The sequence below is a fragment of the Juglans regia genome, chromosome 13, assembly GCF_001411555.2.
Source record: "Juglans regia cultivar Chandler chromosome 13, Walnut 2.0, whole genome shotgun sequence".
Classification (NCBI taxonomy): Eukaryota; Viridiplantae; Streptophyta; class Magnoliopsida; order Fagales; family Juglandaceae; genus Juglans; species Juglans regia.
The window spans coordinates 17299996-17372084 of record NC_049913.1 but is presented as its reverse complement, the minus strand read 5'-3'; the positions used below and the strand labels follow the sequence as shown (position 1 = coordinate 17372084).

The 72089-nt window shown below is 37.5% G+C and overlaps 3 protein-coding genes across 3 annotated transcripts; all 3 read left to right on the top strand.

Moving 5' to 3' along the window:
• The first annotated feature begins 8536 nt into the window (after positions 1–8536).
• On the top strand, positions 8537–11395 carry LOC108986843 (probable xyloglucan endotransglucosylase/hydrolase protein 28). Its single transcript, XM_018959613.2, has 4 exons — positions 8537–9003; positions 9106–9206; positions 9495–9703; positions 10600–11395. The coding sequence occupies exons 1-4, from the start codon at positions 8814–8816 to the stop codon at positions 11099–11101; spliced, it is 1002 nt and encodes a 333-aa protein (XP_018815158.1). The 5' UTR covers positions 8537–8813; the 3' UTR covers positions 11102–11395.
• An 8162-nt stretch (positions 11396–19557) lies between these two features.
• Positions 19558–48663, top strand: LOC108986840. Its single transcript, XM_035684339.1, has 5 exons — positions 19558–20320; positions 20437–20672; positions 20859–20976; positions 21437–21559; positions 48575–48663. Exons 1-5 carry the CDS (start codon positions 19558–19560, stop codon positions 48661–48663), a joined length of 1329 nt encoding a protein of 442 aa, XP_035540232.1.
• A 1220-nt stretch (positions 48664–49883) lies between these two features.
• Positions 49884–56041, top strand: LOC108986839 (serine/threonine-protein kinase VRK1-like). The gene is made up of 3 exons (XM_018959607.1): positions 49884–50015; positions 50109–50321; positions 55877–56041. The coding sequence occupies exons 1-3, from the start codon at positions 49884–49886 to the stop codon at positions 56039–56041; spliced, it is 510 nt and encodes a 169-aa protein (XP_018815152.1).
• The last annotated feature ends 16048 nt before the right edge of the window (positions 56042–72089 follow it).

Here is a 72089-nt window from a genome sequence, read left to right as displayed (position 1 = left end):
AATCGATACTATACTGGTTACATTCCTAAACCGATATTTACAGTTATACCGATTTCGATCCGATTTTTCTAGTATATATATAGGATATATAATATGCTATATATATTATAGTATATAATAATATAGTGATAATATATTGTAATATATTATAATATATATTATAATTGTATTATAAACTATCGCAATATATTATAATATATAACATAGTGATATATTATAGTATATTATAATATATAGTGATATTGTATTAGTATAACTATTAATACTGACTATAGTGATAATATATAATTATTTATATAAGATTTTAAATTTTAATATTATTCTAATTAGTAATTTAGCACATAATACAAGATTATTTTATATATAATATAAATAATTATATAAAAATTAAAAATATATATTTATATGAATCGATCTAAAAAAAAACTAAAATCAGATCGATTTCAATGAAAAGAAAAATAGAATCAATACCAGATTCAGACCGATCCGATTCCGTTCATTCCGGTATACCGTTGTGGTTTTTTTTTTTTTTTTTTTACCCCTAATATTGCCTTCGTGAGCTGTTATACATAATTCCTTGGATTCGCATTGAAATGCCAAACGGCCTAACCAACCCCTATTTGCTGAGAATAGATAGGTTTCACGGGTCTTGTTTTGACCCCTGAAATCTGACGGCCATGTTTTCTTTTTAGTGACTCCCACGCACAAAACAGACAAGAAAACAAAAGTAATGAAATGAAACGCGACTACTTAAATTCTAAATGAGAAGTGATAGTTATACTTGTGATTGTAAGTGGTACATAATTATTTTTAAAAAAATAAATACATATATTATCCACATAAAAAATAATAGATTTTTTAATAATAGATATTTTTTTAAAAAAAAAACAGTTGCATGAAGTTTGTATTTAATATTATTCTATACAAATAAATTTCATATGTTTCCAACATTAATCACATCTGTCCACAATCAATGCAATTTGGTCTTCGTCTATAACGGTCTCTGTTCTAGTGCATGCATAATGTCAACTTGATCAATAGAAATGCTCTCTAATTACTCGATTGAATGAATGAGATGGATTAAATTTATGGGAAGGTTGCACATTATCAAATGCTCATGTAGAGTTTATACTAGCCAAAGATTATATATGAACAACATTAAAATTTGTAAAATTCAGGTAATATGTGTATTTCTCTTTAAAATCAAACTATTCCACCAAACAATCACAGATTGAGATCAATTATGTTGACTTTAGCAAGGTTAGTTGGTATAATATTCTTTTTGCTATGTTGATGCTTAGTGATGAAAATAACATCCAAAACTTACCAATATGCTAACGTGATATAACACCTAATTGATTGGTCCTATAAAAATAATAATCATAAATCGTGTCTGTATTTCAATAATTTCAAAGAAACATCAAACATTGACTTTATTTAAGATAAGCCTTGTTTCTCTGTTGGAGAAGATTATCTAGTTGTCCACATCATGACATCAACAGGAATAAAATTGAAGGGCCAGTCCCTTTCCGACATGTAGGGGAGATGAATAGACCTCACCCTCCCATTGAAATGCAAAGAGAGAGAGCTCTGTTTCTTAGATGACGCAAGCACCCCCTACAAAATTCATAAGAAATAATATAACAAATATCATATTTTACACTCATCTAAAAAATATATATATCTCATGCTTCAACTAATATCAAGACTTTGCTCTTTTGCTCTTAAAACGCATAAGATATGTTATGCTGTTTTGTTCATGAAGGCAACCCACCAGTTGTTTCTATTTACACTAGCTTAGAATTGCATGTACTTGATTCTCTATGCGAAAAATATGTCAAGTTTATTGAATAAATGAATGGTAAAAAAACCTTAATATATATGTCTATAAATGTCTAAAAATTCATGCAAAAGTGAAAGCCATAGTCTAAACAGCTGAACAAATAAAAGGGAAACTTCTCGACCCCAAACGAGCACCATGGAAAGGTTAAGTACTCCCCACCTTGGCAAGCAATCACAAAAAAACAAAGTGCTCGTACCACAAGTAAAAACTATTGGAAGTAAAGTGCTTACAACTCAAGGAAAGTGTTTGCAACCAATGCGAGCACCTCGTGAGATAAAAGGCTCGCAACATAAGGAGCACCTCTAGAGGCAAGGTGCTCACACCAAGGTGAGCACCTCATGCGGCGAAGTGCTTGGGCCCCAGGTAAGCAAAGTGCTCGAAATTCGGGCAAGCACCACGAGAAGAAAATTGTTCAGATCCCTAGACTGCGAAAGATCATGAAACTCGCCACTTTCGCAGAAACCTGGAAAGTGAAAGTGCCCGCCCCCTAAAGGGCAAGTGCTCATGATCTAGCTGCACACCGCAGGAGGCAAAAAGTGCTTGGACCGTATGAGAGCATCTAGGGAGACAATGCCAGCAACTTAGGCGAGCACTCTAGGAGACAGAGTGCTTGAGCCACAGGCAAGCACCATGAAGCATGAGACTCGCCACCCCGGGAGGCATAGTGCTTAGACCACATGCAAGCACCTCTGAAGCAAAGTGTTTGTATCCCCAACATTTTACGTCCTAATTGCATTTTTCCATTTTATATTCATTCTTCTCTCCTATCTTCATTTTTACTTCCTATCTTTAGTTTTCCATACTACTTTCATTTCTTTGTCATGTATTCATCTTTATGTCATACCTTCACTTATTTGTCTTATCTAAATTTTTTCGTCCTATTTTTATTGGTTGTTATCTCTTTTCCTACACTACTGTAGATTGATAAGCTTAAGCAAAACTATTCTTAGTCTCAGAAGATTCAAGAAATTTATTACAAAATTCAAGGGGCAGGAAAGTGTTAAGCATTACTCTATCCAACAGGGATTATTGCTCAGAAAAGGTAGAATGGTGGAGGTTCCAGGTTTTGGCTTTCATAACAAAATTCTACAATATATTCATCATAACCCCAAGCTAGCCATGTGGGCTACCAAGAGACCTTGAAGAGAGCTAACAGAGATTTTTATTGTGAAGGGATGAGAAGTGATATTAAGAAGCTAGTGAGGGAATGTGACACATGTAAGACCACAAAATATGAAGCCATACATCCTACTTGTCTGTTACAGCCACTGCCAGTTCCAGTCTGCCAATTATACTGTTACAGACCAAGGAGTTGTTGTAGTTGCAAGGAACTACTCTAGCTTTTAGTTCTGCCTATCATCCACAAACAAATGGGCAGACTGAGGTTCTTAACAAATGTCTTGAGGGTTACCTACGATTAAGCAGTTAATATAAAAAAAAATTATTAACATTTTTTTATTAAATTCGGTCTAAGTCAAAGGATTGGACTATGTGGCTTCCTATGCTGAGTGGTGTTATAACATTACAACCAATTGTTCCTCTTTTCATCTACAACCAGTCAACAACTTAGATCAAGAGAGCAATCATGATCTTACTCAAGGAGAATTTACTCAAAGCTCAACAGAGAATGAAGTGGTTTGTAGATAAAAAGAGGACTAAAAAGGTTTTTGAAGTTAGAGATTTGGTCTATTTGAGACTGCAGCCTTAGAGACAAAAGTTAGTGGCACTTCATCACAACCTTAAATTAGCACCTCGATTCTATGGTCCTTTCAAGATTTTAGAAAGGTTAGGGGCAGTGGCCTACAAGTTGGATCTACCAACTTCATCTAAAATATAAATCATGTTTTCCATGTTTTTTGTTTCAAAAAGAAGCTTGACAACAAATTGTTCCTTTATCCACCTTACCACAAGTTGCACCAGTTGATCATAAGGGGACTATTTAGCCAGAACTGAACCAATTGTGGGAAGAAGATTGAAGAAGGTGAATAATTAGCCAAGGACATGGGTTTTGATTAAATGGAGAGGTGCACCATCTGAGGATAATTCATGGGAATCACTATGGAAGCTTTGGGAACTGTATCCTCACCTTATGGGCACGGTTATGGAATTTGGAGGGGGGGCGGGGGGGGAGGGGGGGAGCCTGCAGCCTTGTGGTCAAGGCTCTTCCAAGTGAGGGACAATGTCATGGACGTGGGAAGAGGCAATAGTCGAATCAGAAGCGCTTAGGAACAGCCCAACTGTTTATAGGAGATAAATAATCCGTTAATAACCATCAGACACATAAGAAAGTAGGGATATTGTACAATACACAAACACACAGTTGATTCAAATCGAAACGAGAAAAAAGAAGTCTCCACTATCTACCCTTGAACTCGTACCCCTTACGGCCTTCCCCACAGAAACCCTTTCCCCTTCCCCATTTCATAGCTTTGTGAATGACGGCATAGAAAGGTTTGGTTCCTGAGCAAAATAAGAAATGCAAATTGCATTCTTCTTAATATTCAATATGCACGGTGGTCATTGACTTTTGGAAGCTTCTAGTCTTGGCTTGATTTTGGGTGCTGAGAAAAATGAGTAACAGAGTAGTGTTTATAAAGTGTTTTGTTTGCTCATCTCATAAACAATGAAAATCCTCCAAGATTGTAGTTTTGACTGTCTCCCATTTCTTTTCGTATTTCTCAGTTACCAAACAAAAAATAAATATTTAAATATTTTCATTTACAGTGGTTATTGATCACTGTTGAAAGAGAAAATTTGATTTTTATATTCCTTTTCAGCTATTTCTATGTTGAAAGGATAGTGCTTTGAGGCATGCATAAATCTTGTTGAGACTAAGGTGGTATTTTAATCCATTGTTCACATTTGGGCAAAGAACAGTGGGTGCCTATGGAATCAGAAGGAGAAACTAGGGTGAGCGTCCTAAGAACTTAAGATTTAGCTTGCTATTGTTTAGCTTATTAGAATAACAAGAGGTAGAGGTCTCATTTTGGTTTGGATGAGGAAGAGGACACGAGAGGGCTATGAGTTTTTCTCTGGGGGTCGAGCTCTGTTTGTGGCGGTTGGGGGCTCGAGCTTGATCCTACACCTGGCTCGGGGGATCGAGTTGTCGTCAGGGATGAGTGTGGGGTCGAGATTTCAGTTACGGGTTGGGATGGAGTGGAAGACGAATACGGTGATAAAGGCAAGAGAGGGTAGGGCTGTGATGAGTTGATCAAGTGTAGGCAGCAACTCTACAATATGAAAAATAGAAGGCTAACGTGGAGGCCTGCTATTGGAGGGTTGTTTATTGAGTAACAACAACCGTATTGGCTTTCAGGTTTTCTCTAGTCGAATAAAGCCAACGATTGAGTTAGTTGATCTGTGAATTCGAAATGCGACGTTTAGCTTTAATAATACTGGGTGTTTAGTGGTGTTGATGGGTCGCAACGTTTGCTTTAATAATACGAATGGAAAAAGGCAAGGTCCTGCTCATATGCTTGCTAAGTTTGCTCTATCGTGTGAAGAAGAGAAAATCTGGATGGAAGAAGGGTCTAACTTCATTCAAATTTGTATTTTGGACGAAAAACGAAGGCCAACCCAAAAGAGTGGGAAGGGCGGTGGAGGACATTCACCCTCCTCCTTGCTCTTTTATGTGTGTTTTATATATCTTTCAAGTTTTTAGTATTTTAAGGCTGTATTTTATGTCTTTTCGAAAGAGTATATATATTTTTTTTAAAATCTTGTATTTTCATGCTTTTTTTTAATTCCTTTGGTTTAAAAGTATTTTAGGATTTTTAAATCTCTAGTTTCACAGTGCAATGTTTGGTCTTATTTTCCTTAGATTATTTAATAAAAAATATGAGATGGAATTACTATTTAAGAAAATTATAAATCTGAAAAAAAATGATAAAGTTAAAAACGAATAAATAATCCTATAAAATTTTGAGATTATCTTTAAGTTAAAATGTTTGAAGTTAGATCTCAATAAATATAAAGCATGAGTAATGATAGTATATAATCCTTTTTAATTTTAGGACTCTGTTTTAAAATGAGGCATTTATGTAAACAATAAACATGATAGAAAACTGAAAAGGACTAGTATTTTTATGAATGGGCACTTTGGTTCTCATTAGGTACAAAATGAAGAGAAATGTTTAGTTCAGAAATAAATTCTATAAAAATAAAATCTATAAATTAATATAATTTGTTATGTTGGGTTAGATTAAGGTATAAATAATTTTATAATTTAATATATATGACATATCAATTTCTAAGATTTATTTTTATAAAATATCCTAACATTTTTTAAAATGAATTACAAAATAATTCACACTCGAGAAAGTTTACTTTGTCTCTCTAAATTGGCACTTTCATTTGATTACTGATCAATTTTTTTATTTTTTTTAACTTAATGATTAAAAAGGTGATTCTAAATATATTTATATATATTTTTATTTTTTAAATATATTTAAATATTTTTTTATTTTTTAAATATATTTAAATATATTAAAAAAATATAAAAAAATAATAATAAATTTTACGGTATATCCACTATCCAGCGGTCAAAATGGAGTGGCATTGCAGCCGGACCCTTCACACACGGAAGTGGCAGGTGAGTCGTGTCATTGTCAATTCCCGTTTCAATCAGCTAGCGCCGAAATTTTGACTTGCACAAAACCTGATCGAGAACACAACCTTTTTTTTTTTTTTTTTTCTCCATTTTGTCAGAAATAATTTGAAAATTAAAGGGGAGCTTCCTTTTGCCCCAAAAGTCTTTCATAATCATTGTTTTCACCTGATGATCCAAACTTTGCATCTGTTTTGCCCACTGTTGTCCAATTCTTTCATTTAATATATAATAATAATTTTTGACACCCTATTCCCTTTGAAGTTTGGATTTAAAAATGAGTTGAGATGAGTTGAGATGGATTGTGAATAGTAATGAGATGAATTGTGAATAGTAGTGAGATTTGTGAGTTAAAGTTGCTGAATAGTAATGAATAGTAGTGAGATGAGTTGAGATGAGCTGAGATGAGTTGAGATGAACTGAGATGACCTGAGATGTCCTACGAAACCAAACGAGAGAGAAAAATTTAAATATTTGCAGTATCTCATAATTTTATAAATAGTAATTAAATTATATGTAAATAATAATAAAGTGATTTAAATTAAAATATTTTATTAGATGTTGGACATGGTCACATGAGAGAGAAAAATTTGGAAAATGAGAAAGAAATGGTTTAATATTATTTTTGAGAAAAGAGAAATGGTTTATTATTATTTTTATTTTGAATTTTGAAAAAAATTGAATTTTATATTTTGTTTTGAAGTTTGTAAAAGTTGTAATGATTAAATAAAAAAGTTAAAAATTTGAAATTGAAAAATGTTTTCTATTTGAGTAATGTTTGAAAAGAAAATTACGAAAAATTTTGAGAATTTTCAATCAAATCACATTTACCAAATATACCCCAAGAGAGGGCTAGTTTGCATAGTAAAATGCGATAAGATTATGTTAGATGAGTTGAAAAAAATATTATAATATTATTTTTTAATATTATTATTATTTTGAGATTTGAAAAAATTGAATTATTTATTAAATTTTTATATTTTGTATGAAAATTTAAGAAAATTATAATAATAAAATGAGAAGAAAAGAGATGGGTTGAGAATATTTCTGTATCCAAACTAAACCAAATATTTAATAGTTGTAAAACAAATCTTTTTGCAACATTTACAAATGAAATTAACTCAAAATCTGCGTTTTATGGAAAAGGAGCAAGAGGAGCTGTTGTCTTTTACCATTACATCATTGTTCATATGAAAAAGGAGGAATGACTTGATTTTCAAGGGCCTATTTTCTCATCCTACAAATATTAGCCAGCAATCCAGACAATTATTAGAGGAGCTACATCATATTTCATAATAGAGAAGATGACTCAAATCAATCACCTACCATTAGATAACTAAATGGGAAGCTCCACTCAAAGGCAGTCTAAAATTAAATTGGGATGCATCTATAGATAAAATATCTTGTAAAGTAGGACTTGGAGCAGTCATTAGAGACTGACAGGGTCGAGTCCTGGCCACCCTCAGAATGAAGCATGACCTCTACCCTGATTCATTAACAGCAGAGGCTTTTGCTGCTCTACAGGCCTCTTTATTTTGCAAGTCCTCGGGCTACAAAGACATCATCATGAAAGATGATTCCTTACCGATTGTCACAGGTCTCAATTCACCAACTGACTCAATCACTGATGCAGGCAAGTTAATAGCAAATACCGGAAAACTCTCCACTCCTTCACTCATTGGTCAACAGTTAGAGCAAGTAATTTTGTTGCTCATGTCTTAAGCAACGATGCTCTATGCATTAGTGGTTATACCACTTCTTTTGATTCAGTATTAATTTGTATTCAGACTCTTGTTTATGAGCTATTAATACATGCCACGGATATTTCCAAAAAAAAAAAAAAAAAATTCTCGTTTTATATTACACCCAACTCGGTAAGGATTTCATCCATCTGGCTCCGAGACACAAATGACACTTATCAAACATAAAAAAAAGATCCATTTTCTTAAAAACAAAAATCTGTAGTACCATTAAAAAGAGGTGGAAACATAAGATAATGATATAGATTAAAAAATAGGAAACTTCAATTAATACGATGCAGAAAAAAGAAGTACAAAAAAAAAAAAAAAAAAAAAGAGAAAAGGAAAACTGTCTGCGTATGAACAGCTAGCTCTCTCGCACTTTGTCACCGTTAAAAAGGACCTCTGCAGTCTGCCCTGGCCCTTCCCCTTTGTGTTTCCTTCTCATTTACCTTTTCGGCTCTCCATTTCATTGTAAAGAAACATACTGCAGGTTCCTCTCCCTAGTTCCCCTGCACCCCTCCATCTCTCATATGGTCTATACATTTCAAATATAGGCACAGATTAGAACAAAACCGTAACATTCACAAACTCTTCTCCTACTGAGTCAAAGATCAGAAAGACGATGGGGTGCTCTCATCTGGGTTTTCTTCTCCTGATTTATTGCTTTCTAGTTGTGGTTCTTGCTTCTGAGTCACCCAAGAGTTTTCCAATCATGGCCTTTGACGAAGGGTATACCCAGCTTTTTGGTAATGATAATCTGGCTGTCCATAGGGAAGGGAAATCGGTTCATCTTTCTCTGGATGAGAGGACAGGTTGTTTATTAGTTTTTTTTTTTTTGGCTTATTATGAAGGTTTTACTGTTGGTGCCTTTGACTGATTTTATTTTTCTCATTTGATGGTTGTTGTTCGTTTAGGGTCCGGATTCGTGTCCCAGGACCTTTACCTTCATGGGTTTTTCAGTGTTTCAATTAAGCTTCCCGCTGATTACACTGCTGGTGTTGTGGTTGCGTTTTATGTGAGTATTCTATTTCGTTATCTGAATACCCTGAAATTATTATTTTTTCTTAAATGTTAACGATTTTCTTTTGCTTGGTTTACAACTCGATGCCATAGTATAGGAACAACCAGATGGCCTTATCTTTGAACTTTTTAATTCACCTTTCAAGACCATTAACAGAGATTAAGTTAGTTTGGTATTTTGATCAGTTCCTACCCTGGAGGAAAAATTTCAGAAGATTATCACTTTTGATGGAACGAACAAATCCATTTGTAATTCTTAGTCATGCTTGTATTTGGATGGCAGATGTCAAATGGTGATATGTTTGAGAAGAACCACGATGAAATCGATTTTGAGTTCTTGGGTAACATCAGAGGCAAAAACTGGAGGATTCAAACCAATGTTTATGGCAATGGAAGCACTAGCATAGGCAGAGAAGAGAGATACAATCTCTGGTTCGATCCCTCTGACAATTTCCATCAGTACAGCATTCTCTGGACTGATTCTCAGATCATGTAAGCATCAATTAATCCATACCCGCTGCACCAGTTTTGGTTCCTCCTTTTTTTTTTTTTTTTTTTTTTTGGGTTAAACATTTATTCACTAATACGAAGTAGTGAGTGCTGCTTCTCATCATTTTGCTCCCTCAAGTTACCACTCTATCAATTGGTTTTTTGTGTTTTTATCGGTAAAAGTGATTCACTGCACAAGGATGATACGCACAAATCGATAAATGGTCTAAATTTTTTTATCTTATCATTATAATACTTATAAAAAAAAAAGATTTTTTGTGTTTTGTATTTTTATATTTTTAAATGTTAAAAAAATTACAGTGGTAACATTTTTAACCATTTAAAAAAAAAAAAAAAATCAAATACACTAGTTGTAACTTCGAAGGTGTAAAAAGATGGGACTAACTAGCATTATTCATTGATTTTTCGGTCTTTAGAGACTTGATGCGTTGCCTTTTTGTCTTCTCTGTTATAGAAACAGCATCTTCTTTGTTGTTTTCTTTTTTAATTTCTTCTTTGTCGTCTTCTTTTCAATGAATAGATGCACCTGTTTCATCAAAGTCGGTTTTCCTTTAATGGCATTACTTAAGCTGGGATGCTCTGTTTCCTTGATTGAAAAAGGTTACTAAAAGTTCAGAAATGATGTTTGGATTGTACATTTTCTAGATATATGTTTAGATGTGATTGACCCTAAAACAACCAAGTAATTTAATCCGAGTTTATAGACCAGGGAACCAGAGTAAGAATTTTGTTTAATTAGATTCATATTTGGCCTATTTTTCTCTCACAGTTATCTCAGCAATCAATTAGAGGATAAGGGATTTCTAGTTTTTCTGGAGCATTCTAATACCTCTGTAATTAATTGTGTTCTGTTTCCTGGGCCTGTTTTTTCGTTGTAGCTTTTATGTAGACAACGTTCCCATCAGAGAGTTCAAGAGAACAGAATCTATGGGTGGTGATTTTCCTTCTAAGCCAATGACTTTGTATGCCACAATATGGGATGGGTCTGATTGGGCTACCAATGGAGGCAAATACAGAGTCAATTACAAATATGCCCCCTACATGGCTGAATTCTCTGATTTTGTCCTCCATGGCTGCTCAGTTGATCCCATTGAACACTTAGCCAAGTGTGACAATCCTCAAAGTTCTGAAGCAATTCCTACTGGTATCACATCCGTGCAAAGAATTAAAATGGAAAGTTTCAGAAAGAAGCTCATGACATATTCTTATTGCTATGATAGAGTTCGATACAAAGTTTCCCCGGTCGAGTGTGTGATTAATCCCCAAGAAGCAGAGAGACTCAGGATCTTTGATCCTGTTACATTTGGAAATGGCCGACGACACCATGGAAAGCGGCACCACCGTAGCAGAATAAGCCAGGCCGAGGCTACTTCCATTTAAGAAGGTTTCAGTATTTATTTTGTCATATGGCACTGTTGTCATCTTAGTTCCCCTTAGATTTACCCGGGTCTGTTTTTTTTTTTTTTTTGGTACAGAGAGCATATATTTATTGAGGGTGGTAAGAAGTATTATATGGTTGGTGGTGGGTGGTATGTGTATAGTTCATTCCTTTCGGTTCCCCTGTCATGTTATCATTAATGCATTCTTTAGAAATTGAATTTGATGATGATTTCTGTACTTTATAACATCTCTATGATGGGTTCCATAATTATTTTAGCATTTGTGGTTATACTATATATACGTGTTAGGTGTGGATTTCTGTTATTTCCGTTCACTGTTCATGACTTTTTCCTTTACCGTAGACGTGTCTTTTACCATGATTGAACTTATTTTAGGATGCCACTTGTGTGCTTGCTTATTAAGAAAAGAGGATTTCTGTTATTTTAGGATGCCACTTGTGTCTTTTGCTTATTTGCTTATTCTCAGCTAATAGGGGTTGGTTAGGCTCTATATACTCCTCTTCAAATCCAATCATTCCGGATCTACTGGATAATCTTTTTGATAAGCAAATTTCGGATATAGAGAATGATTCTCTAACTGTTATACCAGAAGAAAAGGAAATTTTAGAAACTCTAAAACAGATTCCCAGTAACAAAGCTCTAGGACCCGATGGAATGACGACCCTCTTTTACAAGCACTCTTAGATTATTGTAAAGAAAGAAGTCATACTAGTTGCCCAAAATTTCTTTACCATTGGCCATCTTCTAAAGTAGATCAATCATACCAACGTTGCTCTTATCCCAAAGATGTCTAGTCCAAATACTCCAAGCCAATATTGACTCATTAGCCTTACAAATGTCATCTATAAGATTATAACCAAAATAATGGCTAATCGTCTCAAATGTTTGCTCCCTAAAATTATCTCTCATCTCCAAACAGCTTTTGTCCCAGGTAGAAATATCAAGGAAAATACAATTATAGTTCATGAGCTATTTCATCATGTCAAAAGGAAAACTGGGAACAAAGGATTGATGGCAATTAAACTAGATATGGAAAAGACTTTCGACCAAGTGGAATGAGAATTTCTCTTTGTAGTGATGAAGAATCTGGGTTTCAATAAAAAATGGATAAACTTGATAAATGTGTGTATAACAATAGTATCATTTTTCATCCTCATTAATGGCTCGCTAAGAGGTTTCTTTAAATCTCAGAAAGGTAAAAGGCAATGTGATCCAATTTCTCTCTCTTTTTTTTTTTTTTGTTTTATATATATATATATATATATATATATTGATCACTGAAGCACTATCTAGAATTTTATTAAAGGCTGAAGCTCAACAGAAACTGAAAGGGGTACAAATCAGCAGAAATAGTCCAACAATATCACACTTACTATTTGCTGATGATACAATAATCTTTTCAAAGGCAACATAAAAAAATGCACAAAACATTTCAGAGTGTCTTGCAAAATATCAAAGTTGGTCTAGACAGAGGATAAATCTAAGCAAATCTTCAATGTTTATCACAAGGAATACAAGCCAAACAGCAAAAGCTTCTATTTCCCATTGGCTACCTTATAAAACTGCATCAACAAGAATGAAATATTTGGGCTTGCCAACCTTGTTCAACAGAAGGAAAAAAGAAAATTATAGTGACATGATGACAATGTGGGGAAAAAATTGGAAGGCTGGAAATCAAAGCTATTGGCCCAGGCAGGAAGAACTATGCTAATCAAATCTGTATTAAGGTCAATTCCATCTTATCATATGAGCTCATTTCAACTGCCAAAATCAGTCTGCAGATCACTTGATATAGCTTTAAAAAACTTATGGTGGGGATTCTCAAAAGACAAAATTCATAATATGATATTAAAATCTTGGAAGTCTATCTGCTTACCAAAAAACGAAGGTGGCTTAGGTATCAGATTAATGGAGAATATGAATCAAGCAATGTTAGCAAAAATAGGATGAGAATTAGGTGAGGCAAGAAATGGTTTGTGGCACTCAATTCTAACTGCCAAATACCTAAAGAACACTATTTTCTTGGAGACAGAATAGAAGACAACTGATTCATGTAGGTGGAAGGGAATACTCAGAACAAAAAATTTGCTAAATAAAGGTCGTCGTTTTCAAATCCTATGTGGAGAATTAGTAAACATCTGGTCAGATCCATGGATTCCTTCACTGAATAACTTCAAGCTACAGCAAATACAAGGTATGGCCCTAGATTACCCAACTATTATTGTTTCAGATCTTATTATCAATAATCCTAGGAGTTGGGATGTTCTAAAAATGCAAACTCTCTTTCATCAATTAAGTATCTCAGAAATACAAAAAATACCCCTCTCAGCTAGATCAATGGAACGAGACAAAATTGTTTGGATACTAAACCACAATGGAAAATACTCTGTTAAGACAGCTTATCAGGCAACATTGAGTAGTCATGTTTCGGATCAACATGACAACTTAATATCACTCTTTAAGCCAATGTGGAGCCTAAAAATTCATGATCTGCATAAATTACTGATCTGGAAACTACTTTGGAATATTCTTCCTACTAAATCATGAATTGGTGATTTCGTTCCCCATCAAGAATCAGAAGAATGTCCTCTCTACAATCAAGAAAAAGAGACTCTAAAGCATATTTTCATAGAATGTCCCGTCATCAGAATTTTGTGGCAACAGAGCAGTTGGCCTCTAAATCTTGCAAGCTTGCCTATTAACTCTATTGTAGACTGGATCAGAATGATCATTTACCCAGAAAAAGAGTTGGGACTCTGAATAGAAGAAAAGCATCATTTTCAGCTATTTGCGGTTATAATTGTATTTGGAGGAAAAGATATGACATAGTCCACAATCACACCTCTTTGTCACTAGAAGAAGCAAATATCCAATTGAAACACATTTATGAAGACTATAAAGATGCATGGAAAGAAAAACAGAGTCAACAGAGGAAAGAAGGAGAATGGAAGTCTCCTCCTCTAAATTATCTAAGCTTCTCATTTGATGCAGCAGTACGTGTAACAACCCGCTAGAAATTCATTGGTGGAATTTCTATTGACTTTAGGAATCTCGTGAAAACACCATAAGTTTTTACGAATCGACCAATCGCACAGGTTATAGTCTGTCAACATAGTCAGTGTTATCACTCACTATGGTGCTAGAAATATGAGTTTAATTATTTGAGGTAGTTAGAAGTGTCAGAATGCGTTATGGTCTCCGCCTTTAGACTCAGTGGATTATTTATGATTTTATGGCGCAATAACCTATTTTCATAATTCCGGACGAAACGTCTATTGAAAATTGTGAAATTATTTTTAGGGGCACTTCGGGGTTGAATTTCGTTAAACGATTTTCACTATAGGTTAATATGAATATTTAGAATTTTTCAGTACTAATTTTATTATGATTTTTTTTGAGTAAATAGTAACCTCGATAAGCGCACCCAGTGCGGTGTTTTTAAAATCATAGTGTGAAATGTCCAAATTAGGTTGGAGGAGTTTTATTTGGACACTTGGCAAGATCTTAGCCACACTTAGTGATTAATATTAGATACTTGGCACCATGAGGAGCCATTAGATGGATTTGTGAAGGAAGTCAAGGTGTGACATCATGTCACCTAAGTAAAGCTTTGTTTCATCTGATCAACCAAATTGTGTCAAACCAAAGAGGGTTTCAACCCTACCAAAACCCTAAATGGTTGGAATCCAATTGAAACCCCAAAAGTTTGGTTGAAACCGAAATCTTAAACGGTTTCCCCAAATCCTAAAGTTGGTCTCCAAACCCTTTTTAACCCAATTTCTAACATTGTGTTTAATCATTTGATTTAATCACTTCCATATGCTATTAATTAATCAAATCCTTGTTATGACATCATTATCCAACCTTTTAAACCTTGGAAATTTGATTGGGCCAAGAAAAATTAGTTTTGGGCTTAATAGCATCTCCAACTCTAACCAAACCCCCTTTAAACCCTAAATTGAAGCCCACTTGGTGGGGCCCACCAATGCCCACGAAATTGGCAACCTTGGCAAAGCTTTTTGGAGAAGTTTCCTCCCCCACATGGCAGACCATCCACTGCCATTGGCTGCAACCCATTAGTGCCTTGATGTGAAGAGAAGTCCACTCCATCAACCTCCATCTCTCACAGCTGTTGCAGGCAATCCATGCCTCTCTCTATTCTCCACTTTATGTCACATAGCCACCTCCAATCAAGGGTCATTCATGCCCATAACTTCCCCCTCCAGAAGTCTAAAGTCGTGCAAGACACACTTCTCTCCATTTTATCACTTCTTTCCCCCGTTCTTAGAGAGAAACCCAAAAGAGCTCTCTCGGGCAGATTTCTGGGTCTTTTTGCGTGGCTATTTTCGATCCTTTGTAAGTATTATCTCACGATGACTCCTTCATAAAAGTTGTTCGTATTTGAGTCTAATTTCCGTGGATATCTTATTTGTCTCATTCGATGCTCATTTTGTCGGACAAAATTATTTTTAACCATGGAAAGGTCATTCTGGACGTGAAACTGGACAGTATGTTATGTTTTGGAAGTTTTGACCAAGCTAATGGACATATCTTGGTCCGAAAAGTTTATGGAGTGTTTTTAACACATGTTTATGAATGTGCATTGAGGTTTTATTGCCTGAATAAACCTTTTGATGATAGATTTTCTTGGAGTTAGAAATTTGAAAACTGGAAGTGGAAAAACAGTTTCTGTTTTGTGAAAGTTTGAATATTTCGTGGTTTAATCTTATTCCAAAGGCTTTGATATTTTTATATGATGATCCTAAGCCTCTTATATACATATTAGGATGGTATTTCGAAGATATTTAGTATTATTTTTAAAGATATGATTTTCTATGCAAGAGGATTTCGGTTAGGCCGAAAATTTGATGTTTTTGAGTTAGATCCATGTTTTATTAAATTTTAGCCATGTGATTTTAAGTTTTATGGTTGGATATTCTTTAGGACACATTTTTAAAGCATGTGATGTGTTAGTTTGAAGATCACATGTATTTAAGTCATGGATCAAGAGATTGATCAAAGTTAGTTTGGAAAAACAGTTTCTGTTTTGGACTAAGTTTAAAGCCAAAACCTCCAAGTGTTGTTTTGTGATTTTTGGTGAGTTTTGTTTGATGATTTAAAGCATGTTTGATCTTAGGATGATTTTATGAATATGTTAGAAGTAAGATTTGATTTTTTGGAATTCTTGGAGATGTTTTTTATTAAGGTCACAACTTGTAATTTAAGGTTTACTTTTTGTTAAAAAGTTTGGGTCTTTTTATAAAAAGTTTGGTGTTGATAATTAGCTTTTTCTTAATGGATATTTTTTAAGTGTGTTTTTAAACTTAGGATAGGAAGATCTTTGTTACAAGATTTTGGTTTATTCATGAGTTTTGAACCTTGAAAAAATTGCAACCAAAATCAAGACAAATGACCTATGTAGGTTTCGGCCATAGTGAGTTTTTCATAGTTGTGAATGGTTTTAAATTTTTCTGAGTTGATATTTGAGTTTGGGACAAAATTTACATGAGGAATGTAAATTTTGGTAATTTTTGGAATTAGGATGTCAAATCCTTAAGTTAGGGGTAAAATGGTCATTTGCCCACATGTAGAGGGTAAAATGGTAATTTTACTCTAAGTTGTCTCTTTTTACATTTCTAATTGTTAGTGATTAAGTTCTAATTTTTAGAAATCATTACTTTCAGTTTCTCGAGATCGCACTTGAGTTTAGTCTCGAAGTGCGGAGATCGAGGTAAGTTAGCTTTTAACTTACTATCAGTTTAATGTGTATGAGTTTACTATGCATGTTATCATATGTGTCATGTCAAGTCATTACATATTTATCTGTTACACAATTTATTCTGTCATGAATTATTCATCTGTTACACAAGATATTATGTCACGTATTGCTATACATTGCAAGTATGTCAGGTAAGTATGCAATCTATTATATGTATTTCATGTCACGTAATATTCACTGTCACATGTTACGGCATGTTAAGAAATGTTTGTCTGTTATATGGTATGCTATGTTACGAAATGTTGCATGTTACATGTATGCTATGTTATGAAATGTTCTCTGTTACATTTATGTTTTGAAGTATGTCATGTCTGTCGTTTTACGTTCATGTCACGTTATGCTACGTCAGGACTTCTGTCTTTTATGTCACGTTCGTGTTACGTCACGTTACGAAATGTCTTGTATGCCAGTTAAGTTATTCATGTCAATCACGACCCTAAGTGCTAGGATGGGGTAATATCCTAGTGGAACTCTTTTGTTCACGCTGGAGTGTCTAAATAGGTGTGAAATTCCCTGGGTTAACGAAGTACAGTCAACAGGTTGCGAATGGGGCCTAATTAGCTGGTCACCGGAGCGCGCCAGACACTAACGCCGATGGTGCCACACATTATGTTACGTGTGTCCACAACAAGTGTGGCATAAACAAATAAGTCATGGGGCCACAACAACTGTGGAGTATGAAGTATGGGGCCACAACAACTGTGGAGCATACACTACGTGAGACACAGTAATTGTGACACGTAGAATACGTGGGGCCACAACAACTGTAGAGTACGTATTAACGCACTCACAGCTGGTATAGAAACCTGTGATGTGATGCGGTAATCCACAGGGACACACGGCTCAAGGGGACCTGTGTAGCACTCATATGGTTACTTTAATGATTAAGTCTATTGAATAAGATTTTAAGTTCATGTATTTCACGCACTGTTTTTGGTACCGTACCGTACCGGCCGGTACCGAAAATTTGCTATTCCGCACCGATTTAAATACCGGGTGTACCAGCCGGTATTTGATGTTTCGGCCGAAACATAAATTTCGGCCGGTACACATTTTGGCAGCTGGGACTCGGGTGTTAAGCTGATGGCATTTTCGAAATTATGGCAAATTATTAGGGGCAAATTTGGTCTTTCACCTCCCACATAAAACCTAAGCATCTCTTTCTCTTCTCTGAATCTCTATTTCCGTATTCTATCAATTTTGTTCATCACGCTGCAGCACCCGAGTGACCGAGTCCCAGACTGCAGACGGCCAGCCAGCTGCTAGCGTCCACCGCCCTCCGTCTCGTCGCACCGCACGTCGCCGACCACCGCCCTCATCTCGGTATTTTACTATTTTTTTTGTTTATTACTTAGTTTGATTTTTTTTGTCACTTTTTTTTATAAATAAATCATAATTGTATTTTTATAGATGTTTTAGATTATATGTTTGTAGATGTTTTAGATTATATTGTTATAGTGTTTGTTTTTATAGATGTTTTAGATTATATTTTTATAGATGTTTTATAGATGTTTGTTTATATTTTTATAGATTATGTTTTTATAGATGTTTTTGTTTATATTTTTATAGATTATATGTTTGTGGATGTTTTAGATTATATTGTTATAGTGTTTGTTCTTATAGATGTTTTAGATTATATTTTTATAGATGTTTTATAGATGTTTGTTTATATTTTTATAGATTATGTTTTTATAAATGTTTGTTTATAATTTTATAGATTATATTTTTGTAGATGTTTTAGATTATATTGTTATAGTGTTTGTTTTTATAGATGTTTTAGATTATATTTTTATAGATGTTTTATAGATGTTTGTTTATATTTTTATAGATTATGTTTTTATAGATGTTTGTTTATATTTTTATAGATTATATTTTTGTAGATGTTTTAGATTATATTGTTATAGTGTTTGTTTTTATAGATGTTTTAGATTATATTTTTATAGATGTTTTATAGATGTTTGTTTATATTTTTATAGATTATGTTTTTATAGATGTTTGTTTATATTTTTATAGATTATATTTTTGTAGATGTTTTAGATTATATTGTTATAGTGTTTGTTTGTATTTTTATAAATGTTTTAGATTATATTTTTATAGATGTTTGATAGATGTTTGTTTATATTTTTATAGATTATATTTTAATAGATGTTTGTTTATAGTTTATATTTTGATAGATTATATTTTTATAGATGTTTGTTTATATATTTTATAGATGTTTGTTTATAGTTTAGATTTGATGAGTTTCTTCTTAATGGCTTACTTATAAGTGTTAATGTTTTATACTTTAATAGTTATAAATGTCTAGTTGTCAATCAACCGGTAGTATGACTTCAAGTTCAACTCCAGCACTTGCTCCTGTAAGATCAGAAGATCTAGCTTGGGCCCATGCACGTGCAGTGCCAGGGGCAAGAAATAATACCGAATGTTTATATTGTAATAAAGTAATTAGAGGTGGCGGGATCACTCGGTTGAAGTATCATCTAGCTAGGATTTCAGGCGATGTAGAAGCATGTAAAAAGGTCACTGAAGATGTAAAATGGCAAATGAATGAGTTGCTTAATGAAATGAAAAAAAGTAAAGAGAAGAAAAGAAAAATAAGTTCAGAGATTGGAGGCGATATAGATTTAACATCTGATGATATTGATGATAGTAATAGTATGGAGGGACAGTCTCAACTTTCAAAAGGTAAGGGGAAGTCGAAAGAATCTGGAAAGTCAGTGGGGGGATTGAGTAGATTTTTTGCTCCAAGAACAACTTCTGGGGCCCAACCTTCAATTAAGAGTTCTATGTCTTCAAATGAGATGATTGTAAAAGCAAAGATGGCTGTAGCACGCTGGTGGTATGATGCTAATCTGCCTTTCAATGCAGCTCAATCCAAGTTTTATCAAGTAGCTATCGATGCCATGACTGCCATCGGGGCAGGATTCAAGGGCCCATCTTTATATGAGTTGAGAGGAAATTTGTTAAAGATGGCTGTAGATGAGGTTCAAGATTATTTACAACAAATTAAGAAGGTTTGGAGTGAGACCGGTTATTCACTAATGGCAGATGGTTGGACAAACTATAAGCAACAATCAATAATCAACTTTCTAGTTTATTGTCTGAAAGGTACAATGTTTTTGAAGTCTGTTGATACATTTGGCCTTAGAAAAGATGCTGAAACATTGTTTAATATCTTTGATGAGGTTGTTCAAGAAATTGGAGTTGAGAATCTTGTGCAGTTCATAACGGACAATGGTGCAAGTTATAAAGTTGCAGGACAAAAGTTACAACAGAAGTATGGCTCTTTCTACTGGTCCCCATGTGCAGCCCATTGCATAGACTTAATGTTGGAGAATTTTTCTGATCTAAGATATTTTTCCCTTATTGATGATGCTATAAAAAAGGCAAAAAAGATAACAAAGTTTATCTATAACCATGGTTGGGTTTTGGCATTGATGAGAAAATACTTTACCAAAGGTCATGATTTGTGTCGTCCTGCAATTACAAGATTTGCGACAAATTTTTTAAGTATCCAATGTTTGCTATTGTTTAAGAAAGAATTCAGACAAATGTTTGTGATAAATGGATTGCATCAAGTAATTCTAAGAGCAACATAGGGAAGGAGATAGCTGAGATCATTTTAGAAGATAAAGAGTTTTGGGCTCAATGTCAATTTATTGTCAGAGTTAGTGAGCCTTTGGTTCGTGTTCTACGACTTGTTGACGGGGATGAGAAGCCTGCAATGGGATACTTGTATGATACAATGGAAAGAGCCAAAGAGAACATAAAAGTAAGATGCAATAACAAAGTTAGTTTATTCAGTCTATTCACCAGGATCATTGATTCAAGATGGGATAGGCAGCTTCACAGTCCATCACATGCGGCGGGTTGTTTTTTTAATCCTGGAATTTACTATAGCCCCAATTTTAAAAATAAAAATGATGTTGTAAAAGGCTTCAACAGTTGTGTTATGAAGATGGAACTTGATCCCGATAATCAAGATAAGATCATTGCAGAACTTGACCTGTATAAGAATGCAATAGGTGAGTTTGGACATTCTTTAGCAATCCGTCAGCGTGATAAGATTAATCCAGGTATTATCATTTATTAATATCATTTGTTAAATAATGTGACTTTGTACTTTAAATTTTATCTTATTTTATTTTTACTGATTAATAATTTATAATTGTATTATTGTTATAATTGCATGGTGGACCCAATTTGGTTGTGAGGTTCCAACGCTTCAAAGGTTTGCTGTTCGAGTACTAAGTCACTGTTGTAGTGTAACTGGATGTGAGAGAAACTGGAGCACATTTGATTTTATTCATTCGAAGAAGAGAAATAGATTAGTGCATAAACGTTTGAATGACATAGTATTTGTTCGTTATAACTTGAAGCTGAGAGAGAGAGGTAAATTTTTTTAATACTAATGTTTTCACTCTTGAAAAATATATAATATTTTCACTTATGTTTGATTTTATTTTTACAGGAGCATAAAAAGGGGAAGAGATGCTTTAGATCCAATCAATCTTGAAAACATTGATTTGATGGAAGAATGGGTGGGTGAAGAATCTGAGCTTCTTGATGGAGAAGATTTGGATTGGGCAAGTATTGAGGAGCCATTAGCTTCACTAAATGAGGAAGACAATGATAATGTTGGTATTGATGTTAATGACGGTGATGACGTTGATGAAAATATTTTGATTAACATGTCGAATCCTGATCCTTATTGTCTTTTTGATGAGGATGAGTATCTTTGATGATGTGGTGACGTTAATGATTTTATCATGATAATGTTGATGTTTATAACTTTATATTAGTTGTAACTTAAAACTTAAGACTTGTATTGAGAAGTATTGATTTATGACTTATTCTGTTGTTATTTTGGAATACAGTTAATGCTTGTATATATATAATTTATTCAGGTATAAATGATTCCGAAATGGTACACAAAACGGTACCGGTACGGTACTGGTACCGAAACGGTATCGGGACAGAAATATTATCCCGAAACGGTACACGAAACGGTACCAATAGCGAAATATTTCGTTCCAGTGCCTTGACCGGTACGACTTCCGGTACGGTATTCAAAACTTTGATTTCACGTTCAAGTTATGTTTCAAGTTCACGTTATGTTATGTTTAAGTTTACGTTCACGCAATCATGGTAATCCCATGAGAAAAGAATATGTTTCAAGTTCATGTTATGTTATGTTCACGTTTACGTTATGTTCTAAGTTCACATTTATGTTATGTCATGCTCAAGTTCATGTTCAAATTATGCATGTTCACGTTCATGTTATGTTTCAAGTCCATGTTATGTTTCAAATTCACGTTCATGCTATGTTTCAAGTCTATGTTATGTTTCAAGTCACGTTCATGCTAAGCTTCAGTTTCAGTTTAAGTTATGCCAGTTATGTTATGTTGTATGTCAAGTTATGCCATGATTACTTATGATTTGATTATGCATTCATGTTTTTATTGCCATGCATGCATCATTAACCTGTGTGGAAGTTTCCTGTTAACTTGCTGAGATTTGTAATCAAATCTCACTGTGGTAGTCCCAACTACCATTCCTCCCGAATAGTAGATTTTGTTATAGGATCTGAAGGAGAACCGGGAATCGACCAACTGGAAACGGTCGACTAAGCGACGGTGCAATGTAGATGGTAGTACAGTAGTTACCTCATATTACTACTTGTATTTGTGGAGTTCAATCTCCAGCACTCTTGTGATCACAGCCATATGGACTATTATTGTGATCTTAGTTGTTTAGTATGTCGTTAAGTATGAAGTATGTTTTAAGTATTTGGGATATTTCAGTTTGGTGCATAGTATTGCTAAAAAAAAAAAAAAGAAATTTATTATCTACTGTGAATATCGCATAATGCTAGATGCATGTTAGGAACATTGCATCTTATATGTCTTGAACGGGGTCAAGTAACCTTGTGTTGCATGTCCCGACGCTTCAGATGTCTGTCCGATCCCAAGCGGAATCTGGGGGCGTCACAGTACGAGACCAGTACTCAGTTGTCTCAGTAATACAAAGAAATCACAGTGGAGAGATTTTGGGGATAATAATAGACAAGGTACAAACTGTGACGCCCCCAAATTCCGCTTGGGATCGGACGGACATTTGAAGCGTCGAGACATGCAACACAAGGTTACCTGCCCCCGTTCATGACATATAAGATGCAATATTCCTAACATGCATCTAGCATTATGCAATATTCGCAGCGGATAATGTTTTCTTCAGCAATACTATGCACCAAACTGAAATATCCCAAATACTTAAAATATACTTCATTCATAATGACGTACTAAACAACTGAGATCACAATAATAGTCCATATGGTTGTGCTCAAAAGCGTGCTGGAGATTGAACTCCACAAATACAAGTAATAACCTGAGGTAACTACTGTACTACCATCTACGTCGCACCATCGCTTAATCGATCGTTTCCAGATGGTCGATTCTCGATTCTCCTTCAGATCCTGTAACAAAATCTACCATTCGGGGGGAATGGTAGTTGGGACTACCACAGTGAGATTTGATTACAAATCTCAGCAAGTTAACAGGAAACTTCCACACAGGTTAATGATGCATGCATGGCAGTAAAAGCATGAATGCATAATCAAATCGTAAGTAATCATAGCATAACTTGACATACAACATAACATAACTGGCATAACTTAAACTGAAACTGAAGCTTAGCATGAACGTGACTTGAAACATAACATGGACTTGAAACATAACATGAACGTGAACATGCATAATTTGAACTTGAACTTGAGCATGACATAACATAAATGTGAACTTGGAACATAACGTAAACGTGAACATAACATAACATGAACTTGGAACATATTCTTGTCTCATGGGATTACCATGATTGCGTGAACGTAAACTTGAACATAACATAACGTGAAACATGACTTGAACTTGGAATCTTATTCAATAGACTTAATCATTAACGTGACCATATGGGTGCTACACAGGTCCCCTTGAGCCGTGTGTCCCTGCCGATTACCGCATCACATCACAAGTTTCTATACCAGCTGTGAGTGCGTTAATACGTACTCCACAGTTGTTGTGGCCCCACGTATTCTACGTGTCACAATTGCTGTGTCTCACGTAGTGTATGCTCCACAGTTGTTGTGGCCCCATGACTTATCTGTTTGTGCCACACTTGCTGTGGACACACGTAACATAATGTGTGGCACCATCGGCGTTAGTGCCTGGCGCGCTCCGGTGACCAGCTAATTAGGCCCCATTCGCAACCTGTTGACTGTACTTCGTCAACCCAGGGAATTTCACACCTATTTAGACACTCCAGCGTGAACAAAGGAGTTCCACTAGGATATTACCCCATCCTAGCGCTTAGGGTCGTGATTGACATGAATGACTTAACTGGCAGACATGACATTTCGTAACGTGACGTAACATGAACGTTACATAAAAGACATAAATCTTGACGTAACATAACGTGACATGAACGTAGGACAACAGACATGACATACTTCGAGACATAAATGTAACAGAGAACATTTCATAACATGTCATACATGTAACATACAACATTTCGTAACATGGCATACCATATAACAGACAACATTTCTTAACATGGCGTAACATGTGACAATGAATATTACATGACAAGAAATACATGTAACAGATGGCATACTTAACTTAACATGACATACTTGCAGTGTATAGCATGTATAGCAATACGTGACAGAATATCTTGTGTAACAGATGAATAATTCATGACAGAATAAATTCTGTGTAATAGATAAATATGAAATGACTTGGCATGGCACATATGATAACATGCATACATACAATTTAGTTCCCTTACTTATCACACATACACATTAAATTGATAGTAAGTTAAAAGCTAACTTACCTCGATCTTCGCGTTTCGAGACAAAGCTCAAGTGCGATCACGAGAAACTGAAAGTAGTGATTTCTAAAAATTAGAATTTAATCACTAACAAATTAGGAATATGGAAAAATATCAACTTAGAGTAAAATTACCATTTTACCCTCTACATGTGAGAAAATGACCATTTTACCCCTAACTTAAGGATTTTGCATCATAACTTCAAAAATCACCAAAATTTACATACCTTATGTAAATTTTGTCCTAAACTCAAATATCAATTCATAAAAATTTAAAACTAAACACAACCATCAAAACTCTATATGGCCGAAACTTACAAAGGCTATTTCCTTTGCTTTTTGTTGTAATTCTTTCAAATCTCAAAACTCATGATTAAACCAAAATTTTTCTTCTACTACACTCATAACATATTCTTAAGAATAATCATGTTTTGAATCATGAACAAAAGTCATCAAAATCACTAAAACCATACTTGAACTTTTTGGTTTCTCTTCTAAGTTCAAAACAGAATTTTGTTTCTAACTTGTTTTGATCAACCTCTTGATCCATGACTTATAAAGAAGTGATCTTCAAACCAAAACATCACATGGTTCAAAAAGGTGTCCTAAAACAGATCCAAGCTTCAAACTCAAGATCACATGGGTAAACATCAACCAAAACATAAATTTAGCCAAGAACATCATCACTTTGGCCTAACCGAATATCTCCTTCCATAAAATTTCATATGTTCGAAACTAACATCAAATATCTTCAAAATAACATTCTAACATGTATATAAGATGCTTAGGATCTTCCAATAAAAATATCAAAGCCATTGGAATAAGATTAAACCATAAAAGATTTAAACTTTCTCAAAACAGAAACTGTTTTTCCTCTTCCAGTTTCTAAGTTTCTAGACCTAAGAAAATATTTCACCAAAACTTTTAATCATGCAACAAATCCTCAACCAATAATCATATACACATGTTAACAGTACTCCATAAAAATTTCGGACCAAGATCTATTCATTAGCTTGGTCAAAAACTCCAAAATATAACACACTCTCCAGTTTATCGCCCAGAATGACCTTTCTGGGGTCTAAACAACTTTTTACCAATCAAATGATCTCCAAATGGAACAAATAAGATATCCACGTAAACTAGACTCCAAAATAAACAACTTTCATGAAGGAAACGTTGCGAGGAAACACTTACAAAAGCTTCTAAACAGGCATTCAAAAGAGGTACGAAAAACTGTCCGAGAGTGTCTTTTGTGTTCTATGAAGGAAAAGTGTAAAGGAGAGTTGCTTTTTCGTGGGAAGTGGACTGAAGAGCTTCTTACACAAGCTATGTAAAGTGATAGGACTGAAGGAATGGTTGAGTGTTGGCCTTTTCTTCTCATAAAAATCAGACCAAGATCTTTTCTCAAGGTGGAGTGTGAGAGTGAAAGAGTGAGGTGGCCCTTTTGCTTTGTCTTTCAAGAACCTTCTAGGCTCTTCTTGTACAGATCTGGCCAGCCAAGTGGGGGTACAAAACTTAGCCATGAAGCAATCCTATGGTGACCAAATTCGTGGGCCTTAATGGGCCTAAACCGAATGGGCCTAAAATTTGGGGTTTAAAGAGGGTTTGGGTTGCTATCAAGCCCAAATCCAATATCACTTGGCCCAATCAATTTTTCAAGGTTAACAAGGTTGGATAATGATGTTCTAACACAAATTTGAAGGATTAATAGCATGTGGAAGTGATTTAATCAAGTGATTAAACACAATGCTAGAAATCGGATTAGAAAATATTTAGAGGCCAACTTTAGGGTTTTGGGGAAACCGTTTAGGGTTTCGATTTCAACCATGCTTTTGGGCTTTCGATTGGATTCCCACCATTTAGAATTTCACTAGGATTGAAAACCTCTTTGATCTGGCACAATTTGGTTGAGCAGATGAAACAAAGTTTTGCTTAAGCGACATGATCTCACACCTTCATTCCTTCAAATCCAACAAACGTTCCTTATGGTGCCAAGTGTCTAAAATTATTCACTAAGTGTGGCTAAGATCTTGCCAAGTGTCCAAATAAAACTTCTCTAATCCAATTTGGACATTCCACACTGTGATTTCGAAACACTGCAATTGGTGCTCTTACCGAGGTTACTATTCACTTCGAAAAAGTGAATCATAAACTTAGTACTAAAAATTCCCAAATATTCATATTAACTTATAGTGAAAATATTTTACCGAAATTTAACCTCGAAGTGCCCCTAAAAATAATTTCACAATTTCCAACAGACGTTTCGTCCGGAATTATGAAAATAGGATATTGTGCCATAAAATCCTAAATAATCCACTGAGTGTAATGGCGTAGACCATAATGCATTCTGACACTTCTAACCACCACAAATAAATAAAACTCATATTTCTAGCAGCATAGTGAGTGATAACACTGACTATGTTGACAGACTAAAACCTATGCAATAGGTCGATTCGTAAAAACTTATGGGATTTTCACGAGATTCCTAAAGTCAATAGAAATTCCGCCAATGAATTTCTAGCGGGCTGTTACACAAACAAGTATCCCTCTAGTGGTAGAAGCATCGGCAGCATTGCTAGCATCCAAAATGGCCTATACTCAGAATCTAGCAATTATAGAAGGGGATGCTCAATCGGTATTTATATCTATAGAGAATCCAGATTTCACTCCTTTCTAGAACATCTCAACCATCATTGGGGACATACTGATTAACTCTCGACATAATCAAGGCTAGAGATTTACTAAAATTCATCGATCTCAAAATCGATGTGCATACTCAGTGACGCAATGGACAGCTACCAATCATGTTTTTGGAAGCCTACCTAAAGATAATATTCCTAGTTGCTTTTTGTATATTGATAGTGGAAAAGATCCACCTTGAACTTTTGTATTTCTTTATATATCTATAAAATGCTTGATTAGAAAAAGAAGAAGAAGAAGATTACAACACTAAACACCAAGCCGCTCACACAGCTCGGCTATAAATGCCAAAATCGAATCCTAAAGTCGGAGCACCAACTCCATCAGCTCCTCAAGCATCCTCCGCTTTCTAGTCGATCTTTTCTAGCTGATCGGATCTAGGTGGGCAAAACTATCATCGGTTTTGACTCCGGTTGATGTCTGCTCCGGTTCCAACTCCGGTGAAGTCAAAAAAATTTAGAGTCAGAGTTCCTCCAAAAATCTTTGTTGGAGTCGGAGTTAATGTTTACTCCGACTTCCGAACTCCAATTTCGACTAAAAAAAACTCAGCTGTGTAATTCTATTGCTCCTCCAGGAAAAGAAAGAAAAGTCTATGTTTTTATTTTTTAGTGTATTTTCTATGTTTGTCTCAGTCAGTTTGTTAGTTTGCATTTTCTGTGTCTATCTCAGTCCGTCAATCCATCTATCTCTATCAGTCAGTCTGCCTATCTTTGTATCTTTTGTCTGTATCTGTTAGTCAGTCAGTCTTCTATCCCTTTCTGTTTGCCTTTTACGTTTACATTTGGGTTCAATTTTCAAATCATCGTCCTTTGTTTATTTTTGAGTTTTTTTCTTCTTTTTTTTTTCATGGGTTGAGTTTTAGTTAGCTTTTTTGGGTTTTCCAATCAGTGTTAGTTTTCCTTTTCTGAGTTTTTTTTTTTTTTTTTTTTTAAATTTATGTTCTAGGGCTCTGTGAGGGGTGATGTTAGCTTTTTTAAGTCTTCACTTTTCCAATCACTGTTACTTTTTGCTTTTTTGAGGTTTCTTTTTCCTTTTTCTTTGTTTCTTTTATTTCTGGTTTAAGGGCCGTGAGTGTTAGTTTCAAGGTGCCAATCCCGACCGCTCGTTCCTTTACATCAAAGACTTTAATTTGAATATAGTGGTAATAGTGCGCACACACACACACACATCTATATGTATAAAAATAAATTAGTTTTAGTCTCTTAGTATCCGAGATCCTCTTCAACACTAAGTCTGACACTCCCTTACATCAGAATCTCTACTCTCTTCCTAGTCCCATTTCCTTTTACGCTTTTGTGGAGCCATCTTGGAAAGGGAGAAATGCATTGGAGTACATGTATACCATGCACCTGAATTTAGAGGCTCCATATCATTAGGGTGACTTTAGCAGCGTTGACGAAGCCATCGTTCGATAGCGGTGGTCAATCGAGCCATCTCTCTCTCTCTCTCTCTCTCTCTCTCCTCCCTATGATGCACCGACACTTTGATTTTGACTCCAGCAGCTTTGATCGGAGTCATAGTCTGGTCCTGATCGGAGTCGGATCCCAACTTCGACTTCGACAAAGTCAGAGTCGGAGCTTGGAGTTGGGCTTTCCTACTCCAGTGTCTCTCTCATGTGCTCTAGTCGTCTACGCCGCCTCTCAGCCATAAGCCTTCGGAGTCTACTGGGGGTCATATACGCTAATCGTGTGACTTTGTCTCGTCCGACCATGGTGTAGTTGTAAATGATGAGAGACATTGTGGGTCATAGGGTGAAAATGATATGGATGCCATGTGTGCATGAATGGATGCGAATGTCATGATGATGCGAAGGAAGCAATGCAATTCACATGCCAAACAAGTAAGGGTATTTGTTTCTCATGTCCTCCTTTTCCCACGTAGCTTCCTTGATATCGTGACTTCTCCAAAGAACCTTAACTAATGAAATTTTCAGATTCTGAAGTTCCTTGTCCTTCCAATCGATGATCTAAATAGGAATTTCTTCATAGGTCAGGTCGGGTTGTAGTGAAATCATCATCGTATCCACAATTGCAGTCGTTGGTTTCTCAAAACTCTTCTTAAGAGAAGATATGTGAAATACATTATGAATTCCTCAGAATTCCACAAGAAGATCTAGCCTATAAGCTACCACTCCTATCCTTTCTAATAGCGCAGAGGGTCCTATATATCTCGGACTTAGCTTCCATTTCTTACCAAACCGAACAACTCCTCTCATGGGCAATACCTTAAGATACACCCAATCGCCAACTTCGAACTCAAGGCTCCTATGTCTATGTTTCGCATATCTCTTTTACCTATCCTGGGCAGCTTTCATCCTTTCTCTTATTACTCGAATCTGGTCCTTCATTTCTTGGAGAATCTCTACACCAAGAATCTTCCCTTCTCCTACTTCGTCCCAATATAAAGGAGACCTACATTTCCTTTCGTACAAAGCTTCGTAAGGTGTCATCTGAATGGTGGCCTGAAAGTTGTTATTGTACGCAAACTCGATCAACGACAAGAGCTTTTCCCAATTTCCCTTCTACTGCAGAACACATGCCCTCATCATGTCTTCCAGAGATTGTATAGTCCGCTTAGATTGTTCATCTGTCTGAGGGTGATAGGCACTACTGAATTTCAACTTAGTGCCCAGTGCGTCTTGAAGACTTTGTCGAAAACGAGGATCTCTATCTGATTCTATCATTTTTGGTACTCCATGCAAACACACTATTTTCGATACAAATTGCCGAGTTAGTCGTTCTAACGTGTCAGTATTCTTTATCGGCAGAAAATGAGCACTCTTAGTCAGGTGATCGACTATAATCCAAATGGAATTATTTCCTGCCAAGGTCCTTGGAAATCCGACAATGAAGTCCATAGATATATCCTCTCATTTCCATTATGGGATCGGAAGTGGCTGCAATTGACCAGCGAGTCTCTGATGCTCAGCCTTGACTGTTCTACAAATAGAGCATTTATTAACAAAATTGGCTACACCCTTTTTCAAACCTTCCCACCAGAAATGTTGCTTCAAATCTTGATACATCCTTGTACTTCCAGGATGAGCCGTATACGGGGTCTGATGGGCTTCTCTTAAAATCCGATCCTTAACCTATTGATCTGCTGGAATTACCTTTTTGTTATGTTAATATATCAACCCATCTTCCCTAAGGGCAAAACCTTCTAGCCCTTCCTTCATTTCTACCCTCTTCCTAACTTCTGCCCACTTAGGATCTTCCATCTGCTGCTTCCTTACTTCATCCCACATAGCAGGTACAATTTCTTGTACTGCAGCGAGAGATATGTCCTAAGGAAAATCTTTAATTAGCAAGTTTCTCATGTTGTGCAAAAGTGATCCTTCTTCCAGATTGGGATCATCACTACGAGACTTTCGACTTAATGCATCAGCTACTATGTTAGCTTTACCAGGGTGATATTGATCTCACACTAATAGTTGCTAATAGTCTCTAACCACATCCTCAGCCTCATATTCAAGTTTTGCTTACTAAATAGATACTTGAGACTCTTATGATCCGTGTAGACCTCACACATTGTTCTATACAAATAATGCTTCCAAATCTTCAAGGCAAAGATTATAGCAGCTAGCTCCAAGTCATGAGTGGGGTAATTTTGCTCGTGATTCTTCAGTTGTCGTGAGGTGTAGGTGACCACTTGCTCATCTAGCATAAGTACACATCCGAGTCCTAACTTAGATGCATCACTAAATACAATGTAAGGCCTATGGGGTTTAGGTAAAGCTACTATTGGTGCAGTTGTGAGCCTTTCCTTCAGCTCCACAAAGCTACGCTCACATTCCTCTGACCAAACGTACTTAATGTGCTTCCTAGTCTAGGCAGTAAGGGGTCCTAATAACTTAGAAAACCCTTGAATGAAACATCAATAATATCCAGCTAAACCTAGGAACCTCCTAATCTCATGCACACTAGTCGAACGTTTCCAATCTACCACAGCTTCCACCTTTTTAGGATCTACTGATACACCACTATAGATCACATGCCCTAAAAATTTCACCTCCTTAAGCCAAAATTCACACTTACTGAACTTGGCGTACAACTTGTGTTCTCTTAGCCTTTCTAAAGGCAACTGGAGATGCTGCCTTTGCTTTCCTTTTCTTCTAGAGTAAATCAATATATCATCAATGAATACGACTACAAAGCTATCCATATAGGGTCTGAATACTCGGTTCATCATATCCATAAATGCGGCAGAGGCATTTGTCAATCTAAAGGGCATGACCAAATATTTGTAGTGCCCATATCTAGTCCGAAATGCTGTTTTAGGAATATCCTAATCCCTAATCTTAGAATGATGATACATTGACCTTAAGTCTATCTTTGAGAACAAAGATGCTCCTTGCAATTGATCTAATAGGTCATCGATACGTGGTAACGGGTACTTGTTTTTCACCGTTACGTTGTTTAATTCCCTATAATCACTGCACATCCCTAAAGATCTATCATTCTTCTTCACAAATAGGACAAGCACACCCCAAGGTGATGAACTAGGTCGAATGAATCCATTCACCAACAATTCTTCTATATGCTCATTCAATTCCTTCAGCTCTAAAGGGGCCATACAATAAGGTGCCTTATGGATAGGGCTAGTAGTAGGTTCTAATTCTATAACGAATTATATCTCTCTATCGGGGAGTAGTCCAGGTAAATCGTCTGTGAAGACCTCTGAATACTCTTCAACTACAGGTATCTACTACTACTACTTTTGTCTAGTATGAAGGCTAAATAGGCAGTGGCTCCATCGGCGATGCATTTCCTAGCTTGCAAAGCTGAAATTAACAAGGGGGTGGCTTTCACTGACCCTCCTGTATAACAAATCTGCCCATCTATGAGTGATTCAAAGGTGATCTTCTTATTCCTACAATCTATCCTAGCAAGATGCTTGGACAACCAGTCCATTCTTGAAATAACTTCGAATCCTAATACGTCAAAGACAATCATGTGGGCTTCCATCAATACTCCTTCTAATTTCAACAGGCATCTTCTCATCACGCGGTTACAAGTGATCAAGCATCCATCAGGAAATGACACTACTACAGCTTGAGGTAACATTTGGGTCGGCAGGTTACACATGAGTATAAATGTTGCAGACACAAAAGACCTTGTAGCGTTGGTTTCAAACAAAGCGTAGATCATATACTCGTATAGAGCGACTTTACCTAACGTGTAATCACTAACTACATAGCAGTTGTTACAAGTAACTACCTATTAAAGTGGGGAACTTAAGGAAAAATACCAATGATGATTTTCGCTTCTTCATCACTAGAAATCTCCTCGCTAATCTCTACATCCAAACCATGATCTTGCTCATGATGAACGTTGGATCCTTCAAGGTTCCTTTCCCTTCTTTCATGTGCCATCCTGTCAGGTATGTGCATCAGATTCAAATCTTTTACTTCATGATTCATGCTTACCCGATCTAAAATCAAAATCTATATTCTGGCATATACCTAAGGACATGTGGGCTTACCCAGAGACGTAATTGCTCTAATACCACCCTGTGACGCCCCCAACCTCCGCTTGGGATGTAATAGAGACTTAGAGTATCGGGACATGCAACACAAGGTTACATACCCTCGTTGTGACGCCCCCAAATTCTGCTTGGGATCGGACGGACATTTGAAGCTTCGAGACATGCAACACAAGGTTACTTGCCCCCATTCATGACATATAAGATGCAATGTTCCTAACATGCATCTAGCATTATGCAATATTCGCAGCGGATAATAATTTTTTTCTTTTTTTTTTCTTTAGCAATACTATGCACCAAATTGAAATATCCCAAATACTTAAAACATACTTCATACTTAACGACATACTAAACAACTAAGATCACAATAATAGTCCATATGGTTGTGATCAAAAGAGTGCTGGAGATTGAACTCCACAAATACAAGTAGTAACCTGAGGTAACTACTGTACTACCATCTACATCGCACCATCGCTTAGTCGATCGTTTCCAGTTGGTCGATTCCCGTTTCTCCTTCAGATCCTATAACAAGATCTACCATTCGGGGGGAATGGTAGTTGGGACTATCACAGTGAAATTTGATTACAAATCTCAGCAAATTAATAGGAAACTTCCACACAGGTTAATGATGCATGCATGACAGTAAAAACATAAATGCATAATCAAATCATAATTAATCATAAGTAATCATAGCATAACTTGACATACAACATAACATAATTGGCATAACTTAAACTGAAACTGAAGCTTAGCATGAACGTGACTTGAAACATAACATGGACTTGAAACATAGCATGAACGTGAACTTGAAACATAACATGGACTTGAAACATAACATGAACGTGAACATGTATAATTTGAACATGAACTTGAAACATAACATGAACCTGAGCATGACATAACATAAATGTGAACTTGGAACATAACGTAAACGTGAACATAACATAACATGAACTTGAAACATATTTTTGTCTCATGGGATTACCATGATTGCGTGAGCGTATACTTGAACATAACATAACGTGAAATATGACTTGAATGTGAAATGCATGAACTTGGAATCTTATTCAATAGACTTAATCATTAAAGTGACCATATGGGTGCTACATAGGTCCCCTTGAGCCGTGTGTACCTGCAGATTACCACATCACATCACAGGTTTCTATACCAGATGTGAGTACATTAATACGTACTCCACAGTTGTTGTGGCCTCACGTATTCTACGTGTCACAATTGCTGTGTTTCACGTAGTGTATGCTCCACAGTTATTGTGGCCCCATGACTTATTTGTTTGTGCCACACTTGCAGTGGACACACGTAACATAATGTGTGGCACCATCGGCGTTAGTGTCTGGCGAGCTCCGGTGACCAGCTAATTAGGCCCCATTCGCAACCTGTTGACTGTACTTCACCAACCCAGGGAATTTCACACCTATTTAGACACTCCAGTGTGAACAAAGGAGTTTCAGTAGGATATTACCCCATTCTAGCGCTTAGAGTCGTGATTGACATGAATAACTTAACTAGCATACATGACATTTCGTAACGTGACGTAACATGCACATGACATGAAAGACAGAAGTCCTGACGTAGCATAACGTGACATGAACTAAGACGACAAACATGATATACTTTGAGACATAAATATAACAGAGAGCATTTCATAACATGACATAGATGTAACATGCAACATTTCGTAACCTGACATACCATATAACACAACATTTATTAACATGGCGTAACATGTGATAGTGAATATTACATGACATGAAATACATGTAACAGATGGCATACTTAACATAACATGACATACTTGCAATGTATAGCAATGCGTGACATAATATTTTGTGTAACAGATGAATAATTCATGACAGAATAAATTATGTATAACAGATAAATATGTAATGACTTGGCACGGCACATATGATAACATGCATACATACACTTTAGTTCCCTTACTTATCACTCATACACATTAAACTGATTGTAAGTTAAAAGCTAACTTACCTCGGTCTTCGCGCTTTTAGACAAAACTCAAGTGCGATCACGAGAAATGGAAAATAGAGATTTCTAAAAATTAGAACTTAATCACTAACAATTAGGAATATGGAGAAATATCAACTTAGAGTAAAATTACCATTTTACCCTCTACATGTGGGAAAATGACCATTTTACCCCTAACTTAAGGATTTTGCATCCTAACTCTAAAAATCACCAAAATTTACATACCTTATGTAAATTTTGTCCTAAGCTCAAATATCAATTTAGAAAAATTTAAAACTAAACACAACCATTAAAACTCTATAGGGCCGAAACTTACATAGGCCATTTCCTTTGATTTTTTTTTTGTTGTAATTCTTTCAAATCTCAAAACTCATGATTAAACCAAAATTTTTCTTCTACTATACTCATAACATATTCCTAAGAATAATCATATTTTGAATCATGAACAAAAGTCATCAAAATCACTAAAACCATACTTGAACTTTTTGGTTTTTCTTCTAAGTTCAAACAGAATTTTGTTTCTAACTTGTTTTGATCAACCTCTTGATCCATGACTTATAAAGATGTGATCTTCAAACCAAAACATCACATGGTTTAAAAAGATGTTCTAAAATAGATCCAAGCTTCAAACTCAAGATCACATAGTTAAACATCAACCAAAACATAAATTTAGCCAAGAACATCATCACTTTGGTCTAACCGAATATCTCATTGCATAAAATTTCATATCTTTGAAACTAATATAAAATATATTCAAAATAACATTCTAACATATATATAAGAGGCTTAGGATCTTCCAATAAAAATATCAAAGCCATTGGAATAAGATTAAACCATAAAAGATTTAAACTTTCTCAAAACAAAAACTGTTTTTCCTCTTCCAGTTTCTAAGTTTCTAGACCTAAGAAAATATTTCACGAAAAATTTTAATCATGCAACAAATCCTCAACCAATAATCATATACACATGTTAACAGTACTCCATAAAAATTTCGGACCAAGATCTATTCATTAGTGATATGAACCCGTGGGAATGAATTCCCTTGAACCCACAATCAATTTGAAAACTCTCCAAGAAAACCAAAAATCAAGTCAACGGATGGAGAACCTAGACCCGATGAGAACTTGTTTCAAGAACCTAGATTATATTAAAATCTAAACCCGTTGAAGAACCCGTCTCAAGAACCCAGATTACAAGGGAAGAACGCCACATAGAGCACAACCTTTCTTTAATAGTGACAAAAGCATTCTCTTGATTAGCCCCCCAATGAAACCCAACATTCTTGTTAATTACCTCAGTGAGTGGTGCAGCAATGGTGCTGAAGTTTTTAACAAAACGCCGGTAAAAGCTAGATAAGCCATGAAAGCTTCTTACCTTAGTGATACTTTTTGGCTTTGGCCATAATGCATTCTGACACTTCTAACTATCTCAAATAAATAAAACTCATATTTCTACCACCATAGTGAGTGATAACACTGACTATGTTGACAGACTAAAACCTATACAATTGGTTGATTCGTAAAAATTTATGGGGTTTTCACAAGATTCCTAAAGTCAATAGAAATTCCACCAATGAATTTCTAGCGGGCTGTTATACCAGTAACTAATAGCTAATATGCAATGCATCCTAAAAATGCAACTAAGAATATGCAATAATAGCAGTGGAAAATAAGGGTGATAATGAACTTATACCAGAATAACTAAATCATCCCAATAATATAGATTGAGCCATAAGTTTCAAAACATTAGGTAGCTTATTCTTAATACAAAATATCAAGTTCTTCAAAAGGATCCAAACCAGTTGCTTCATGTGTTCTATAGCACAAAGGGTTAGGCCTAGAAATATCAAAATAAGATTAAGTCTCTTGTTGACATCTAGTTTCTCCTCAATCCTCTTGATCCTCTAGTCCATTGGGTCCATCTGCATCTACAACTTCTATCATTTCGAATGATAGTGGGTCTACAAGGGGTGAGATTTACTTAAAATTTTAGTAAGTTAGGCAACTAACATGCACAAAGATGGACAATGCATGAAGAATGATAAACGTGAAATGTATGCAAATGCAGAAAATTGTATTTGTCTCCCATTCAAATTTCTCAAGTAAAAATAGATTTTTGATACACATTTTCTTACAAAGAACATAACTTCACTTTTGTCATAAAAACTTAGTATTTCCTTATAAAAATTATGGAATTAACATAACGTATGGTATCATCACAGTTCCCCATATGCATTGTGAGTACCTGCAGGTGACCGTAGTACAACTCACGTTGAAACTACGTTTTCTATAAGACTTGTTCTCAATGCATTGGTAATATAACATAACATAATATTGTAAAAATCATAACATATATACCTACCAGCATTAGGTGTTCTAACGTATGACTTTGCTCCGGCGTACCTTAAGAAGAACCCATTCGAAGTTTGTTGACTATTCTTCGTCAACCTAGGGGTTACCATTCCATATTTAATCACTACAGAGTGGACATAAGAGTTCCACTAGGATACTTTCCCATCCTAGGCTTTGGGATCGTGATAAAATAATTTTCATGTAAAGGCTTTCAAAAAAGAATGATTTTCATGAAATGCATATGAGTGGCACAAAAATGATGTTTGAATGCAAACAATGATATGACAGTTCATGCTAAAATGACAGTTATAAAAATAGGACATTTATCAATAAATTATAAATAATCGATCAAAATGTAAGTTAGAGGCCAACTTACAGACTACTGGAGCTATAAGCGAAGTACTGGCTGTGAAATAAATATGCTAAGTTAGAATCTAACTAACTTAAGGGAAAATAAATAGTGACATGAAAAGGGAAATTATGAAAATTCCCTTAGACGTCTAAATGATGCATGCTATCTAAACCTTTGAAACTCTATAACCTATATCATGAAATGCATGGCGTGCACTCTAGTCGATGCCTAAATAAACTCACTAATGATCCTTATGAATGCATGCGAAGCAAAAATCCTCAAAGGAACATGCTCACTAAAATCCTCAATGACATGCTAAAAACCTAACTTTGAGCAAGTTCATCCCAACACTTAGTCATGCCTAAATGAAATCCTCAAATGCTAACTAAACCTCAACGATGCATGGTATGATCCTATCATTGACATGCTAATTATCATGCATTCTTCTTATCCCAATTAGAAGGCTTTCTAAATGCTCACATTCCAAGCCTAAGTAAAATAAGCTAATTTCCTCAAATGAAGCATAATTAAAAGCCGAACCATACATGCTTTGACGATCAAAACAAGATAGAACTTAAAACTAGTCATGGCAATCTTAATCTAAACCTTCATAAAAATCTCGTAATCAAACTATACCATAATTAATCATGCCATAGCTAATTTCCTAAAAAATGCATTTAATCTTAACCCTATCCTAAATATGCAATTCAGCTACTAAGGAACCTCATGCTAAAATGACTACTAACACCTTAACCATAAAAATAACAAGGAAACTAAGATCAAGAGAGGGAATACTCACAAAGATTGGAGCCCTTGAAGCTTCCCACTCAAACTCTAAAAACTCTCAACATCACTCAAGAACACTTAGAGAGAAGAGAGGAAATGAAGTGAAGTGAGGTAAAGAGGGGTTTATATAGCCCAAGAAGTGAAGGTGGCATTGGGCATGGGTGCTTCCTCATTGTGCAGTTTGGGTGGTGGCTCATGATGCCTCTCAAGCTTAGCTCCTCCATGTAGGTTGGCATGATGGTGTCTAGGTTGTAAGAGAATCAACCAAAAGAGAAGAGAGAGAGAGAGAGAGTTGCCATGTGGGTAGTGAATAGAGAAAAGGTGGTGTAATTAATACTAGGGTTTAAGCCCTTAATGACCGACGGTTAGGGTTTGGGCAAGGGTTAGCAATTTTGTCTTATTCTCTTGTCTTACACAGAGAGAGAGTTGCCGTGTGGGTATTGAAGAGAGAAAAGGTGGTGTAATTAATACAAGGGTTTAAGCCCTTAATGAGCGGCGGTTAGGGTTTGGGCAAGGGTTAGCAATTTTGTCTTATTCTCTTGTCTTACTCCCTTGGTTTCTAGTGGCTAGGCAAAGTGTAATCAAGTGCCTTCTATGGTGGCTCAAATGGTGGTGATTGGGTAGTTGAGAGGTGGCCTAAAATAGAAATAGAAAATAAAATAAATAGAAAAAAATACATAAGGGTTGGTTGAAATTCCCAAGGGCAAAATCGGCATTTTGGCTAGGGTTTTTCCACAATCAACTGTAAGGATTTTTCATAGATAACTCATGGAACTAAAGACAGAATCATCCTTGAAAATAATCTGGGCTAAGGGTGTTTTGGTCCCTTAAACACAAAATACATAGGGTTGCCAAGTGAAACGGTTTTAGGGTTTGACATGTCACCACAAAAAATGACATGTACTAAGGCTTAATAAAAATGGCTAATGAATGTTAGAAATGGATGATCAAAGAAAGAAAATTCGAATCAAAGCTTGAAGAAAGAAATCGAACTACGCTTGCCTAGCCAAAGTCAGTATTCTTCTAAGTAAGCGAGCTACCCTTCTAAAATCTAGGGTTAACCTAAGAGTTAACCTAATGGGTTAAGGAAGTGGGGTGTTACATATACATTTATAGCGATGCGTATAAGATGGGTCTAGGATGCATATTGATGCTAGAAGGAAGAGTAGTTGCGTATGCCACATTGCAGTTGAAAGATCATGAGTAGAATTACCCCACTCACTGTTTAAAGTTAGCTTCGGTGATATTTGCATTAAAGATTTGGAGGCGTTTTCTGTATGGAGAAAAGTGCGAGATTTTCACTTATCACAAAAGTCTCAAGTATCTTTTCAGTCAAAAGAACTTGAATATGAGGTAGAAGAGATGGATAGAAACAACTGGTGACTACCAATGTGAGATAAAGTATCATCTTGGAAAAGCCAACGTAGTGGTAGATGCCTTGAGTTGTAAGGCCCAAATGGAGATGAAATTTTAGTTGAGCAGTATAAGGAGTTTGCTAATTGGAGGCTCTCAGAAGAACGAAGCATTGGCCATAGTTCAAAAGATTATGCCTTTGAATGACGAGGAAATCAAGGAACGTCAGTTGAAGGATGACAGACTTATAAGCTTATGGTAGAATGTGATAAAGTCGAAAGAACCACTGCATTTTAGAATTCGAGATAATGGGATGCTGTGTTATAAAGAAAGGAAGGTGATTCTGGAAAATTCGAAAATGAAAGAAAGGATATATTGAAAGAAGCACATATTACTCCTTATACTGCACATCCTCTTAGTACAAAGATGCATTGGGACTTGAAAGGACACTTTTGGTGGGATGGAATGAAACGAGATATGTAAATAGGTGTTCTGTGTGTAAACTGGTGAAGGCAGAGCATCAAAAGCCAGAAAGAGAACTGAACCATTATTGTTCCAGAATGGAAATGGGAGGACATTTCCATGGATTTCATACTTGGATTGCCAAGGACTTCAGCAGGAAAGAATTCTATAAGGACACTGACACTATGAAAAAGTTGTCCAAGATATACGTTAAGGAGATAGTTTGGTTGCATGGAGTAAAGAGCCAATTGTGTTAGATAAGGACACTTGATTCACATCACGATTCTAGCAGTCTACAGAACCTAACGGGCACCAACTTAAAGTTTAACAATGTCTATCATCCACAAACAGAGGGACAGACAGAGCAAACTATACAAACATTAGAATATATGCCTCTTGCTTGTGTGTTGGTGATGAAAGGAGATTGGGAAGGGCACTTACCTCTAGTATAGTTTGCCTATAATAATAGTTTCCAAGCCACGATTAAGACGGTGACGCCATATGAGGCATTATATGGAAGGAAGTGTAGATCCCCGCTATACTGGGATGATGTTGGAGAAAAGACAATACTTGGCCCTGAATATTTGTAGGAAGTAAGGGAACAAGTTTTTTATTTATTTAGTTATCAAAGAATGAATGCAGGCAGCTCAAGATAGGCAAAAGAGCTATGCCAACTATAGAAGCAGGAATCTTGAGTTCAGAGTAGGTGATTGGATATATGTTAAGGTATCGCCCATGAAAGGAGTAGCTTGTTTTAGCAAAAAAGGGAAGTTGAGTCCACAATAAGTAGGACCTTATGAGATCGTGGAAAGAGTTGGGCCAGTAGCTTATCGGTTAAGCTTACCCATAGAACTGGAAGGGATACATGATGTGTTCCATGTGTCTTCCTTAAAGAAAGGCTTTGGAGATCAACGACCGGTTATGGTTTACCCAAGTCGTATTCAATTTCGACCTACCTATTCTATGAAGAATGGCTAGTGCAAATTGTCGATTGGAAAGATCAAGAGTTGAGGAATCGAAAGATACCCTTGGTCAAGTTACTTTGGAACAATCTCGATTTCCATGAAGCTAGTTGCGAGACAAAAGATTCGATGAGAGCTAGGTACTCTCACCTATTTGTATCTTAGTTAGAAACATAGGGGATTGGTTGACATTGATTGGAACTTTGTGATTTATTTTTTATTGTATTCTTGGATGAAAAAGGCAATAAATAGTGTTTGTTTGATTGCAACTCTTGATTGATGTTTTTATTGTATTACGATTACACCCTTGATAACAGGACATGGCACGAACTTGAATAATCGTGTATATTTCTGTGTTATTAGTAGCCAGGAAGAAAAGTATGCAAGAATGTAGGCAAGGAATCAGACAAGAGAGGCGAGATTGAATGATCGTGGCTCATTGGCAAAAGATGGGGAAGTTTGAGCACCATCATACTCATGTGATGGATGCATGGATGCACATTTTAGATGAAATATACTCCTACGAAGAGCACTTCCACACATGGGGGCGACAACCTCCACATGACTCACTAGTTTGGAGCGATGCCACTAGGTTACGAGTATTAGACATTAATAAGGAGGCAAAATTGAGCCATGTTGCTAAGTTCCAAGCTAGAGGGCATATGTCACTCGAAGCATCAGAATCTTCAATTGATCGTCTCCGTGTCCATGAAGAAGGTCAACCAGTGGAAGATGACGAGGCTACTATAGAACATAGTTGAATGAGATACGGATGAACATGTATTAGAATCCCGATGTTGAAGTAATTTTCTTCCTCTCGCAAGATTCGGTAACTGAAAAAGAAGAAGAGGTGCCATCACCTTCTTCATCTGAGGATCCAACTGAAGCCAGTGGACGTAGTCCTTCAAGTGAGTTAGTACACTTTTAGTTTTAATTATGGCTTTTGTCCAACTCAGTACCAATCTCAAGGATGAAATGTGATTTCTTAAGGGGAGAAGGATGTGTGTAACAACCTGGACTTAGCCACGTCCTCACCTATTACTTCTATTATTTTTTCCTTAGTCTAAGAATTGGTGAGATGAGAACTTAGAAAGTAACAAGGGCCCTACCTTTTTCAAAATAAGATAGGCGCCCGAGCCCACAAGAAGGCCCATGGGACTAAGTGATTTTTGGCCACCACAAGGTATAGGGTTTTGGAAAAACAAAATTAGGGTTTTGAATATGGAAGGAGGCACCCAATTGGGTGAAAGTGACCCTTATGTTCCCTAAGCTTCAATCCTTTGGAACCTTGGGAAGGGGCATTTCGGTTTGGCAAACAACTTATCACTTGGCAAGCATGCAATATAGCTTCTAGAAGACAAATATTTCGGCTCACTTAGGGCACACGTCCACTCCACCAACCACCATGCCACTTGGCCAACATGCAACCTCACTTCCAAGATTCATCGTATCTAGACTTAAAAATAGAAGAAAAGAAGAGAGAAGAGAGAAGATAATTTTGAATGCCCAAGAGGCACACGCTACCCACCCTTTAGCATTTAAGTATGGGAATCTCAAGGAGATTCAATTATAAGGAATTGTAAGAGACACATGGGGAAATTCAAACACTTGAAGACACAAGCCTCTAGAAGACCTTTAGGGTTTCAGCTAGGAGAGGAACACGCCTAATACCATGGAAGCCAATCTTCTTTTGGCCATTTGTCATATATGCACAAGACTTTAGAGTTCTTAGAAGAGGCAATGATGAGGAAGGTGAAAAGACCCGGAAGGAGCCACACGCCACCCATGATGGCGTCTAGAAGCATCTTTGGGTAAGAAAAATACAAGAGTGTTTCAGCTAGGGTAAAACACACACACACTTGCCACATGCCAAATGGCATCCATGCACAAGCATAGGATCCAAGAAGGTTCTAGTCGTGATGAGGAACACTTAGGGTTTCAACCATAAGAACCTACACACCCATTGTTCATAGCATGGGTTCATTGAACCTAGACCACAAAGAGGGATGGCAAGAGCCATTTAGGGTTTCGATTAGGGCAAAGAGCCTGACCACTTGTCATCCATGCAAGAGAAACCCTTTGGCATTTATGAGAGGGCAATGAGGAGGAGGAAGAAGGAATATTTCGGTCAAGGGAGGAAGCAACATGCCACATGGTGCCCATGCACAAGGACCCTTCAGTTTTCACAATCAAGAGTACTGATAAGAGAGAGAGCGTGTGGGAAATTGATGAGGTATTTAAGGGTTTCATTAAAACTGTGAGAGAGTTTCTCTGGATTTCTCTCCAATAATGTGTTTCTAAAGTGACAAAAGACTAATGAAATGGCCATGGACGAGACTTATACTGCAGGGAGGTTGAGAGGAGATGTGGAAGTGACTTTGGGGTGGTCAGCAAAACCAGGTGCCACAGCCCATGGTTTTTCAACCAAGGAAGCTTCCATGTGAAGGGTGGTGCTGAGGTGGCTTTTGGCCTTCCCAACAACCACTATTTGGAGTCGACTTGGGCAGGGAAAGGACACTCATGGCAGGGGGAAACTTCCTCTACAAGCCTTGCCTTGGTGGTGCAATTTTGTGGGCCTTAATAGGCCTTAATCGAATGAGCAACATTTGGGGTTTTAATGGGTTTGGGTTTTTAACAAACCTAAATCTAATTTTTCTTGGCCCAATCAAAATACAATAGTATAAAAGAATGAATGAGGGTGTAATGACTTAAATTTGAGTGGTTAATACCATGTGGAAGTGATTTAATCAAGTGATTAAACACTAACCTACAACCGACCAACACTTAGGGTTTAAATTAACCATTTGGGGTTTGGGAAACCTTTTCGGTTTCCACATGACATTTGGGGTTCGAATTGGATCTTAAATATTTGAGATTTCACTAGGGTTGAAACCCTCTTTGGTTTGGCAAAAATTAGATGGTTGGATGGAATAGTGTTTGGCATAGGTGGCATGATAACAAAGCTTGGTTCTCCCTTCCATTCCTTCACATTTCCATCTCATGGTTCCTCTTTGGTGCCAAGTGTCCTATAATATTCACCAGATATAACAGCCAGCCAAAAATTCAAGGGATGAATTTCTTTAGCTTTTAGGAACCTTGTGAAAACCCGTAAGTTTTCACGAATCTACCAAATCTCGTAGGTTTTAGTCTGTCAGCATAGTCAGTTATGCCACTCGCCATGGTGCCTAGAAGTGTCAGAATGAGATACAATCTGCGGCATTGGACTCAGAGGAACATTTAGGATTTATGGCGCAATAAAATAATTCTCCATTTCTAGACGGAAAGCTTGTTCGAAAATGCATTTTGATTATTTCGAGACCCTTTGGAGTCAAATTTTAATAAATGATTTGCACTCTAAGGTTAGTATGATTATCTAGGATTTTACATTGCAAAGTTTATTTTTTACTTTTCCGGAGTGAATAGTAGCCTCGATAGTAGCACCTAAGAGCAGTGTTTTCAATATCACAGTGTGGAATGTCCAAATTAGGTTAGAGAAGTTTTATTTGAACACTTGGCAAGACCTTAGTAATACTTGGTGAATAGTATTGGACACTTGATATCAAGAGAAACCATGAGATTGAAAAAAGTGAAGAAAATTCAGTTTTGTGATCATACTACCTAAGCAAAACTCTATTCCATCCAACCATCCAATTTGTGCCTAACCAAAAAGGGTTTCAACCCTAAAGAAATCCTAAACACTTGGAATCCAATTGAAACCCCAAAAGCTTGGTTGAAACAGAAATCCTAAACGATTTCCCTAAACCCCAAAGTTTGCCTCCAAACCCTAAATGGAAGATCATTCAGTTCACGCCCATTAAGCCCGACAAAATTGAGCCACCTAAGAAACGCTTGTGGAGGAAGTTTCCCCCTGCCATGGTTGCCCCAAATATTACATGATGTGAAGGCAGGCCACCTCACTCCTCCCTCTCACAAGACAACTTGTGGCAGAAAACCATGGGCTGGTTTTGCCCCTTGTTTTGGCTGACACACCCATCATTCTAAGTGTCACTCACACCCTTCCTACCGTCCCTCAGATGTGTAAGAGGTGTTAAACTCCCTTCCCTATTCATTTCAAAAATTTCCAACTCTTTTCTTGGAGAGAAAACTAGAGAAACTCTCGGGCTGATTTTCTGGCTCACATTGCTCGACCTTTTTGAAGCAATTGTAAGCATTTTATCATAGATTCTCCTTCACAAAAGTTGTTTCTTTTTTAGTCTAATTTCTGCGGATATGTTTTATGTTGATTTCTTGTGGTCATTTGATCAATCAAAAGTTGGTTTAAGCATGTCAAGGTTAGTCTGGACAATGTATGATATTTTGATGATTTTGACCAAGTTATTGGCAAGCTTATGGTTTGATTTTTTAATGGAGTATAGTTAACATGCTTATATAAAGTTTTGATGAGGATTTTTTGTATGTAATAAGCTTTTGATGAAATGTTTACCTAGATAAAAAAAAGTTAAAAACTGGAAGGAGTAAAACAATTTTGGCTTTATGTAAGCTTGAATGTTTTGATGAGAAAACATGATCCAATGGCTTTGATATTTTTATTAATGATTCTAAAACTTTTATTTACATTTTAGGATGTTATTTTAAGGATTTTTTTGTTGGTTTTGAAAGATACGATTTTTTTATACATTAAGAATTTCGGTTAGGTCACAGGGTTGTGGTTTTTGGATAGATGTGTGTTTTGGTTTAATTTTGGCCATGTGATCTTTAGTTTAATGCTTGGATCAACTCTTGGACATGATTCTAAACCATATGCTGTTGTTGGTTATGATTATTTTCTTGAAATATTTTAGATCAAGTGGTTTGATCAAAACCAAACCTTGAGGAAATCGGTTTTGGTGAAAATGTTGAGGCCAAGTACTATAGAATGATTTTTTGTAACTTTTGTGATTTTTACTTGATGATTCAAACCATGTTAGTTCTTAGGAGTGTGTTATGAACATATTGAAAGAAAGGTTTTGAACTTTTAGAGTTCTTGGAGATGTTTTAAAAAGAGACAAAAGCTTGAGAACAAAGGGTTGTGTTTTTAGTTAAAAAGGTTGAAACTTTTTATTAACAATATTTGTGATTTTGTTAAGTGGATTTTGTTGGCTGTTTTAGTATGCTATTTGGACATAGGATATGATTTTCTACATTACAATATTTTGGTTTAAGCATGAGAAATGAAGTTTGATAGAATTGCAACAAAAATCAAGAAAAATGGCCTATGAATGTTTCGGCATTGATGAGTTTGTTATGGTTGTGATGTTTTTAACTTTTCTAAATAGATAATTGGATTTAGGACAAAATTTAGATGAGAAATGTAAATTCTGGTGAGTTTTGGAGTTAGGATGTAAAATCTCTAAGTTAGGGGTATAATGATCATTTTCTCACATGTTGAGGGGTAAAATTATAGTTTTATTCTAAGATAGTATTTTGATGTTTCTAAACTATTAGTGAGAAAGTTCCTAACGTTTAGAAATCCCTACTTACAGTTTCTTGTGTTTTACTCATTTTACTCCTTAACGCGACAATCACTGTAAGTTAGCTTCTAACTTACTATTAGATTACTGTGTATGTATGTTGGTAAGGGAACTATTGCTTATATACTTGTGTTATTATATATGCCATGTCATGCCATGCCACTAATGTTATCTTTTGAACATAATGTTCTGCAACAAAATATTTATCTATTACATGATATATTCTATCACACATTTGTTACACATATTATTCTATCATGTAATATTTATCTGTTACATGTTGTGCCATGTCACAAAACCTTTGTCTGTTACATGTTATGTCATGTCATGAATATTTTTCTGTTACATGTTATGTCATGTTACAAAATGTTGGTCTGTTTCATGTTATGTCATGTCATTTATCTTACGTACATGTCACGTTACATCACGTCAGGTCATCTGTCCCCTTGTTTCATGTCACATGATATCTCGAGTACAGTTTGTGTAACTCAAGAACAGTTTTCCAAGTCAAGTTAAGTTTGTAACGTTTATCACGACTCTAAGTGCTAAGATGGGGTAATCTTAGTGAAGCTCATTTACTCACGCTGGAGTGTCTAAATTAGTGTGAAATCCCCTAGGTTGATATGGTAAAGATCAATGAGTTCGAATGGAGCCTAATTAACTAGTCACTGGAGCGAAGCAGGCACTAAAGCCGATGGTGCCACCCACATTTCAATGTCATTTATACGTACTCATGCTGGTGCAAATACCTGACACAGGATACGTACATTACGTTTTTCACAGCAGGAGTAGATACCTGTGAATTGCTACTTATGTTAACACATTCACAGCTGGTGCAGATACCTGTGTTATGATGCGGTAATCGGTAGGGACACATGGCTCAAGAGGAACTGTGTCGCACCCAATCGGTCATGTTAATGTCATGTTTCATGAGCCTTTGGGCCGTTTCCAGAAACTTGGGTTTTCGGGCTATCACTTGCACACTTTGCAAACACGGAGAATGAGGCCTTGGTTGTGGTCGGGGAGTCTCCACTACTAAGGAGATAAGCTACTAAAGTCAGTATATCTCCTTAGTAGTTTGTGCGTAAGCTTATTAGAGGAATTAGAGAGAGTTTTTTGTACCTAGGGTCAACTTTTATACTAGGTTTCTGGTGGGGACAACTTGTACCTGACTTTGAGGTGCTTATGTCTTTTCCACTGTTTGTTCTGTCAGAATTCTTTCATGCGGGGTGGCTTCTGGGGCGGTGTCATTAATGCGGCGTAGAGTTCGGGGAGTGGCGCCATTAATGCGGCATGGATCCCTGACTCACTTTACCCTGTGGGTGTTCCCTGTTGAGCCCCTCCATGCCTGGTGTCAAGAGATCAAGGTTTCCCTATTTTCCGCCCGCCTGCCTGTGCAGGTTCCCGAGGGTAGGGTGTCAGCGGGGTGGTGTCAGGATGGCGAGTCCCATCTGCCTCTACTGTCCGCTTTCCCCATGCATGGGTCGCTTCAAGCGTGGGTTTTGCTTGTGGGCCGAGTATGCTGTAGAGGCCTACTTACTCCCCTTAGTGGAGGGTCGTTGGGCTTGGCTGGGTTTGGTTGGGCTCTCTGACTTGCTTCCCCCATGGTCCCTCGTGGGCTTCTTATGCGGGGCCGATAGGGGGAAAATCCCCCTTACAGTTACCCTGCCAATTCTCATCGGACTAGTTTGATGTGAACTCCTTCTTGCCTTCGTCTTTATGCTATATATTTTTCCGTAGTCTCTACAGTTGAGGTCCTCTCCCCTAGAAATGGGCAGTTATTATTCTCTCGGCTCTTTTGCTTGTCAGGTTCTGGGCTTATGACCATTCCTGCGTGGCTTTTTTTCGTGATTTTAACTATGTCAGGCAACAAGTCCCCTTCGGGCTTTATTGGAACATTTTCTGATGGTTGGACTTTGCAGTTGATTGCGTCCCTCCAGTCCTTTCAGCATTGATGGTGTCATGCAGCTTCTCCTCTCGACGCTGCGTCACACAGTGAATGTTGGTTGATTCGTGCACATCCTGCCATCTTTGTGGAGCGCGTGCATTCCCATGATCTTGGGGAGGCCAACCGTCGATGGGGTCTATTTAAATATGTTCCTTTCGACGTTGGAGCCCATTTTGCCTTCCTTCCTTTTTTCAAAGTTCTTCGTGCTTGTTCTTTTTTTCTTCAAATCTCCCTCAGCATGCATCCTGTTTTCCCTTCTTATGTTTCCATATTCACATGGCTCCCAAGAACTCTTCACATCCCACTCGTAAAAACCCTAAGTTGGCCAAGCCATCTGGTTCTTCGAGTGTCCCCGAGGGCCTAGACCCTGTTGAGGGATGCACCGAGTCACATAGATTCGATGGGTTCTTCTGGCGGTCAGTCGTGATTCCTTTGGAGTTGGAGTTGCTGAAGTTGACTTATTAGGTGCCTGGCATTATAGAGTTTGAGGTGTCGTCTCCTAAAGAAGGCACCGTCGACTTCGAAGGGTATGCGTCAAAGGTGGTCGTGTACCCTAGCTTGTTCTCCAGTGGCCTTAGGCTACCTTTCTATCATCAAGTTCCTGATGTGTTGGACTACTTGTACTTGGCACCCGCCTAACACCATCCAAATGCGTGAAGGATCTTGGTATCGTGTTGCGTCATCTAGCGGTGAGTGCTGTTCGACTAGGTGGGCCCACTAGCGTGACTATCCCATTCGTGCCACTTGGGGGGTTGTGGGCAATGATAAGAGTTTCTGACCCTCGAGGACTCCTGAGGAAGTGAGACGTATCGAGGTCGTTCGTGCTTGGGGTGAAAGCCCACCTGGACGATATTTTTTCGGAGGTGCTGTTGGATGAGGGCAGTCTTTGGTGATACTTGGTTCCTCTGGCCAACATGTGTTTCGCTGACCGGACCGTACTGATATAGGCGACTGTGCCCCAAGTCCGTATGTGTTCCCTCAGCCTGTCGATGGAAGGGAAAGGGAAAAAGCCCAGGAGGGAGTCTCCTGGCAAAGTCGACTCTGACGAGATGCCTGGCCCCCCCTCTAGGGCAATCTTCGGTCGTGGTGCTAGTTTAGTAGCCAAAGCTGAGGTCTCCGAAGAAGGTGGTGGGGACCGCTCTACCTTCCCATGCTGTGCCTTCTTCCTCTTCCCCATGAGGGGTGGGCGACTCTGATTCTCTTCAACACGTTGGAATTGATACGTCGATGGCTACCCTTGCACAATGCGGGGAGGTTTTACCCACCATCGTGGATGCTTCTTCCTCAACCCCGCCGGGCAACACGGGGGTCGTGGAGCTTTCGCTTGGGGAAGAGTTGCTCTCCATGCGATTTTATGGGGTCCTCTTGGACCACCCTATTTGGGAGTCTCAGATTGTGCCTCCATGTCTAGACATTGGTCTCAAGAGGATTCCCTCACCTTTGTACTAAAAGCACCTCGTCTGGGGTGAGGATCTCCTTGACCGGGTTTCAATCCTGGATTCTCGCATCGCTTATTCCCCTAAGGTCGAGGTTGTCTCGACTAAACCTAGCTTGGAGGGAAAGGGGCGTGATGACGTGGTTTCCGAGAGTGAGATAGCAAGGGCCGTGTCGTGGGCCGAAGGGGTTCTGGCAGACACAGTTGGGGTAGTGGTGGCATTAGTGAAGGTCAGCGAAGCTTAGGTTGTTGCGGTTGATGGCAAGGTTCTGCTACCCTTCACTTACACCACCCCGGCCCTGGCTTCGGCTAAAGCTAGGACTGAGGTCGAAGTTGGCGAGGGTGGTGAGGTGTCAACCACAACAACAGACGCTGACACCTCTCTGCCCTTCACTGACACCATCCTGTCCTTGGCATTGACGAGAGCTGGTGGCGAGATAGAGACAATAGTGGTGGGGAAGATTGAGTGAGCCCTCCCTGGGTTTACCACAGATGTGTCGACTGGTGAGGACCCAGAAAGGTTTCCACGGGCACAAGAGTTGGAGAGTGTGGTGCCCTCAGCCCTAGCTTGGGATTGGACGGTGACTGAAATGCTGAGACATGTAACATAAGGCTACACACCCCTCGTACATGATAAATGGTATGCTATGTATCTAAGTACACTAACAGTATGCAATAACATAGCAGAGAAAAAATAGTAAAAGTCGGGTATTCTAAGCAATGCGATAAGTATTGTAAAGCACATGGCACCGTACTAACAAAATATCCCAACATTGTCCAAAACCATAAACATGTATCATAAAGATATAGCATCCCAAAAGCATAGAGTATAGTTTAAGGGCAGGTTTGGTAACCAAAACAAAACACAAAATTCTCATCTCATCTCATCTCATCTCACCATTACACCTTTTTCAAATCTCTATACAAAATATAATAAACAATTCAACTTTTTCAAATCCCAAAACAATAATAATATTAAAACATAATATTTTTAACTTCAAAACAAAACACAAAATTTTCATCTCACCCCCCAAACCTGCCCTAAATCTCCCAAAATATAGGACCTCTTCAAAACATTGTTCCTTAAAAGTTTGAGATCTAAACCATAGGTTCTTTCTCTTTTTTTTTTTTCTTCTTTTTCCACAAAATAACTTAGGTTCCCGTTTCCTTCAAGAGGGCTCAGGCTTCACATGCTTCTCTAAGGTCCTATCTTTATCCCGATTGTTACGCCGTCTGAATTCCGCAATGAATTCAAGTATTCTAGAGATCTCCCGATCGATATCCTCGAGTTGCTCCAGGATGGAGGGCTCAGGCTAACTTGTAAGCATCTTAGGCAAGATCCTTTCCGGAGGAGGTGCCGTTCTTTTCCTCTTGGTCATGGGTGTCGTCTTCTATACCTCTAACAACTTCTACCATTCCGGTTGGGGAATGGTAGTGGAAACTAGCACAATGAGATTTCAAGAAATCTTAGCCAGAGATCACACAACATACAATAGTTAGCACAAGCATACAAGAGGTATATCATGAAATGCGTGCATGGACATGTACTTGATATATGACTTGACCATTTTCAAAAGATTTATAACATAGACTTTAGCTTTTTAGAAAAATTTCTTAACTTTCTTATTCACGTGATCTTAATCAGAACTTGTTTTATCAGAATATAACACAAGATTTGCATCGAGTGATCCTTATCATATCATGAGGTTTTCATCAAGTGATTCTTAACTTATGAGCTCTTATCCTTGTTGAGAGGGTGAACACAACACGGTTCCCCTTTGCCCTACGTGTTCCTGCTAGTTACCGCACCATCAATGGTCCGTGCACCGTGATGAGTACGTCATAAATAGAGATTCATATTAACTCGACCTTACTTCTTCGGGTTACATGCCTTATGCACCCACTAGCGTTAGGCGCTTCCTAGCTCTGGCATTCTTTGTCGACCCAGGGGTTATCACTTTATTCTTAAGCACTCCAGAGTGGACAGAGGAGTTCCACTAGGACATTCCCCCGCCCTAGCACTTGGGGTCATGATAAAAATTTTAATCCCTTTTCTTTGAAAACACGTTTTGAAAAATACTTTTGCCCAAATGCATGTGACATGAGACTCAAGACATACGTACTTACACTTGACATATAACACATGGAATGCTGTGCATGAAATAACCAAGCATAACATATTCAATTCATGCCATGATAACATAAATCACATGAGATATCAAAACACATACATGGAACCATGAAAAAGGGCCTTGGCCGAAACATGTAGGTGCAAAAACATGAAAAATCATCACTTGAACATGCTTCTTCTTCATACATATTTACTTAGAAATGAAAGCATGACGAAATGAAACATAAAATCATGGTATTTGGCCAAGATCCAAAACTTCTAGGACATGGTATAGCCGAATCATCAAGTATCACAAATTGACAACAATGTTTTCTTTAGAACTGAAACATGCTAAGGATATACTTGCCATTTTCATCTCAAACCAAATCATACCATTCATGTAATATTCATATTCCAATATCACATAAGCATATTCAAACAAACAAACAAGAAATAGCAAACAAAGCAAACATATTGATGAAAGGATTTACACAAATATATACAAGTATTAACCAAGAGTAAGTTGAGTGTATACTTAGAAAAATCCATGTAAGGAAATACTAGCAAGTTGTAAATCCAAATGTGCTTCATTAGAAAGTGTCTAAAAAAAATCCTATTTCATATTCTTGAGTGTGTGAGGGTTTCTAGGGCATTACTTGATCTTGAACCATTTGGACTTTAGTGTTTTTAGGTAAAAAACCCTTCATTTCACCCATGTTGTAAAACAAAACTTGAAATAAGATAAATACACATGTGGTGATCGAAAACATGGAGGGTATACATCCCACACCATTTGGCTTCAAAGGTTCCTTGAAAACCCTAAAACCTTTTTCCGTAAAAAATGGGTAGAAGTGTGTGTGTGTATTTCACCATTCTCGTAATCCTTAAGAGATTTGAACCTCATTTTGAGTTGAGAAGACGACTTGTGTGTGTAAGACTAGAGAAAACCGATCATTACCTTGTCTATTCTTGATGGTGGCGAAATCCTCTTTTGAAAAGGAATCGTCCTTGTTTGGTTGGAAATAAAGTGCGAGAAAGTATGAGTGTAATAACCCACTCATTAATTCTGACGTAAGCAAAATCTGAGGATGAAATTTATTATAAGGAGGGAAGGATTGTAACACCCCGGTCCTTCTTCCTGATGTAAGCAAATTTCGAGGACAGAATTTATTACAAGGAGGAGAGGATGTAATAGTCCGCCCCTTCTCTCTAGTGACTGTGAGTCACATCTTATGTGCCGAACCTCAAAGGCGTTTTTAATGTTAGTAGTTGATTCTTAGAGTATGCCCAATGTTTTAAAGCCCTCGAATATTTTAAATGTCCTGAAATATTTATATGGGGTATTTCCAGTGTTATTCAACCTAACCTGATTTTAAGTAAGACAATTATAATATTTTTGAAGTGCTCCAAAAATATTATAATTGTAGAAAATCATTTTTTCAATGTGATTTTAGTTATTTAAAATATTATGGGATTTAAGTTATGTTGAAAAATCTAATTAATTAGATGATTTTATTCTCTTAAAGATATTAAACAAGACTTCATCATTTTATTAATGATGAAAGAATATTATTTTATAACTAAAGTTTAGTTTAAATAATATTCTATCTTAATTCCCCTCAGTGTTTTAAGCTAAATCAGTGTTTTAATTCCCCACCGTTAGATCGATTTGAAGATCCCAAGATGAAAGGTTTGGATTAAAACCCTAGCTCCCTGTCTTTCTCCTTCACTTTTCCTTTCCCTCTCTCTCTCTCTCCTCTCCTTCAGCTCACATGGGCATCCCCCTCTCCCTTTTTCCGAAATGGGTCTCCCACAGCTTCACCACCACTGACAACCCTAGTGCTACCGTGCATCAGTTCTAGCCCCATCGAGCACCTCCCCTGACCACCACGACTCCTCCCCAAGCTCCTCCGTGCCAGCCAAGCCCTCCATCTCTCTCAAGCCCTCTCTCTCTCCCGTGGCTCCTCTCCACCCTTTGGCTTAGATCTGCCGCCGTGTTCCGCCCCTCACCACCACCACGAGGCCACCACCATGAGCCATTCCAAGACCACACCTAGCTATCCATACGCCCAAACAACCACCGAACATGATGGATAGCCACTATACATGGCTAACCGCCACTATACATGGCCTTAGCTGCCACCCACGAACTCCCCACCATGTCGGCCACCCTCGCATAGCCCAGATCTACCCACTACAATCCTAGATCAGGTCCTTGAGATAGTCTCGTTGTAAGTTCACGCTAGTGATTGCTACCGCCTAGGGGTGGCAATATGTGACACGACCCATTAACCCAATACGAACACGACACGATAAAAGTGGGTTAGGGTTTAGCCTTAACGGGTTCGGGTCAAAACGGGTTGACCCGTTAAGACACGATTGCTTAACGGGTCACTAATGGGTCAACCTGTTATAACCCGTTATGACCCGTTTAAAATTTTAAAATTACCCTTATACCCTTTACCCTTATAACCTAAAGGCTAAAACTAAAAATAGTTAAAAAAACAACCCTAACTCAGTCTAATCTTAACCAGCCGCCCCCCCCCTTTCCAGTGTTTCTTCATTTCTTCTTCAGAAAAAGATGAAACTCGAACTCCTCGGCTCCTCGCGACGACCACGCCGCCCTCCAGGCTCGCCTCTCCACTCCTCTTCACGGTGACGTCGCGTCTCCTCCGGCCCTCCAGTAGTCCAGTGTGCTTCAGTCTTCACGCCTCACAGTGACACCGCCCCCCTCTAGTTTCACAATGATGCCGAGTCGCCCACACAGATTTAAACCACGGATTCGCACTTGCCGCCGCCAGCGCCCAGTGGCCCATGCCCATCGCCCACGCCGCGCCGTCCACTGTAAGAAAATTTGATTTTTGAGATTTTTTCTGTGTTGGGTTTTGTGTTTTTCTTGCTCTTATCTAGCAGTAGTTTGAATCTGTTAATGTAAATGTGAATTAAATCTATTAATCTGCTCTTCGTGAATTAATGTAGAGAAATTGTTCAGAAAATTGTAGTCTGACACTTTCTATAATCTGCTCTTCGTGAATTAATCTGCTCTTAGTGAAAACGTTGTTAAAGATTGAGATTGTTGGACGTACATAAATCGTATAATATTCTGGATCTGACGCCTTCTAGTACCATTCCCATATTGTTATTTGTTAATCAGGAGAGAAGGCATGAACTCACCTCATCAATCACATCTTTCATCCATTCATATTACTTATAAATTCTAGGATGAAATATAGGACGATCCTAATTAATTAGCCTATGCCTGCTAATTAGATCAAGAACACCAAAGCACAAGCAAATTAAACAATATATATATATATATATAATTTATGTATGTTTTACATTCAACTATGCATGAATTGTAGATGCGTGCCCAGCTTGCCAATAATTACAGATTCCTTCAAATTTCTCCACATATTTGCACCACGAAATTAATGACAGTTTTCCACAAATGGATCACATATTTGCACCATAAATATATCGATGTAAATTAAGCTTAAGAAAAACAAAAGAACAATCGAACAAAAGAAAAAGAAAACCGAGAAAATCATATCATATCAATTTCTACAAATGCGTGCCCAGCTTTGTGTTTTGCTTTGGTATGTACTACATATTGAGCTAAAAGTACCTTATATATAATGTCCTACTCTTACATTTGTTCTTGTTGTTTGTTGTCAGATGAGTTCGGCAGCAAGTGAAAATGACGAGATGATTGATTTGGACCCGTTTGACTCAGAAAGTTTTCAAAATGAGGAAGTTAAAACAAAAAGAAGGAAACGGTCAAACGTGTGGGCTTTTTTTGAAATGGTTCCTGATTCTGAGATCAATGATGGCAAGCCATGAGCCAAGTGCAAGATGTGTGGAGTTATTTATATGGCAGCAAGCAAATATGGAACTGACAATATGAAGCGTCACATTGAGACATGCCCTAGGAGAAGTTCACGAGATATTGGTCAGATGATGTTATCACAAAATAGTGGAAATATTTCGGTAAGCACTCATAAATTTGACACTAAACAATATAGAGAGATTTTGGAAGCTGCCATTGTGAAGCATGAATTGCCTTTTCGGTTTGTTGAATATTCGGGGGTGAGATCTTTATTACAATATTTACGTCCAGATGTTCCAATTATTTCTAGGGATACTGCCAAGACTGATTTGGTTAAGATGTATCATCAAGAAAAAAAAAGAATTAAATGCATGTTAAATGATTCTCCTAGTAGAGTTAGTCTAACATCTGACTTATGGACTTCTATAATCACTGATGGTTATATGTGCATTACAGCACATTTTCCGGATAAGAATTGGGTTCTGCATAAAAGGGTTTTGAACTTTTCTTTTATGCCACCACCACATAATGGAATATCTTTGTCTGAAAAAATTTATAATTTGCTATCTGAGTGGGGAATTCAACACAATATTTTTTCATTGACTTTAGACAATGCTTCTTCTAATGATATTTCAGTAAAATTGTTAAAAACTCAATTGAACATTAAGAAAGCTCTTCTTTGTGATGGTGAGTTCTTTCATCTTCGTTGTTGTGCTCATATTCTGAATTTGGTAGTACAAGATGGAGATTGATGTTACTATCCAAAAAGTTCGTGAAAGTATCAAGTATGTCAAAGGATCACAAACAAGGAAAGTAAATTTTATAGATTCAACAAATCAAATGTCTTTGGATTTCAAGAAAGGGTTGAGACAGGATGTCCCCACTAGATGAAATTCTACTTATCTTATGCTTGAGAGTGCTCTTTTCTATCGTCGTGCCTTTACTCATTTGGAGTTGACTGATTCCAATTTTAATCATTGTCCATCAATATCTGAGTGGGAAAGAGTACAGAAGATTAATGATTTATTGAGAGTTTTTTATAGAGACACCTGTAATTTTTCTGGGATGAAATACCCTACAGCTAATCTCTACTTTCCATCAGTGTTTTCGATTTATTTTACATTAAAGAGGCACTCTGAGGGTGAAGATGACTACATGAAGAAAATGTGTTGTAAAATGCTTGCTAAGTTTGAGAAATATTGGTTCGAGTTCAATATGTTGTTGGCTATAGCAGTTATATTGGATCCTCGATACAAGCTTCATTTTGTTGATTTTTCTTATACAAAGCTTTATGGAGAATGTTCCATAGAATATATGAATGTTCGGAGCAAAATGTCGTCTCTTTTCATGGAATATGGTTCTTCTAGTGCTCCCACAATGACATGTTCTACCACGACTTCTGATAGCACTGTTACTAGAGAGGAAAGTCAGTTTTCATATGATAATTTTTTATTGGAGGTAATATCAAATAATATTTTTTGTTTAATGATTTATATTATATTGTTGTTTCATATCACATATTGGCTTGAAAATATTTTTATTTGTTTTTTGTATACATAAATTTGATCCATTTAGACCTGATGAACTTTTTGGCTATATGAAAAAAAGTCAATTGGATCTTTACTTGGATGAACCTAGGGCAGAAAGAAATGCAAAGATTGATATTCTTTCCTTTTGGAAAGGAAATGAATTTCGTTATCCTGATCTTGCTCGTATGGCTCGTGACATTTTGAGTGTTCCATTTTCTACAGTTGCATCTGAATCTACTTTTAGTGTTGGGCGTATCATTGATGTGATGCCCCCAGATTCCGCTTGGGATCGGACGAACATCTGAAGTATCGGGACATGCAACACAAGGTTACTTGCCCCCGTTCATGACATATAAGATGCAATGTTCCTAACATGCATCTAGCATTATGCAATATTCGCAACGGATAATAAATTTCAATTTTTTTTCTTTAGCAATACTATGCACCAAACTGAAATATCTCAAATACTTAAAACATACTTCATACTTAACGATATACTAAACAACTAAGATCACAATAATAGTCCATATGGTTGTGATCAAAAGAGTGCTGGAGATTGAACTCCACAAATACAAGTAGTAATATGAGGTAACTACTGTACTACCATCTACGCCACACCGTCGCTTAGTCGACCGCTTCCAGTTGGTCGATTTCTGGTTCTCTTTCAGATCCTATAACAAAATCTACCATTCGGGGGGAATGGTAGTTGGGACTACTACAGTGAGATTTGATTACAAATTTCAGCAAGTTAACAGAAAACTTCCACACAAGTTAATGATGCATGCATGACAGTAAAAGCATGAATGCATAATCAAATCATAAGTAATCATAGCATAACTTGACATACAACATAACATAACTGACATAACTTAAACTGAAACTGAAGCTTAGCATGAACGTGACTTGAAACATAACATGGACTTGAAACATAGCATGAACGTGAACTTGAAATATAACATGGACTTGAAACATAACATGAACGTGAACATGCATAATTTGAACATGAACTTGAAACATAACATGAACCTGAGCATGACATAACATAAATGTGAACTTGGAACATAACGTAAATGTGAACATAACAAAACATGAACTTGAAACATATTCTTGTCTCATGGGATTACCATGATTGCGTGAACGTAAACTTGAACATAACATAATGTGAAACATGACTTGAACGTGAAATGTATGAACTTGAAATCTTATTCAATAGACTTAATCATTAAAGTGACCATATGGGTGCTACACAGGTCCCCTTGAGCCGTGTGTCCCTGCAGATTATTGCATCACATCACAGGTTTCTATACCAGCTGTGAGTGCGTTAATACGTACTCCACAGTTGTTGTGGCCCCACGTATTCTACTTGTCACAATTGCTGTGTCTCACGTAGTGTATGCTCCACAGTTATTGTGGCCCCATGACTTATTTGTTTGTGTCACACTTACTATGGACACACGTAACATAAAGTGTGACTCCATCGGCGTTAGTGCCTGGCGCTCCGGTGACCAGCTAATTAGGCCCCATTCGCAACCTGTTGACTGTACTTCGTCAATCCAAGGAATTTCACACCTATTTAGACACTCCAGCGTGAACAAAGGAGTTCCACTAGGATATTACCCCATCCTAGTGCTTAGGGTTGTTATTGACATGAATAACTTAACTGGCAAACATGACATTTCGTAATGTGACGTAACATGAACGTGACATAAAAGATAGAAGTCCTGACGTAGCATAACGTGCCATGAACGTAAGGCAACAGACATGACATACTTCAAGACATAAATGTAACAGAGAACATTTCATAACATGGCATACATGTAACATGCAACATTTCGTAACATGGCATGCCATATAATAGACAACATCTCTTAACATGGCGTAACATGTGACAGTGAATATTACGTGACATGAAATACATGTAACATATATTATACTTTACTTAACATGACATACTTGCACTGTATAGCAATATGTAGTAATACGTGACAGAATATCTTGTGTAATAGATGAATAATTCATGACAGAATAAATTATGTATAACAGATAAATATGTAATGACTTGGCGTGGCACATATGATAACATGCATACATACTCTTTAGTTCCCTTACTTATTACTCATACACATTAAACTGATTGTAAGTTGAAAGCTAACTTACCTCGATCGCCGCGTTCTACTAGAATAAAGCGCGAAATACGAGGAACTGTAAGAGGGTATTCTAAAAGTTAGAAATTAATTACTAACAATTAAAAATGTGAAAAGAGATAACTTATAGTAAAATTACCATTTCACCCTCTATATGTGGGCAAATGACCATTTTACCCCTAACTTAAGGATTTTACATCCTAACTCTAAAAATTATCAAAATTTACATTCCTCATGTAAATTTTGTCCTAGACTCAAATAACAACTCAGAAAAATTTAAAACCAATCACAACTATGGAAGCTCACAATGACCGAAACATTCATAGACCATTTCTCTTGATTTTGGTTGCAATTTCTTCCATTTTCAAAACCCATGATTAAACCAAAATTTTGTAACAAGGATCTTCCTATCCTAAGTTTAAAAATACACTTAAAATATCCATTAAGAAAAGCTAATCATCAACACCAAGCTTTTTGTAAAAAGATCCAAACTTTTTAACAAAAAGTAAACCCTTAAATCACAAGTTTTGACCTTAATAAAAACATCTCCAAGAATTCAAGAAAAAAACAAATCTTACTTCTAACATATTCATAACATCATCCTAAGATCAACCATGCTTTAAATCATCAACCAAAGTCACCAAAAATCACAAAACAACACTTGGAGTTATTGGTTTTTAAACTTAGTCCAAAACAGAAACTTTTCTCTCCACTAACTTGGATCAATCTATTGATCCATGGCTTATACGCATGTGATCTTCAAACTAAAACATCTCATGGTTTAAAAATGTGTCCTAAAGAAGATCCAGCCATCAAACTTAAAATCACATGGCTAAAACTCAATAAAACATGGATCTAACCCAAAAACATCATATCTTAGGCAAAAACCGATATCCTCTTGCATAGAAAATCATATCTTTAAAATTAATTCTAAATATCTACACAATAACATCCTAACATGTATATAAGAGGCTTAGGATCATCATATAAAAATATCAAAGCCTTTGGAATAAGATTAAACCACGAAATATTCAAACTTTCACAAAACAGAAACTGTTTTTCCACTTCCAGTTTTCAAGTTTCTAACTCTAAGAAAATATATTATCAAAAGTTTTATTCATGAAACAAAAACTCAATGAACATTCATAAACACATGTTAACAACACTCCATAAAATTTTTGGACCATGATATGTCCATTAGCTTGGTCAAAACTTCCAAAACATAACATACTCTCCAGTTTCACGCCTAGAATGACCTGTCCATGGTTAAAAATACTTTTGACTGATCAAATTAGAATGAAATGAGACTAATAAGACATCCACGGAAACTAGACTCAAAGATGAACAACTTATGTGAAGGAATCATCTTAGGAAAATACTTAAAAAGGGTCTAAAATTCCCACGTAAAATGTCCAAGAAATCAGCCCGAGAGAGCTCTTTTGGGTTTCTCTCTAAGAACGGGGGAAAAAAAAGTGATAAAATGGAATGAAAAGTGCCTTGCACGACTATAGACTCCTGGAGGGGGAAGTTGTGGGCTGGAATGATCCTTGACTGGAGGTGGCTATGTGACATAAAGTGGAGAATAGTGAGGAGCAAAGACTGCCTACAGCAGCTGTGGAAGATGGAGGTTGATGGAGTGGATTTCTCCTTCACATCAAGGCACTATTGGGTGCAGCCAATGGCAGTGGATGGTCTGCCATGTGGGAGAGGAAACTTCTCCAAGAAGCTTTGCCAAGGCGGCCAATTTCGTGGGCCTTGGTGGGCCCCACCAAGTGGGCTTCAATTTGGGGTTTAAAGGGGGTTTGGTTGGGGTTTGAGATGCTATCAAGCCCAAAACAAATTTTTCTTGGCCCAATCAAATTTCCAAGGTTTAAAAGGTTGGATAATGATGTCATAACAAGGATTTGATTAATTAATAGCATGTGGAAGTGATTTAATCAAGTGATTAAAAACAATGCTAGAAATCGGGTTAAAAAGGGTTTGGAAACCAACTTTAGGGTTTGGGGAAACCGTTTAGGATTTCGGTTTCAACCAAGTTTTTGGGGTTTCAATTGGATTCCAACCATTTAGGGTTTTGCTAGGGTTGAAACCCTCTTTGGTTTGGCACAATTTGGTTGATCAGATGAAACAAAGCTTTGCTTAGGTGACATGATCTCACACTTTGACTTCCTTCACAAATCCATCTAATGGTTCCTCTTTGTACCAAGCCTCTAATATTATTCACTATGTGTGGCTAAGATCTTGCCAAGTGTCCAAATAAAACTCCTCCAACCTAATTTGGACATTTCACACTGTGATTTTGAAAACACTGCATTGGGTTCGCTTTTTGAGGTTACTATTCACTCAAAAAAATTCATAATAAACTTAGTACTAAAAAATTCTAAATATTCATATTAACCTATAGTGAAAATCGTTTAACGAAATTCAACCCCGAAGTGCCCCTAAAAATAATTTCACAATTTTCAACAGACGTTTCGTCCGGAATTATGAAAATAGGCTATTGCGCCATAAAATCCTAAATAATCCACTGAGTCTAAAGGCGTAGACCATAACGCATTATGACACTTCTAACTACCTCAAATGATTAAACTCATATTTCTAGCACCATAGTGAGTGATAACATTGACTATGTTGACAGACTAAAACATGTGCGATTGGTCGATTCGTAAAAACTTATGGGGTTTTCACGAGATTCCTAAAGTCAATAGAAATTTCACCAATGAATTTTTAGCGGGCTGTTACAATCGATCAGTTTAGAAGTGCACTAAAAGCAGATATTGTTGAAGCATTAGTTTACACTAGAGATTGGTTATATGGCGAGGAGCAAGGTAATATTATTTTTATTTTATTAAATAAATGACTGTAATTTTTCAATAATATAAAACTTTACTAATGTCTTTTTTTTAATAGAAATACAAGAAGAAGTTAAATTGGAGGAGTTAACTGAATATGTAATTGAGTTGGAGAACAACAAGGGCAAGGGCTTGGAGGACGCTCCCCCTCATTCTTCAACTTCTAGATTTGTTTAGATTTGTGTTTTTAATTTTTATTATATTTGGGATTGTAATATTAATATATTTACTATGTGTGTTTTGTTTATTATATTTGAGATGTAATTTTAATATATTGTTACAATGTGTGTGGATATTTGTTTGGATCGTAATTTTAGACTTGTAGTTTTTTTTTGTAGATATTATTTATATTTATAATTTATAATGGGATAAAACGGGTCAGGTCATGTCGTATCGTGTCTGTTCAATCCATTAATGTAGACGGGTTGGATTGGGTCGGGTCATGTCGTGTCAATTTATTTCCTAATGTGTCATAACGGGTCGAGTCGTGTCAACCCGTTATCAAACCGTGTCGTGTTCGGGTTTAGAATTTTGACACAAAACTCTTAACGGGTCGTGTTCGTGTTGACCCATTAACTAGGGCTGGGCTCCGACTCCGACGGAGTCGGAGTTGTCATTTCCTACCTCCGACTCCGACAGAAGTCGGAGCCAAAGTTCCCCTCCGACTCCGACTCCGAACTCAGTCGGAGTCCGATTCCGATCGGAACTCCGACTGGAGTTCGGAGGGAGTTCTGAACTCAATTTTGTAATAGATTTTTTTTTATTTATTATTATTTAAATTTTGTTGTTCAATTTCGTTTCAGATAGTGGGCAACATATATATATATTTTTTAAAAGTGAATCATCTACAAATATTTGATTTATTCAAGAGTTTTCAATAATTTAAATATTCGTTCTGATTTTGTTACTGAATTTTGATTATATCTTTAATTTGTTTTATGTCCGCCTGAAATTTAGCATTAAAAGTGCTCATGACTCATGAGTTGAAAATTACACAAATTTAAAATTTTATAGAAAAGAATGATGGTACGAATTTGTATAATTCGATTAATTTCAGTTGGATAATAAATTATAAACTTTTGAGAGAGGATGGATAAAGTACTAATAGAAATTATAGAATAAAGAGTACTTATCCCATGTCTTTGCTCGGGATATAAGTACATAAATATAACTATATAAATAGTTTAAAAATTAAATAACATGTATGATGCAGCCATAAGTTATAACAGTCTCATTTATAACGTAATAACAATATGACTCAGTCTTGAAATATAACTACATAAAAATTAAACACGGGTTTCACTCAAACCCCAATGTTCCATTGGTCACGCCTGAAATGAAGATAGAAAGTAGCAATCAATAGATGAAAAAAAATTGATAATAAAAAATTATATACGGTAAAAGAATAATTTGATTCTTACCAAGAAAGGAGGTTCTCTCAACTCCATCCCAACTCTCAAGTAGCGTCCGTTCCAAACTCTCAATCATCGGTAATTATGTTAGGGTTCACAATTAGATCTATAAAATCATAAAAAGTAGAAGTTAGAAACATTAAAAATAATTAAATCATCATTTAAAAGCATATAAACTTACCCGATTCAAGCCTATAGCTCTCGGCATCAACGCCAACGGTATCTAGTCCAATGGGCGTTTCACTTATCCAATTCTGTGTGCAAACGAGGGCCTCCACGGTTGACGGTGACAATGAACTCCGATAAGCATCCAACACGCGACCTCCAGTGCTAAATGCCGACTCTGAGGCAACCGTAGTGACAGGAATGGCTAGCACATCTCGGGCCACACGGGAAAGGACTGGATACTTGGTGGAATTAACTTTCCACCAAGTTAATAACTGAAATACATCACTAGGTGCCTCGACAGCTTCCATAAAATATCGTTCAACCTCAGATGTACAATGCATAATATTCCTTGTTGACATGAGTTGATGATACTGCCGTATGACACGATTGCCTCTAACCCCTACAGATGGGTCAGTATCACCTGAGGGAACTGTCGATCCTGTCGGCCTCGAATGTGAGGAGCTACCAACTGCGGATGAAGGCTGAGCACTAGTACTGTAGTGATGATATAAGTCATCAACATCACTTTTTAGCAATCTAATAAACTCTCCAGCCTTCACTGCCCCGAGGACGGAATTTACCCAAAATTCTAGAACGGCCAACTTAACTCGGGGGTCAAGGATCACAGCCACAAATAGCAATCTATTTATCTTCTCAATATTCCCCCAATATTTATCATATTTGATCTTCATCCTCGTAGCCATATCAGATAACAATCCAGCAGAGTCAGTACAACTATTTTCCAACTGGAAGTGAAGCTCCGAGAGCTCACTGAAAAATGAGTTCGCAGTTGTATATTTGGATCCAGATAGTCGCATGGTTATCTCATAAAAAGTTCTTAAAAATTCAACAAAATAACTCACACTGGTCCAATCATGTGCGTCTGGCGCACCGAGCCCCTGTCCTGCTGGCTCCAACAAAGCATACCTCAGGCCCCCATCCTCGACCTCCATCCGCTCGAATGCTTTTTGGTACTTCTGTGCCACATCCAACATCATGTATGTAGAATTCCATCGAGTCGGAACGTCCAAGCACAGCATACTAGAACATTCAATCTTCAAATCTTCTGCTATTGCCTTAAACTTGGCAAGCCTTTGAGGGGAACCCCTCACATATCGTACAATGTTGCGGACTCGGGTTATGGAATCATGAACCTCTTTTAATCCCTCAACAACTATGAGGTTAATGATATGAGCACAGCATCGAACGTGAATAAACTCGTGGGCCCGAATGACATCATCTCTCACCGTCGTGTTCCGCTTAAACCAATCAATTGCTGTTTCATTCGCACTGGCATTGTCAACTGTAATACACAGCACTTTTCGAATTCCCCAGTCCTTTAAACAATCATCCATCTTCGCCCCAATGGATGCACCTTTATGATCCACAATTTCTTTAAAACCAATAATTTTTTTATGCAAAATCCACTCACTGTCAATGTAGTGTGCTGTGATACACATGTAGCAGACGTTCTGTATGGAAGTCCATGTGTCAGTCGTAAAAGACACTCTCTGGCCAGTGGTAATAAACATCTTCCTCATCTCCTCCTTGTCCTTCGCATGCCTCTTCATACAATCTCGCATCACTGTATACCGTGATGGAATGGGAAATCATGGCTCAACAAAATTTAGAAACTTTCAAAAGCCTCTTTTCTCGACTGTGGTAAATGGCATCTCATCAGTAATTATCATCTCTGCAAGCATGTCCCTCAACATCTTCTCACTGTATTGAGGGATGACCAATTTCTTAGTCTGTGTACCATCAGTGGCTGTAGAAGTTTGGTAACTGAGGTTGGTCTAATCAGTGGCTTGCAATCCCTTCGCTATCTTATATCGTTGGCAACCATTTAGATGTGCTATTAACACACTGGTACCTTGCTTCTTCGAATGGCATCCACAAAGTGATCCACAGTAATGGCATCTTGCCACTAGGTTCGCAATTTCACCAGAAATTTTGGTGAAATGCTCCCATGTCCACGACCTCTTTTTAGAAGGTAGTGGTGGTTGATCTTGCTCAATGGGCATCTCCTCCTCCTCGTTGAACATATCTTCATCCTCTATATCAACTGGGAGTGGGAGTCGACTACTCGCACAAGATGTAGCTGCTCTAGATGTAGCTGCCCTAGATGTAGCTGCCCTAGATGTGGCTCTAGGGGTGGAAGTACCCACCGGTGTAGGAGTTGTAGCATTGGCATCCGCCACATCCCCTTGTGGACGATCATCTCCACTATGTCTAGGATCCATATCACAATCAATGAAGCTGAAAAAATTAAATTAGAAGCAAAAAATTAGTTTAAAAATAAACTAGGCTATTGTATTATACAATAGGACATGTATTATTGTATCATAATAATACATGTATCGATGTATTATTACATTGAGGTTCGGTTGATGTGCGCTTGACTCAGACGAACCCATCCAAATGGGTTCGACGTGCGCTCGATGAGGGTTCGCGTGCGCTCGACGTGCTCGAGCTACAGAGAGGTTCGCTCGACGTGCGCTCGACGTAGCGCATACAGAGAGGTTCGCTCGAGAACGCTCGATACAGAGAGGTTCGCTCGATGTGCGCTCGACGTGGAGCTCGAGCAGAATCCATCCAGAGAGGTTCGCTCGACGTGCGCTCAACGTGGCGCTCGAGCATAATCCATACAGAGAGCCAGAGAGGATCGCTCGACCTGCGCTCGACGTCGCGCTCGAGCAGAACTCTTCCAGAGAGGTTCGCTCGATGAGCGCTCGAGGTAGCGCTCGAGCAGAACTCTTCCAGAGAGGTTCGCTTGACTTCCGCTAGACATATCGCTCGAGCCAATGTTCAATACAACGTGCGCTCGACTTGTGCTCGACACATCGCTCGAGCGCAAGTCTTCAAAACAATGTAAAATTCATGTTTTTGAGCGCCGTGTTGGGGACTATATTGAATATTCAATACACAAGAATCACAAAAATCACAACTGCTGGCTCCAATTCATAAGAGACGTGCTTGAATTAAATTTAGGGCTCATAAATTTAGGGCTCACCGTAGGTGGAAGCTGAACAGAGGGACGGCGGCAGGGAGGAGCAACGACGAACGGTGTTCTGAAGAACGCGAGATGGAGGGTTCACTCAGTGAACTTCACTGGTTCATGCACTGGGACGGGAGACGCGAGAGAGAAGTGAAGGAGGAAGAAGAACTGAAGAAGTGAAGAAGGAAGAAGAAGAAGTGAAAAGGAAGAGGAAGTGACGGTGGGAACTTCGCATGCCCCTTCTGGCCCTTCAAGAAGCCTTCTGAACGACGCCGTTCCATATTAAGTGGAACAGTGTCGTTCACGAATTTTTTTTTTAAACCCAGCTCCAAAACGACGACGTTTCGGAGCTGGGTTTTAAAAAAAAATTCGGAGTTGGAGTCGGAGCTCCATCGACCTCCGACTCCGAATACTTATTTGGAGCTACTCCGAATTCCGACAACTCCGACTCCGTCGGAGTCGGCATCGGAGCAGAGGTCGGACGGAGTCGGAATTCTCAGAATTCTGCACACCTCTACCATTAACTGTAATGTATATACTCTGACACGACACGAACACGACCCGTGAACACGATTTGACACCCCTACTATTGCCCAAGCTAGTGGCTTCCGACGCCACTGGCCATGCCGGACACCTAGCAATGCACGTGTTATCCCCTTAATGGTATAACTATCATTCCCTTTATCCTCGCTATTATGTTAGTTGGTTGGTTAGGTTGTGGACTGTGCTGTTAGTAATTGTGGAGTTTGTTGTGTAGTATGGTGATGTGATGTGTGGTGTATGTGAAGTATTGGGCGTAGTTGGGAAGTGTGCTGTGTAGTGTTGTTGACTATGCTATGAAGTGTGGTTGTGAAGTATGTGCTGTAATGGTGATGTGGCATTGTGTGGATTGGGAAGAGTACACATGGAGTGTACTCTATGTGGTGGAGTGATGGACCATATGGCGTGTATGTCGTAATGGTTTTTTGGCGTAGTGTGTGTCAAGGGAGTACACGTGGAGTGTACTCCATGAGGTGAAGCGATACATTGTGTGGCGTGTCGCGAAGATAAGGATGGTTGTGTAGTTGATGAGCGTAGAGTGTGATGAATAGTGTTGAGAACTTTGGAACAGTGTCCCAAAGTAGCTATGATGTGGCCTGTAGTCTAAGGTGACAGGTGTCACCGTGTAGTTGACTTATGGCTGGGGCGAAGTGACATAATAAGTGTAAGAGTGGCACAATGGAAGCATGACGGGGGAATGTCATGAAGTGACATGGTTAAACAAGAAGTCATGCTTGTGATGAGTGAGGAGTTAGTGTAAGGATGACATAGTGGGAACATGACGAGATGTAACGATGTGACAGGAGTCCGTAAGGGAGCGTACTTATGATGAGTTAGGAGTTGGTGTAGAAATGACGTAACAGGATGTTAGGTGACGTGACAAGGTCACAATGTAGCTTGAGAGTAGTCTCGAGTTATATGACGTGGCGTGAGGTGTAGTTATGAATGGAGTCTTGACCTATCAAGTGTTGGGATGAACTGTCAAGAGGGACGGGTAGCATGAAGAGTCATGCTAGCCAGGTTAAGAGAAGGTTAGTATCGAAGTATGGCGCTTGTCCATACAAGCAAGTGATCAATGAATTATATGTTAATCTTAGGTGATAAAGGATAAGGTACATGTGTAATCTGGTTAGACACATGTGCCGGACGAACTCACTATATGTAATGGGTAATCTGTCCTAAGCATAGATACACGATGTTTGAGCCTCAGAGTTAGCTTAGAGTCGTGTGATATGCATGGATAAGAATGATGATGACGATGAGGAAGCGTAAGCTGGAATGTAGGAAGTGACACATCTATATTGTCTAGGATTGGGATGCATAACTTAGTCGGTCTGAGTCATGCATCGGGATGAGGTTAATAAGAAGAATAAGATGAAGGTCTTAGTGTCTTAATCCTAAGGTAAATTGTGGAGTTTCACTCTAGTGGAAAGGCACTTGATGTAGAACCTTGAATTTGGAAGAGGTAGTGACTGTAAGTAGATCTCGAAGGTTTTAGCATAGTAAGGGACACGTAAGAGCACATGATAGAAGGAGGGTGTTTCAAGTGAAGTGTAGTTCTATTCTAACTTTAGTTGCTTATGTATTAGATAGAAAATGATGCTAAGGTTTTGTGTATACATGTAGGTTGCCATCTGACATGCACATGAATGGACTACATGATATGAAAGTAGTATGGAGTCCAGATAAGTATTATGTTCATACTCTTTCTAGAGTTTTCTAAATGATATGAAATGAAAATGAAATGTTTATCTTTACGATGCTTTATGAAATAAAAGGAAATGATGTTTTATGAAAAGCATGCTAAGTGTTTAAAGGTATATGTATTGTATGGCCTTATCGGTAGCCCCTTTTTATGCAACCAAAGTATTAAGTGTATGCATGTGAATGGATGACTATACGTAGTATGTATTATATTTATTTTCATGAAATGAGATGTGAGGCTTATGCCTTGTACTTGCTTTAAATGATGCGAAAAAAGTATTTTAAAATGTCCTTATGAACTGATACTTTATGGATGCCATGAAAGATGATGTTTAAGCTCATGCTATTAAATGACGTTTTTTCATGAATGAACAGTTAAATGAAAAGGACTGAAATGAATGAAAGAAGGAAATGACTAAATGAATGAATGTTTTAATGTATGAAAATATCTAACGACCATGACTAAATGAAAGGGTACCAAAGGAATGGGCATATTGCAATGCCTGGTAAGTAGTACTGGTAGTGTACCCAGTGTTGCCCCCTAATTGAAAGGGATTCCCAACCTATGGCCACCGACAGAATCCAGGTCCAAAGGAAGACCGCTAACCCTACACATGGGGCGTAACAGTGTGTACCTGCCAAAGGAAAGTGATAAGAAAGAATGTATGAATGCATTGAACTCCTTAAGAAATGAAGGCATTGATGGGAGAAATGTTTTACGAAAAGAAAACCATTTTTAAGAAAAACCCCGCCTTGTGATGCTTTCAAAATGAATGTATGTTTCATGTACGTATAGTATGTATGGAGTGATGAATGCACGACTAAAACCTATGTTATTGTATTTTAACTGTATGAAGTAATACTTACTGAATATTCGACTCATTTTAGTTTTTATGTGTGCCCCTCTCCCATAGGAACTAAATGAGCAGAATGCTTCAGGATAGACACGACCCAAGGGGAAGAGCATGGAAGTCTAGGCATGAGAGTTTTAATTGTATGAGAGGCCTTTTCATTTCAAGGTTGATGTTTTCCACTGTAAACCTCTTTTATTCTCAAAGCACATTCTATTTTATAACGTAGAGTCTTGCACTCTGGGTATGGAAGCAAAAAGTTTTAAAACGAACAGTAATTCCCTTCTCTTTTCTTAAAATCACTTTCTAAAGGTCCCACCATAAGGATGTGCGTTACAATGAGAATCTTCAAGTGAAGGTGTGAGAAGAATGTGGAGAAGATGAGAACACATGCAAAACTCAAAAAATGACCAAGAAGAAAGTCTTGGGCATGTGGCTCTCTTCCATTTTTATAGAACTTTCCTCAATCCCTCATTGGTTGCTTGAAGTCCGTTGCAAGTAAGACAAGCGACATTTTCCCTCTTCCTTCTTCTCTTTAGATGAAAATGACCCTTGGTGTTCCCCACCTTTGGGTTGCACTGGGAAGGTAAAAGGGTTGTGGGTGGCGTGTGGGTCTTCCCTTAGTTGAATCCTTCTCTTTCATCTATGCCCTTTCCAATTGCCAACTAAGTGCATTGTACATTAGGGCAAAGAGGTAAAACAACTCCAAGGCTTTTCTTTTTCCCAAGAGATAAACTTTGCATGAGTTACACATGGCATAGGCGTGTGCCATGTCCTAGCCATCCACTCTCTCTTCCACTTCCCAAGTTGATGCTTCATCTCCTAGTGCTATTTCCTTAGGTGACTCCTCATGTGCCATTGGTCTAAAGGTAACTAGAGTGACAAGTAGCAAGTGAAGAGGTGCATTGGGAATGTGGTAGCTGAATTTCTAGGGGCATATTTGTCCTTTGATACAAGAGTCTCTTTATCTAATCTTCTAGAAGCTTAGTGCATGCTTGACACTTGGCAAAAGTCTTACAAATCCAAAATCTCATGTGCTCCCTTTGGTTTCCCATGCATCTTTTCTAGAAAAACTTCCTTCATCTTCCCTAGGCTTCCCTTTCCAAGAAAATCTACCTTGGAACTCAAAATAAGGCCAAAACAATGGTCTAGGCTTGTGGGAAATGGGTTGGCCAAAACTCCTTTAGTCTTCCTAGGTTCTTTTTGTCTCTTGATTCTTCTAAAAGGTTTCTAGCATTTTGACAAGTGGCAAATCCTCTAGGGTAGACGTGCAAGCCACCTCTTGGTGTTTCCCTACACTTATACCCCCCTTTAGCCCTCTATCAAGTCCAGATTCATATTGCAACACATGCATGGCACATGGCACTAGTGACTAGGATTTGGGTCATAGACATAAAGCCATTGGGCCTGGGTTTCTAAATGGGGTTGAAAATTACAAGGCATTATAGGGCTACTCCCCCCTTGGGCTCAAGTTGCCAATTCAATGACTCTAAAGCCTTCCAAAAATAACTAAAGCTCATAAAATGCTATGGAAACTAAGAATAAATTCTATGGGTCATGCTTAAGCTAGCTCGGGTCATCACAGAGAGATTCCCGAACGCGCCATGGGAGGTCCATCACAGTCGAGGGGTGATGGCATGGCCCTCGAGGACCTTTCTGAGGAGAGGGAGGTGTTGCCCCAAGAATGACGGTAGGCAGGGACTATCCTGCCCATGTCCAGAACATTGCTAGGAGGCTCAAGGAGTTCTTCTCCGAGGTCCTTTATCAACTCGTCATATCTCCTTTTAAGCTTTCTTGGTGACTTTCCATTCATTGCTAACTCGAAATTTTCGTGGCAGGGTGTAGGGCAGTTGGCGACATTCAT

Coding starts and splice junctions, on each gene's coding strand:
- LOC108986839 (XM_018959607.1), top strand. CDS start 49,884: ATGGCTACCCTTGCACAATGCGGGGAGGTTTTACCCACCATCGTGGAT. Junction 50,016..50,108: donor TCTCCATGCGATTTTATGGG/GTCCTCTTGGAC, acceptor TTGTACTAAAAG/CACCTCGTCTGGGGTGAGGA. Junction 50,322..55,876: donor TAGTGGTGGCATTAGTGAAG/GTCAGCGAAGCT, acceptor GTTTGTTGTCAG/ATGAGTTCGGCAGCAAGTGA.
- LOC108986840 (XM_035684339.1), top strand. CDS start 19,558: ATGGAGGGACAGTCTCAACTTTCAAAAGGTAAGGGGAAGTCGAAAGAA. Junction 20,321..20,436: donor AAAGTTTATCTATAACCATG/GTTGGGTTTTGG, acceptor CTATTGTTTAAG/AAAGAATTCAGACAAATGTT. Junction 21,560..48,574: donor TGGTATTGATGTTAATGACG/GTGATGACGTTG, acceptor TAACTATGTCAG/GCAACAAGTCCCCTTCGGGC.
- LOC108986843 (XM_018959613.2), top strand. CDS start 8,814: ATGGGGTGCTCTCATCTGGGTTTTCTTCTCCTGATTTATTGCTTTCTA. Junction 9,004..9,105: donor TTCTCTGGATGAGAGGACAG/GTTGTTTATTAG, acceptor TTGTTCGTTTAG/GGTCCGGATTCGTGTCCCAG. Junction 9,207..9,494: donor GTGTTGTGGTTGCGTTTTAT/GTGAGTATTCTA, acceptor TTTGGATGGCAG/ATGTCAAATGGTGATATGTT.